Here is a 69,616-nt window from a genome sequence, read left to right on the forward strand (position 1 = left end):
GCACATATTGTCTCCATTCACTGTTAAGGAAGAAAAATCAAATGGGTCGATGACTGTAGTAAGTTTTTTAAACAAAGTACTTTCATTAATACAAACAAATCCATATCGGTTATTTGTGCATTAGTGCATATATAATTAATTAGGTTCGGTAAAAAAAAACATTATCTAGGAGAACAGTAGGGTAGGTTTTGTTTCAACTTTCAACAACTGAGGAATCACCGACGTGACTTTCAGTTAACAACAGATTCGATGAAAGTAACTAGTTAGCTGGAAATCATTTTCTAAAGTATAATTTTACAGGTTATGAAAGAAAAGTCTATGCAACATGTCAGAGTCAGGAAATGAGAGGGGGCTGTGAGTCCACCTTCATTGTCACTGGAAAGAAGTTGAAGAATGGGAAACTGTTTCCATAGGTTTTTATTTTCGAATTACGTAAAAATAAAATATGTCTTTTTTTCTGGCAAAAACAAGCTTTTAATTGTAAATGTGTATTTTGTGTGATAGTGAAATGATAAAACAGGGTTCGAGACTGAAGGTATCAAACCTCTTTCCAATATATTATAAATAAAATAGTTTTTTTAATTAATATTATATTTATATTAAAAATCTCTCTTATCAAGAGCATCAGAGGAGTACAGTGATTCCGGCACACCGGAGAAACATAAAGCACTAAATTACAATCAAAACTAAAATAGTTTAAATCAATACTTATTTACACTTTATAGTAAGCAAGATATAAAATTTGAAACAAATATAAAAAGGGAATTGTTGATCATACTTCTTTCCCATAAAATTTGGTTTTCATTTACATTATTATTATTTTCATACCAGTTACCACAGTGTCTTACTCTGACTCTGATTTTCTTCTTCTAATTCTTTTTATTAAATAATAAATCTCAAAGTAATTTCACGACTTTCTTTTATCCGTATACATTGAACTAAAATCATTTCCAACAAAACACGAAAATATTAAATTTGGTGTAATTTCATCTCCAACAAAACACCAAAATTAACAATATCCCACCAAATTTAGTATAACATTGTTCATCACACTAAATCTTGAAAATATATATTTTATTATGTTTCATTTAGTAATATAGTTCAATTATTATCAAATTTGTAATTAATCATAAGTATATTTTATTATTTGCATTTTAAATTTATTTTCATATAATTATTTTGTTTTCCAAAATAAACCACTAAATGACTACTATCATTTATTGCTTACAAATAATAAAAATATAAATAATAATCTATATGTGATAAAATAATTATTAATCATTTACAAATAATAAAAGTTTGAAAATTTTTAAACAAAAAACATCAAATAATATATAATATTACCTTTAGTTTAAAATTTGGTGTTATTGTTGGAGATGAAAAAAATTATGACATTAAAATATCAAATTTGATGTAATTTCAACGCTAAATTTGGTGACATTGTTGGAAATGCTCTAAACCGATAGATTCGTTTTGTCACCAGGTGTCTGTTAATGTGAACCCCATTATCTTTTTCTTTGTATAAAAATATAATAGGTTGGGTTCGAACATGGTATTCCTTGGCATTCCCATTATCTTCTTATTTAGTTAATGCTAATGATTGTGATTTAACTATTAGAACAAATATGTAATATTATTTAAAATCGAAAGCCATAATTCAGGGAAAAAACACAAGAAAAATGGAGGATGTGTGAATATATACATTTTCTTACGCACTCCCAATCTTTTTCCAAGAGCATTTCTAACATCTTTTTATGTTTTCTACTTTAAAATATAATTTTAAATAGTTCTAGTTATACTCTATTTTCTATTTTATTATCAAATAAAAATTTATATTTTCCATTTTAAAATAGAATTTAAAATAGTTCCAATAATACTCTATTTTCTATTTTATTATCAAATAAAAATGGGTTTACTAAACTCGATCACCAAAAGTTCTTATAATCCCAAAAAGACCGTCTTACAATATTTGAATATATTTGATTTTATTACGAAAATACTTCTTTTGAAATTAGTTTCCGAGCCTCTAAGATTATCGCTGTGACTTTAATGTATGCATTGTAGATTTCTCTACTAATTGCAACAAAAAGTTGCACCATCATTCTTTAAAATAACATACAGTATAACAGTTTGTGCTAGTGTTAGTTCTCTTGTCGATGCATGCATCAGTATATGAGTTTGACTCATCTAATGAAACAACAAAAAAAAGATAATAAAAATGATTGTATTATGTAAATCCCTCCGCAGCTTTTAAAAGTGAACAGTTCAGCTTTTTGAATGTAAAAGAAATATATTCTGGAATAACATTCTCAGTAGTTAGTTACAAAAAAAAATAACATTCTCAGTAGTCAGTACTAAATAATCACACATCTCTTATAGGCTCATCTGGTTTTTTTTTTCTATTTAGTTGGTGATATGGATTATGGCTAGTGGCTACTACTGTGCGCATCAATATTTTCAAGATCTAACAACAATCATGATCGATAATAATTGCACCTACCCTCTTTGGTCACTATAATAACAAGTTAATATTTTCTTTACGAATTTCAGTACATTTTTCCTTAACTGAAAAAGTCTCCTTTTACACTTCAAAAATTATAAGCAGAAACTGGAGTGAATCAAAACTTTCTCCATATTTAGAACAGTGTTCTTGTCGGATTCCGTCACTCTCCATCTCTCTTCCATCATCTGTCACTTTCCATGTTTTCTACGCAACAAGAAACCATAAAAAAACAATTAACTAAAACCTCAGTTGAATTTTCATTGTGCGACAAAATAATAAAATCCCAATTAGTAAATGGATCCAAGAACATGGAAACAAATGTGAAAAAGGAAATAAAAACATCATGCGTGGGCTGAAAATCACCACACGAGAACCAAATTTTGGCAATCTATAACATTTACTTTACAAAATTGGTCTAAAAGATAATAAATACACAAACTGACTGACCAATCATATAGTTTTATGTATATGTATTTTAAGAAACTTAAACCGTGTAAAGAGCATAGATACACAAACTTCTTGACCAATCAAATAGTATTAAAACATTACAAGGTGAAATCATAATAAAGACACATATTGACTGACCAATCAGATAGTACTATTTTAAAAAATATTAAACGGTAAAAAAGGTAATAAATAGAGAAATAAATAACTAAACGGAAGTGGGATTATTATAAAAATAAGTATTGTGAGGAAGAAAGCTCAGTGACAAAAAAAAAAAAAGTGAGGAAGAAAGCTATGGTGTTTTACTGTAGTTTTATAACAAAATAAAAAGATTATAGTTTTTTTTTTTAATTCTTTTCTCAGAGCAGGTGTGGATTTTGAGGTTCTCTATAAAGTAAAGTAAGAAAACATCTAATCAAAATGTCCCAAGAATCTGTTCAGACACAAGAAGAAGAAGAAATAAAGTCAGTGGAGGAACAATGGCGTTTGTCCGAAATGCAAGCACTTGAGTTTCTCCCTGAAGCTTCCTCCGACAACAACAACTCAAGAAACTCAGAAACAGAGCTCCGGGAACATCCACCGGAAATGGAAAATAACGGTGCTCCTCCTCCTCCTCCTCCTCCGGAGCCCAAGAAACCTGAAATTCATGGAGTTGCATTCAAAGAGCTTTTCAGATTCGCAGACGGGTTAGATTACGCGCTGATGGCAATTGGCTCCGTTGGCGCTTTCGTCCACGGCTGCTCTTTGCCTCTGTTCCTCAGATTCTTCGCCGATCTCGTTAACTCCTTTGGCTCTAACGCTAACAACGTCGACAAGATGATGCAAGAAGTCCTCAAGGTACTAACTTTAAAAAACCTCCTCTGTTTCTTCAATCTCTGAAAACACTAATTCAAAAACTTCGGTTTCTTTCTACAGTATGCTCTTTACTTCCTCGTCGTTGGTGCTGCGATCTGGGCTTCCTCCTGGGCAGGTGAAAGACCTAAACTTTATGTTTCTTGATTTATGGTTTTTAAATCCTCTGTTTTTGAAACAGAGATTTCGTGTTGGATGTGGACTGGAGAGAGACAAACCACGAAGATGAGGATTAAGTACTTAGAAGCAGCTTTAAACCAAGACATTCAGTTCTTCGACACTGAGGTTCGAACTTCCGATGTTGTCTCCGCCATCAACACCGACGCAGTTATGGTCCAAGACGCCATTAGCGAGAAGGTAAACAAAGAAAAAACAGAGTCTAGTCTATTTACTCTGTTTTTACTCTGTTTTACTCTGTTTTTACTCTGTTTTTTACTCATCTGATCTGATCTTCCGATCTCAGTTAGGGAACTTCATCCATTACATGGCGACTTTTGCGTCCGGATTCATCGTGGGATTCACGGCGGTGTGGCAGCTAGCTTTAGTGACACTCGCGGTGGTTCCGTTGATAGCTGTGATCGGAGGAATCCACACCACAACTCTCTCTAAGCTCTCTAACAAGAGCCAAGAGTCTCTTTCTCAAGCTGGTAACATCGTCGAACAAGTAAGCACACAAATCAAGAATCAAAACCATTCTTACATCTTTGTTATCTTTGTCTGATTCGATTTTGAAATTTCAGACAGTGGTGCAAATCAGAGTAGTAATGGCGTTTGTCGGAGAGACGAGAGCCTCTCAAGCTTACTCATCAGCTTTGAAGACAGCTCAGAGACTTGGTTACAAAACAGGTTTAGCCAAAGGAATGGGACTTGGCGCTACTTACTTCGTCGTCTTCTGTTGCTACGCTCTCTTGCTATGGTACGGTGGCTATCTCGTTCGCCATCGTTTGACCAACGGTGGTCTCGCTATATCCACCATGTTCGCCGTCATGATCGGTGGCTTGTAAGCACCCTTCTCTCTCTCTCTGTTCATTCATCATTTGTTTATTGAGTTCTTGATTGTTGTTTAAAAGGGCATTGGGACAATCAGCACCGAGCATGGCTGCGTTTGCGAAAGCTAAAGTTGCTGCTGCGAAGATCTTTAGAATCATTGATCATAGGCCTACGATAGAGCGTAACAGCGAGTCCGGCGTGGAGCTAGACTCTGTCACGGGCCTAGTCGAGCTTAGAAACGTTGACTTTTCGTATCCGTCGAGACCTGATGTTAAGATCCTTAACGACTTTAACCTCTCTGTCCCCGCCGGGAAGACTATAGCTCTGGTTGGGAGCAGCGGTTCGGGCAAAAGCACGGTCGTTTCGCTTATCGAGAGGTTTTACGACCCGGCATCAGGTGAAAACAGAACGTCCAAGGCCTTGTGTTCTGTTTTGCTGGAGGATTTTTTTGTGTTAACACTGTTTTTATCTTCCTTGCAGGGCAAGTTTTACTAGATGGGCATGACTTGAAGACTCTGAAACTTAAATGGTTAAGGCAACAGATAGGGCTTGTGAGCCAAGAACCAGCATTATTCGCCACTTCTATCAGAGAGAATATACTCTTAGGGCGTCCCGACGCAGATCAAGTTGAGATAGAGGAGGCAGCTCGCGTGGCCAACGCTCATTCCTTTATTATCAAACTACCTGATGGCTTCGACACACAGGTCTGTATGTTCTTTAACATGTGTGTAAATGTTTTGTGTTATGCCGGACTAGGACCAGGCGCTCAACTAGAACCAGATGTCCGTCATAAAGTAGATGTCCAATTCTCTTATTAGTACGATATTGTCCGCTTATCCTAATATTTTATTTGGTAATTTGAAATAATGTGTCAGGTAGGGGAGAGAGGACTACAGCTATCAGGTGGGCAGAAACAAAGAATAGCCATAGCAAGAGCCATGTTAAAGAACCCTGCGATACTTCTACTAGATGAGGCGACGAGTGCGTTAGATTCTGAGTCAGAGAAGCTAGTGCAAGAAGCTTTGGATCGTTTCATGATCGGAAGGACGACTCTCATCATTGCTCATCGTCTTTCCACCATACGCAAAGCCGACCTTGTTGCTGTCCTTCAGCAAGGAAGTGTCTCTGAGATTGGAACGCACGACGAGCTTTTTGCCAAGGGGGAGAATGGTGTCTACTCTAAGCTTATCAAAATGCAAGAGGCAGCTCACGAGACCGCTATGAACAATGCAAGAAAGAGTAGTGCAAGGTATATTCAGACTCCATTTTTCTTGCTTTGATATTGATTGTTGAATGGTGATGCTTTCTTTCTTTGTGGTTAGGCATGCGGTTTCGGTTAATTCGGTTATATCGGTTCATTAATTTGGTTTTTGGTTAATTCGGTTTGTTCAAAATCTTGCTGTTTCGATTCTCGGTTGGTTTGGTTTTGAAAATTCTGCCAAATTAAACCAATATTTATAGCTTCGGCTAGATTTCAGTTTAAATTTTTTTTAAACCTTGGTTATTTTCGTTTATTTTTGTTAGGTCGGTTTGTCTTTTGGTCAATCCGGTTAGTTTAGTTCGGGATTTGGTTAAAATTTTGAAAAACCCGAGCTATCTGACTACCAAACCGATAACTGAAACTTTTTAAAAAGTTTGCCGAACTGAACCGAACTAATAACCGAATCTGAACTGAAAATATTAAATATTGATTCGGTTCGGGTATTAATGACAAGCCTAGTGGTTAGTAATGTTTATTCTACATGTTGCAGACAGTCGAGTGCAAGAAACTCTGTGAGCTCACCAATAATGACCCGGAACTCTTCATATGGAAGATCACCGTACTCGCGGAGACTCTCAGACTTCTCAACTACTGACTTCACCCTCTCCATTGACGCCTCTTCATACCCTAACTATCGACACGATAAGCTACCCTTCAAGGACCAAGCCAACTCCTTCTTGCGCCTAGCTAAAATGAACTCACCAGAGTGGAAATACGCTCTCCTAGGCTCTATAGGCTCTGTCGTCTGCGGCTCGCTCAGCGCGTTTTTCGCATACGTCCTAAGCGCGGTCCTTAGCATCTACTACAACCCGAACCACGAGTACATGATCAAGCAGATTGGTAAGTACTGTTACCTCTTGATCGGTCTATCCTCAACAGCGCTTATCTTCAACACGCTCCAGCATTCTTTCTGGGACATTGTCGGTGAGAACCTGACCAAGAGGGTCCGTGAGAAGATGTTTACGGCGGTGCTTAAGAACGAGATGGCTTGGTTTGATCAAGAGGAGAATGAGAGTGCAAGAATCTCAGCGAGGTTGGCTCTTGATGCTAATAACGTGAGGTCAGCTATAGGAGATAGAATCTCGGTGATTGTGCAGAACACAGCTTTGATGCTTGTTGCTTGTACTGCTGGTTTTGTTCTGCAATGGAGGCTCGCGTTGGTCTTGGTCGCTGTCTTCCCTGTAGTTGTTGCTGCAACTGTCTTACAGGTTTGTGTTCTTGCATCTCTTATTGTTCTTCTTAGAGAAGTCAACAGTGCTGGCTTAAATGGGACAAACGGTATGACCGTCGCCCAATATTTTTTTAAAAAATATATAGATAAATTATTTGAAATATTATAAGTTAACTAACATGCAATTATATTTAGAGCTTAATATTTAAACAGTGGATTTAGGTTTATAAAAATTTATAAATGATTTAAAAGTTAGTTTAGTCTTTTTTACACAAATTTGGGGTGTATGGTCATAATTTAAAAATAAATTTGAAAAGTGGTATCACAAAATTAGAACTCTCCCAAAAATATATGTATTTTTATTCAAAAATATTAATTAAAAGATCGAAAATATTTTATATAAATAAATATTTTGTTTTCAACATAAATTTATATCATAATATTATTTTGAAAAGGAACATTTAATAAGAAAGAGTAAATATTAGTTTTAACGTCTGTTTTGTCTTTTGTATAGAAAATGTTCATGACTGGCTTCTCCGGAGACTTGGAAGCAGCGCATGCCAAGGGGACACAGCTCGCTGGTGAAGCCATAGCTAACGTCAGGACAGTCGCTGCCTTCAACTCAGAGGCAAAGATTGTTCGTCTCTACACCGCAAACCTCGAACCACCTTTGAAACGCTGCTTCTGGAAAGGACAGATCGCTGGAATTGGCTACGGTATTGCACAGTTCTGTCTCTACGCATCTTACGCTCTAGGGCTATGGTACGCGTCGTGGCTTGTGAAACACGGCATCTCCGACTTCTCCAAAACCATTAGAGTCTTCATGGTCCTTATGGTCTCAGCCAACGGTGCAGCAGAGACACTCACTTTAGCTCCTGATTTCATCAAAGGTGGTCAGGCTATGCGGTCGGTTTTCGAGCTTCTTGACCGAAAAACCGAAATCGAACCGGATGATCCTGATACCACCCCGGTTCCAGACCGGTTACGCGGCGAGGTGGAGCTGAAACACATTGACTTCTCTTACCCTTCGAGACCAGACATTCAAGTCTTCCGTGACCTAACCCTCCGTGCTAGAGCCGGCAAGACTCTAGCTCTTGTCGGCCCTAGCGGGTGCGGTAAAAGCTCAGTGATCTCCCTTGTACAAAGATTCTACGAGCCGTCCTCAGGGCGGGTCATGATCGACGGCAAAGACATAAGAAAGTACAATCTCAAAGCCCTAAGGAAACACATAGCCATAGTCCCTCAAGAGCCGTGCCTATTCGGAACAACTATTCAAGAAAACATAGCGTACGGACACGAGTGCGCCACCGAGGCAGAGATCATACAAGCCGCAACGTTAGCCAGCGCGCACAAGTTCATATCCGCGTTGCCCGATGGATACAAGACGTACGTAGGCGAGAGAGGCGTTCAGCTCTCGGGAGGGCAGAAGCAGAGGATTGCTATCGCCCGTGCCTTGGTGAGGAAGGCAGAGATCATGCTGCTTGATGAGGCTACTAGTGCTCTTGATGCGGAGTCCGAGAGGTCGGTGCAAGAGGCGTTGGACCAGGCTTGCTCTGGTAGAACGTCGATTGTTGTGGCTCATAGGTTGTCTACGATAAGGAATGCTCACACGATCGCGGTGATTGATGATGGGAAAGTAGCGGAGCAAGGGTCGCATTCTCAGCTGCTTAAGAACTATCCTGATGGAATCTACGCGAGGATGATTCAGTTGCAGAGGTTTACGCATGGTCAGGTCATTGGTATGACGTCAGGGGGGAGTTCTAGGGTTAAGGAAGGTGATGATGCTTAGTACTTTGGTCGTATAGAAGAAGAAAGAACAGAGTAAAGACAACAAACACTAGGCTATGTTCTGAAAGAAAACTCCACGTGCTCATTTTTTTTTCTTTGTAATAAGTAATTTTGGGGTTTACCTATTTTTGGAACAACGTTTCAGATTTGATGGTATAGTATTATTATGATGAATCTAATTTTCACCTCTTTAATATCCATTTACCTCTTATCAAATAACAAGCTTTTCTAGTGAAGTGAAGATGGAGATAATTTCGCCAATGCATAGCTCTTACGAAAAAGTTAGCTCTTACGAAAAAGGTAGTAGATATTCCCACAATCTTGTTCGACATAACTTAGTATAATATTATGCATGTGCATTTTGGATATAATACGGATAAGAATCAATTTCGGTCATCTGTTTGAAAAGATAAAGTTTGTATGATCGTTGCAAAATTTTAGACCCGTTGTTTCGCCAAAGCTTCAAGGTCAGCTCTACTAGAATTCACAAAGGACTATTCTCTCTATGGCCTCCATAGCAACACTTTGATTCCCTCCCAAAATATTGCAAGAACAAAAAACACAATGGGAATGGCTTGGGAGAGATACATAAAACACAAATGTATCCTCACCACGATTAGGAGGAAGAGGAGGAGGTGGAGGTGGAGACAACGACGACAAACTTCACTTTAAAAAAAAAAAAAGACGATGACGACAAAGAGGAAGAGAAACTTTAAAGAAAACTCACTCAGTATAATTAGCCTACTTGGGCGGTTTCGATGACTGAAGAGAGGCCCATCTTAAAAGCAAGGGCTTACATAGGCTCATCCTTTATCAACTTGGCCTCATCGCATGTTACAACACATATTATTTTCTTTTTAACGCGTCGCCTTTAGCCCAAATAAACTGTAGCAAAAAAAAAAAATAGACGCAGTTTGCTTCTGCCTGAAAATGAGAGATACGATTTTTAGCTTTGCCAATCCTGGCACTATAATACGAGTACCTGCTGTCTGCTGAGTCTCTTACTACCAATCCTGATATTATAAAAATGTATTATGCAAGAAAAAGGAATAATTACTAATCTATTAATGACCAAATAAAAAAAAAATTAAAATTGCTGGAATCGTATCAAGATACAAATAATATTTTTTTTAAACTACGACAAGTATGTCATCACATTTATATATTTTTAACCTTGAACTCCAAATTTCAGAATACAAACACAAATTAATTCAGTCTGACTTTTGTTGTATTGTTAATAGTTAACTTTGTGAAAAAAAAATTGTAAAAAATTATGAAGTAGACAAGTTTAGATACTAGAGAAGAATGTTACTAATCAAAATTTATATCTCATGTTAAAATAATATGTGTCTACCTCAGACATTACGTCATTTATAGGATCACATGAAAAAAATTTCAACAAAATAGTAAATATGATGTTGACAAAATGGACCGGTAAAGGAGGAACGGAGCGCAATTACGCAACTCTTTGAGACATTTTTCACGTTCTTATCTTTTTACTGTTGATTCAATTAAAAAAAAAAGAGTCTTTTACTGTTATTCAGTTGAAAGAAAACCATATTAACTTACTTTTACTCACGGAACTGAATAAATCAATGTGACACTTCCGCATGTTTCTGCCTCTATCACGCAGCCCATGTTTTTTATTAGATAGGCAGTTACTTCCATCATTCCATGGAGGTGAGTTACAAATCCAAATGGTTTAATCTAACTCAATAATTGCTCTGCGAAGAACCAAACTTATTTTGTTTTCCTAAAAAAAATATGTAGAAATTGAAACATGAACTATATATGCTATATTAGTGCTGTACGAATTGAGTGAAGTAATATATACGCATTTGTTAGGTGAAACGAATAGTATATTAAAATAGAACATGGAGATTACATTCTTAATGGAAAATATATACATTTTCTTTGAAATGTGCACATAAATAGATTATGCACATTCTTTTGGGTAATTTACTAATATATGGCACCACGTTACACACACATCTAAAATTATTTTATGTACTATAGTACCAAATATATAAATAGATCAAACTACTTGACAAATTACAGGTTTACAACCATGTGCGATTGTTTCTTCTTGTACTTTTGAAATATAGATTTGATCGTCTTGTTATTAAAATGAACTAGCATCCAAAATACCAGTCATATAATTTAAAGATAGTGAACAAATTTACACTGAATACCCCATATAATTTATATAAAACTATTTAATTTCTTTTACAGAGTTTATAAAGATATGAATCTCAAGAAATATATATCCCTAAAACCATATAGTTTATTCTTAAACAACTGTAAAAATATTTTTGGAAAATTTGGTTCGTTTGACAATATTAAAATACCTCAAAAATAATATATGGCTGTTTAAAATTTCTAAATAATAGAAAACATAAAAGAGGAGAGCAGAGGATGATCCATCAGCTTCAGTGGTGGCTTCAGGTAGAATAAGACAAGACAATGCAATGTGAAGAATCAATAACTTTATCCAATACCATTTATCATAATATAATAGATCATCTATCTCTTTATTTTCTTTAGAACTTCTACCGGAAATAGAATACTCAAAAATGATGTGATCAAAAAGTTTGGTTCAATCAATACGTCATAGTTGACAGTATTATCATGGCACATAATTTTTAATTTAGCAAATTCGAGTTTTTAATTGTGGGCTTCATGAAATATCGCTGAAAGGTTTCAGTTTACAGAAAGAGTTTGAGATTTATTGCCTCAACCCTTTAAATTTTCGTGTGAAAGATGTCCCAAACATAAAGTTCACATTTATTTGAAAAGGAAAGAGTTGTAAGTTCAATTTTACTTCTATTTTCTTTTGTTTTAAACATGTCAGATTTGTACTTCCGTACTTCGTAAATTAGTTAATACATACTTTCATACCATGTTTTATATATGCGAATTATGAAAACATAAAACAAATTCAAATTGCTGCATCAACGTCTATTATTTTAGTTATTACTTAGTGTGTGAATTGTGTAACGATCTAATGTATAGTTGTATATTATATTTTGGTTAAATCATTTCTCTTCATTTGCGTGCTTTCTTGTCTAACCATCTGGTTAATTTCGAATCTCTCAATCATTATCGCATCAGCAGTTAATGGCTCTTTTTTTTTTACCTTAAACTGAATAAGATTCGGCTAATCTTAGACTAGTCATCAAGTAGTCAAAGCTGAGAAATGACATCCTTTTGTTTTCAAAAGCAACATAGTACATGATGAATTAATTAAATGTTATCTGTAAAAATATGTTTTATTCAGAAACTAGGTGCCTTCGTGTCTCGTACCATCACTTGTGTCAAGCCGGCGTCAAACGCCCACTGTCCCTGACCTCAGACCATAACAAATACACAATAGTATATCATATATGCGTTAGCACATGAATAATCATGTAACATCAAACCATACAATATTCAATAAAATTATGTATCAAATATAATAACAATAACCTCCACGCCCAAACCGACTCCTCTCTTCTCTATAAATACACATATTTGCTTCTACTTCCTCTCGTTCAAACATTTCTTCAGCCTTGAATTACAATATTATAAAAAATAAAAATTATCCTTATTATCTTCAACCAAGAATGGGAGAGAAACAAGAAGGTGCCAAAGTTGAACAAGAGAAGAAGGCAGCCGCCGTAGTAGCCTCTACTGAGACGACCGACAACAAGCCAAAGAGTGGCGGCGGCGGAGATTCAGCTGCAGCCCCGGTTGCAGCCGCTCCCTCCCCCTTTGTTTACAAAGTGGATATGCACTGCGAAGGCTGCGCCAAGAAAATCAAGCGAATGGTGAAGCACTTTGAGGGAGTCAAAGATGTGACGGCGGATATGGGTGGGAACAAGCTCACGGTGGTCGGGAAGATCGATCCGGTGAAACTCCGGGAGAAGTTAGAGGAGAGAATGAAGAGAAAGGTGGTACTCACCAACCCACCACCACTACCGTCCAAAGTAGACGCACCTGCAGCCCCCGCCGCCGCTGGAGAGAAGAAATCCGACGGTGTTGATAAGGCGGCGGCTCCTAGTCCTCCTACTCCGGCCGCTCCCAAAGAGGTATAGACTTAAATTCAATAAGGACAAGAGACAACTATGCTTTTGTATTTTACCAAATAAAAAACTATTAAGTTAAAAAAAAAACTATATGGTTTTGCTAACTTAAAATGGTTATTTTTTACAGTAGCTATTACAAAAAAAAAAAGATTAGGCAGCAAAAAAATAAATTATAACCAAGTTTAGTTGTCTAACAAAGTAGGAGTATGAATAACTGATTTGGCTTTAAATTGTTTTTGTTCAGAGCTCAGTGGCTTTAAAGATCAGACTACATTGTGAGGGATGTATTCAGAAAATCAAGAAAATAATATTGAAAATCAAAGGTATGGAGGTTAAAAAACAAACGAAGTTAGAAGTTAACTTTTTTCTTTCCCTCAGGTTAAAACCCAAAAGCCATTTTAATTATGCTAATTAGTTAATGTTTATTAATATGAAATAGGGGTCGAGACAGTGGCTATAGATGCAGCCAGAGACATGGTAACAGTGAAGGGAACGATGGACGTCAAAGAACTAGTGCCTCTCCTCACTAAAAAACTCAAAAGAACCGTCGAGCCTATTCTTCCGGCAAAAAAAGACGACGGAGCCGCCGAGAAAAATAAGTCAGAAGCCGCTCCTCCCGTCGCAAAGAAAGAAGATCCGGCTGGTGGTGTTACTGAGGCAAAGAAAGAAGGAAGTGAAGCCGGAGAGAAAAAGAAAGAAGGTGGAGACGGCGGAGAGAAGAAAAAAGAGGCCGGAAACGGCGGAGAGAAGAAAAAAGAGGCCGGAGACGGCGAGAAGAAGGAAGGTGCCGGCGGCGGAGGAGGTGCGCCGGTGGCTACGGTGAATAAGATGGATTATTATGGATACTCGCATCCTACGGTTCCAATGTATTGGCAAGAAGGACACGTGTACGGCCAGAGTTATTCGACAGAGGGTCAGACTTATCCGATAGGGGGTCAGAGTTATCCAGGTTCAGGATATAACCACGCAAGCGGAAGCTACGTGCCTTACTCGCATCCAAACATGAACGCGGCTCCTGGAATGTTCAGCGACGAGAACCCCAACGGTTGCTCCGTCATGTAACCATGGGATTAAATTGTAAATATATAAAACTTTAAGGGTCGGAACTTAAAATGTGAAACATTCACGAATGGTAACTTTGGATAAAGTTTAGAAACTGATATGGAGCCAACGGGTTCTTACGTGTAGCCGGTATTGTTCCTTTGTTAGTTTAGTTTCTTTCAAATATTTAAATAATTAGTTGTTTCACTTACTTTAATTGTAGTGTCAGCAGACAATAAACAAAAATGTAAAATGATGAAAATAACATAATAAGTAAACTTTCAAGAATGGATTATTTTGGTAGATTTATCATTGTTCTTCACGTTTGGCTACGAATCTTTTTGTTTTCCACTAGGAAATCATTTTGGTTGATTGACTTATGTAGAAAGATGATTCAAATTCAAATGATTATATTTGTACGAAATCTTGGAAAAAATGAACAACAATGGATGATATTTTGCTGGAAAGCTAATTAAAGCTATTTTCTCGATCAACAATGATATTATTATCTCCATGGTAATTATTGTTATCCTTTGCAAACTAAAGTGTTATCTTTATTGCAATGAATGAATCATTAGTCTTCCCTGCAATAATTCACTAATGAATTACAGAATTGTATAGCTCAGTTAGTAACTAAACAAGCCTGTATATAAATATATATAATTTTGATAACATCTTTAAAATATAAGTATGATAACATCAGTTGTCGTATTTAGCAAACCGGATTAAAATCTAGATAATATATAGAAGGATCTTCTGTTATATATCTGCATCACTTTTGTCATCTTATCATCTATATGCTCGAACTGTAAACTCAAAATGATCCCTCTTTTAACATATGGTAAAAAAATGATGTCTCTTATGAGGAAGAAATATGAATAGCATTCAAGTTAAAAGTAAAAGAAGAAGATAATGGTAGATGTTGACATGTTGTATGCATCTAAATTTTCTTATTGTAAGATAACTATCTATCTATAATCTATAGTTGAAAAGATATTTGAAGTGATGTAATTCGAATATTTTGACTTGAGAAATCCATTAATAGATATCGTGAAAGCACCTTTTCTGGTGAGACCGAATCATTTCATTATTTGAACCACATTCTTGAGTATATAAAGTAATTTGCACGAAATTAAATACTATGAATTAACTGAGTTGACGGAAAAGAGTAAATAACTGGAGAGACGCATCTCATCAACAATTTATAGGGGTCTGTCTACATATGATTGTCATCATCATGTTAGTATTCATAGCTGGTCGTGTTCAGTTCAAGTAATTTCTAGACTGTAAGCAGTTCTCAAAAGTCTCCATCTTCTTATGTAAGATTTTAACATGTTCTTGAGCTAGCCGTACTGGCGTACTCTACATACCAACCGAAAACGTAGAGACGGACAACACACATGAATCATGATATACTAAGATTTCAACCATTGTTTCGTACTGATGCATGTATCCTCTTTAGTTAAATTAAATCATAAGACGGAATTACTTATATTAACTTCTTTATTAGCTTTAAACAGAGAGTATGAGTTTGCCAGGAAAAAAACATAGAGTATACGGCCATCTTTGATTCTTCGTGCATTGTCATTGTAAACGTATATAAAGACACATATATGCGGATGCGATAATGAATTTGTTTAGTTGCTCAGTTACGCAAGTGTTTTTAACATATAGCATTTGTTTCCATTCTCTACGTGTATATATGCATTATTGTTATGTACAGACATTATTTATATAATAAGTACATGATCTAGCATGATTAATGGTGACTTAATCTCGACAAGGAAAACAAATAGTGACTTAATCTTTACGTATATTTCTTTTAGAGTGCTGCACAAAGACAAACTGATTAAACAAAGTCATGTTGATAATGATTCCGTCACTTTCTATTTTGTTTCTCCAATATTCTCTTCTCTGTATTGTACCTATGTAATTGTATACACACTTATACCAAATTCTGTAAGAGTATCTTATGTTTATTCTCTCTCAATACCATAAAATAAATAAACCAATCATTGGGTGCTGTGAATAAATCAAACAGGCACACCCTATTTTGAGGTTTATTTATGGAAATATATAATATATCTCCTCTAGACCCTATAATCCACTTATTACAAACTTTTGTCTTTGGAAACATATCGGATTTTATCATGTACATAAATACTTTATTCACAAAGATATAATAAGATCATACGTTGCGGATAGCGTGGAACTCTCCTCCAAGGCAAATAATTGCATGTGTACATGTACGTGTTGCCAAATTGATCACTTCTTGTCGCAATAGAGAGAATTATAAAATGCTCCCGTCAACTTTTTTTTTCATAAGACCCAAATATGTGGTCTGACGTAACGATGTAAGCTAGTGGAGATATAATGAGAAAGTGACAATACAAATAAAGTAAAGAAGTTTTATCATTTGGGGCTTCAGAATATGGAATCAGCCAAACGTCTTCCATCTCTTATCGTTTGCTTTAGCTTACGAGGAGGATTTAAGAATTAAAATCCTATAACCATGGATACAATACGTATATCGTGTCAGTTCTCTAGTTGAAAAAAGTTGAAAGATCTATCATGCATGGTTTGATAACCAGTATTTACCATGCATATAAGGTCATAAAATTGTATATTTATTGATTTCTATAGCTACCAAGGAAAATATATACTTCATTTACGTAAATTATATTCTATGATCTATCATGCATGGTTTGATAACCAGTATTTACTTACTCATATAAGATCATAAATTTTGCTTAACTGACCTTTACTAGAACATAGATCACCCATCATTTTTCATGACTATGCCATAAGCTCATAAATACTATAGTCAAATAAATAATAAAAGCTCTATTAGACCACGCAAAAATTGTTTTCCCGTAAAATCCTGAGTAGCAATACAAAGGAAAACGTCATTTGAAAACCAATCCAAAAATTTACTAGTTAAGTCTACCAAAGGCTGGCCATTGGTGACCAATCATTCAAATATCTTCGTCCTCTTGGATTATAAAACGTTTTTCCTTGGTTATTTGGATTATAAAACTTTGTTTTAGCCTCAATTTTCAAAAAAGGTTTTTCTTTACCTAGAAATGTATTTGGAATTTTCTGAGTCTAATTAATATTAGAGAAAAGGTATTATATATATATATATATATATATCAATTTAAAGTAGTGTCCATACGACATTTGAACGATCAATTAGTCTACTTAATCAAAATGGAAATCCAACTAAGATGGTATGTCATTGCTCACTACGAATATAAATCGACAAATATTAGATTAATAACTAATAATAATGGTGATAATATGAATTAGGTGATCGGTTGCATTGCAAAATCCAATCAAAGGCCACCCATCCATGTCTCCTTCATGGAAGTGGATCTGGCAGCAGAAAAATACAAGAAACTCGGCAATTAAATAAATGCAAATTTTTAGTGGATATCTATTTTGTGGTTGCAAACTAGTGGATATCTATCTTTCTCTCTGTTTTATCGTGGTCGCATTACGATATTGCCACGCAGACGATGTACCACGAGTCTATAAGTCTCACTTGTTAAAAAGGGAAGGTATGTATCAAATGAAACAATCGTACATAAAAATAAGTATGGTTAGACTTCTTAATTCATATGATTTTAAATTATGACAATGGTATGAGGGAATACACTTTTGTTTTTGTTATTTAGTAAAATTATTTGAAATAGCTACAATCCATAGGCTGTAAATATCATGTTTCGCCAAATGGTTGTTGATAAAATGTATAACGCTTGTCAGTTATATAAATATCAGCAGAGGATAAACTCTTATAAGTATGTTGTATCCTTTTTCTTGGTTATAAAACTATTTAAGTTTTTAGAAAAAAAAACTACATACTAGACAATATGAACGTATGGTAACACGTATGATATATGTTGATAGGCATTTGATAACTAATGTTAAATGGCGTCCGCAGAAAAGTTGGGTTTATGTCCCGAATTTGAAAAGGGTTTGGATTTGGAATCTCGTGGTTTTGACTTATACATCTGCGTGAGAGATGATTCATCTTTCGTCAATCATCGTTGTTGGGGACAGGCCGATCCTGACGTTTGGAAAGTCTAAAGCATTACTAAACAAAATAGTTTTATTCATAATATTTGGTCATCATGCCTACTGGCCAATAAGGAGAGACCCATGCACTTTAGTTTGAACCGATTTGACTCGGATCCGCATATTTATTTACTTTTTTTTTTTTTTCATATTTATTTACTTGCATATTCTGTTATTCTTACAGGAAATTACATGGTCATCTAAATACACAATTTTATGTTTAGTTTTTTATAGCCGCTGCCCGTGAGTAAACCGTTATATAAAAGTTCAAATTTCATACAATTACAGATTTTATGTAAAATACAAAATTTCATACTTAGATTTCCATATCTGTGAGTAAACCATTATACAAAACTAAAAAGAAAAACATATCTCTACATGTGTATTAGTAACAACTAACAAGCAATATTTTTTGGGTCAAATCTCTACGCTAGGTGTAACATATTGAACTCAGTTGATGGCACAATACTAAAAAAACATAAACAAAACTGAATTCGGAGCACTTTTGTTGTTTATTCACTAAACTAAAAGCATTTTAATCAAATTAACATAAAACATTCAAAGGAAAATAAAAAATAGTAGAGGGCACGTGACCCGTTACCGTAGGCGTCCGTCCGCCCGTGATTGAACTTGTCAAACAATTTGAGCATGAAAAGCCCAAAATCATGTGCTGTATCGCATGGTAACTCATGCCTTCCGACTTTTTCAATTCGTTGAACTCAGCTTTTGTTTCAAAACGATAAGTCAGGTTTAACCAAAAAAGACTACAAGTCAATCCATCAATGCTATTTTGTAAAATGGTTCCCTGGTATGTTTATTTAGAAGCTTTGTTTTGTCTGAGTGGATTTTCTTATTTGGAAACTGCCCTGTTTTGTGGTTGTGTTTATGCAGCCAAGAAGCCGACAAGGCAATGGGCTGCTTGGACGCATCAAGAAGAGGAATGTTTCTTCACTGCGCTTCGTCAAGTTGGAAAGGTATCACCATTTGAAGTTGAATGGGTTTTAGCCTCTCTTTTTTTTTTGGTTATATGTGAGTGACATTCTTGTTGTGTTGAATTTTGCAGAATTTTCTTAAGATTACTTCTCATGTCCAAAGCAAAAACAAGGATCAGGTTGGTTAATACAACTTTGGGGGTTTGTTTCCTTCGCACTAGTGTTTGCTTTCAGAAGATTACTTTTTGTGATTTTCAGGTTGGGCATTACTATTGTCGTCTAGTCAGGCGTATGAACAAGCTTTTGGGTCCGGAACTGAGTCTTGAACCCAAAGGACACTAATGCTGCAATGCTACGATGGTACATTTCTTTTCTTCTATGGATTATCATTAATAAATGATGAACATTACTCTCTGTGAAGTTTGTCTACATATAACAAGCTGTATCAAGCTATGAGTACTTAAGTAGGCAAGATCACAGTCGTTTAAGGGTTCTCTTTGCCTTAAAAAATATTTTGTAGTATGAGAATGCATTATCATGTGTCTTGATCTTAAATTTATCATTAGGCTCTTCTGTCTAAAGTAGACATGCTTTATCATGTCTCTTGCAGGTGGTCGTTACTGGAAAAGCATAGCTGCAAAGCTTCAAAACTTCACCTCAAACCCCGGAGATTCAAGCTATTCTTAGAGGCCTTGGTTAGTTGGCAAATGAAAACTTTGTTTTAGTCAAATCCTATGTGTTCAAACTTTTTTTTCTGACAAACCCTTTTGCGTTAAGGAACACCAATTGCTGAAAGACAGTAGAAAGAGCACAAGTAAACGAGCTTGCCATGGAGAAACTTTCTCTTCCGCCTCCCTTGAAAACATCTCAAGTCAAAGCAGGGAAAGAGGGTTGGATAACCGTCCGTTGAAAATGATTCTTTGCGACAGCCAAAATGTCAAAAAGCTAGGGCCTGGAAGATCATCTACCAAACAAGGTACTTCCTCTACTAGTTTTTATGCAGTTCTCTTACGCCTCATACTGTGGGTATGTGTTCAATGTTCATGACTATTGGACATCATCTACTTTCGATCTTCCATGTTTATATTAGAGTTTAAGTTGCTTTTGAAGAATTTGTTGTAGTTCCAGGTTCTTACTTGACTCTAAGCAGTTCTTCCAGCTTCAGCAGGTTTTAGAAAATGGGAAAAGGCTGCAATAGATGGTGTCTCTTTGGTTGCTGATGCTGCAGAACACTTAGAGCGAACATCAATCAACAAAGATATGGACGCTCAAAAAGGTTTACTTGCTATTGAATAATATTTCAATTTTCATTTTCTTAGATGTTTGTTTATTGAAGACTAATTTTGGCGAATTCTATTTTTATCTCAGACCGGGAAGTCTCCACGGTCTCTACATTCTGAAGCGCCTAAGGACATAGATAGTGACGGTCTGGATCCACCCGCCACCGAGGGTTCACATTGCCTCCTTCGAGATGTCTCGTTTGCCTCTGGCTCTTCATCTATTTGGGGATGATGAAGATACACATGATGCCTTCTCCTTCCAAAAGAATCGTCTTGCAGGCTCCTCCAAGTTGGCTAATGTTGCTTCTCCAGGAGGTGGAGAGCCTTCTCATTTAGTGGAGGTAAACTATGTTAATCACAAAGTACTTACATGATGATTTTACAGTGGTTTATGAGTCAATACTTTTGTAACTTTCTCTTATTAGGCTACATCTGGCGATGAGGGGCCTTGTAACTTTCCTGATCAGCAGAGAGATCCAATGGAAGAGGGTCCAACTACGATAAATTCTCCAGGGAAGAAGACCCTTTGTGGGTTTGCAGATGTATATTAATGGGTAAATATCTATATGACTCAGCTTCTTATTGTTTCAAAATGAAAAAGAATATATATATATTCAAAGACGGTTGTTCTACTCTTTGCAGCCGGACTCATTAGGACCAACGGATCTAGACATTAGATCTTCAAAGTATCCTGAAGATTTGAACCTCAATAAGAGCCTCGATGGTTTGAGGCGTCTGATAGCGACGAGCCTTGATGCGTTTCAAAACTGTTCGGTTTTTGGGTTTGACAGCAAGAAGGATACGTCTAACATGGTCTGAAATGGAGCCAAAGTAGAAAAAACATGGGGTCAAAATGTTGATAATTGAGAAAGAAAGTGTCTCTTGCCTTTAAATACAAGAAACTTAATCATAACTAATAGCTTCACTGTACAAAAATCTGATGTAAACTTTCAATTCTTTTCTTTTCCCACACATTCAATTCTGTGTTGATACATGTTTCCATGTGTTATTTACATGATTAGTTGGTTATGCCGTTTTCATTTGTTATGTTTCCTTTGTAAATAGAAGTAATGGAAGAGCAAACTAACATGAAAATAGAAACCCAAAAACGTTTGGACATTGATGGTTTAGTGTTATTACAGACAATGAGAAAAATGAACAGGAAACAAAAACCGTTTACACACATCCACTTTTGTATTAGTAATAAGCAAATGAGTTCTCGTGTTACTTCATGTTCAAAATCTTTTAGTTGCTACTAGACACTAGTTCATTTTCTTAGGTCAAGTTTTCATCTATTCTTGTAATCAGAAATCGAGTTATGTTGACTTTCTGAATCCTGGAGAACTTGCTTCATAAGATAAGACCATTAGTGATTCTAGATATTAAGTGAAAAATCAAAAATCTTCCTTTTAGTGCTAAAGGTCTACAAGATCTGGGAAAGAAAAGAAACATATCTACAAAAGTAAATAATCTCATAGAGATATGAGATAACCATGCATGATTACCCCTAAATTATAAGTACATTTGAAAATATTTTTTTTTTCAAACAGGCATCGTAATGCAATCAAAACAACGAATGTCTACATCTCTCTTTCACCTACTAGTCAAAAATCTTAGACTGATCTTGACTAAGATCACGTGGGTCGGGCTTTTATAGGTCGTACTGAACTTCCTACGCTGCATCAGTCTATGTTACTCCACTATCTTTTCCTTTTCTATGGCTGGAAAATTTCAGTATACTCTGAACTTGCAGCCGCACTAAATGATGTGTAAGCGTGTGATAAAAACAGTTCTGCAGAGTACTTTCTTAACGTCCATTAGCAGAGAGTAATATTATCGCTTAGCTGCTTTTATCCATGTCAGCATCACTTCGGTTGTCTTATAAAAAACAGTCATCGAGTGTGATTTGATTTCCTTAATCTTAACCTCGATTAATAGAGTGATGTTATCACTTACTTTGCTTTTGGGTCGACATCACTTAAGACTGACTTTTATATAAGGTGAATGCGTGTAAAAAACAGTGATTGAGAATAACTTCTTAACCTCAATTAATCTCGAAATGTGGTGATCCGCTTGATAAAAACGATACAGAAAATTAATATGGTTCACTGAAGGCTATATCCACAGACCAAAAAATATTATTGCAAGTGATATCAGATAATTAAAAAATCACAATATATATAAGAGTATTGTACGTTATAAAACCATATCATTAATGGACTTGAGGTCTTAGGCCAAATAAACATAGTTGATGCTATCAGATCAGATTCAAGGTATATCGTACTGTTATTGAAGTCATTAATATGTATATGCATGGATGTTGTAGATGCAGATATATGAACATGCTCATTAGTGTGGTTTTACCCAGTATCTAACCAAAAAAAAAAAAAAACAATAATCAAAATATAAAGTAGAAGAAAGAAAGAAAAATAACAAGTATCTCAGTGAGAAACTATGAAAACTTATCCAGAACTTCCTTTAGCCACATTTCTCATTTTGAGTATTTTTTTCTCAATTAAACTTTAATTATTTCATACAAGTCTAATAATAATACATTACATTACATTTGAGAAACTGTAATTGAGTTTCTCAGCTATGGGTCTGCTCTTATGAGTGCATGTTCATATGACTTTTGGATTTCTTTCATGTATTTTATTATATATATATATGCTTTAAGTTCAAGATGATTAGTCTAGTGGGTTATAGTAATATTGTTGTTCATAATCCAAATTCAAACCTTCATGTGATATTCTGATTATTAAAAATCCAAGGTAAAATTTGATACTTTTCACATGTCATAAGCCAAATGGGTAGTCAGTATCAACCCGATTTAGTGTATTACTGACAAGTATTTTATCGACAAGTGACAATAACGGTTTACTAAATCAGTAAGAAGAAATTTAAGCAAAAGAACATCTACGAGTCTATACATTGTTTTCATTTAAAACTATTTATAGAAGGAAAATTCATATCTAGCTACTGGGTAAAGGAAGTTCTGTACAAGTTTTCATAAAGAAAAGGACAAGAATATAGTAAAAGAATATCACCTAGTTAAAAAAAAAGATGTGTTACATCACCTAGCAGAAGAGACGCAGTCTGCGACTCCAAATTTGATGATGTGTTACATTATGAAGCAGAGAAATATCTATCTTTAGGATACAAGACAGTGTCTATTTTTGTTTTCATTCAGTGATATAATTAACATAGAAACATTTATATAATATAAATCCTCAACTTTAAAACAACGAAATTAGTTTTTTAAAATACAAAAGGCCAGAAATTTTCCACGTTTCATCTATTTCAAGTATTTTAGGGCTTCAGGCAGGTATGTTATTTTAGAAGAAAAATAGCATTGGTTTCCCTTGGGTTTTGTTGACTAATTATTCAATTTTCCAAGACTACATTTTTAATTAATCTGGAGTATCCTGGTTGTATGAAAGAGTTTGCACTAATTTCAATTAAAAATACATTCCACTGACCATTTTTCGGATTTTCAAATGACTGTAAACAATCTAAGCTATATCTGCATAATCACACAATAAAGTGTATTAAGGAGCTTTCAAACCAGTTGAACAAAAAAAAAAGGAGCTTTCAAATCCTACATTGTTTTTTTTTTTGAAACACATTCTAATTAATAATAAGAGGTCTGGTTAGTTGGGAGCAATAACTACTCCATCAACCACCTGAGGTACAGATACATTCAAGGCAGCCTTGGCTAACCTATCAGCTTGTATGTTTCTCTCTCGAGCAATCCAAGCAAAAGTTACAAATTCGAATATGGTTGAGAAAGCTAATATATCAGCTACCACTCCATACAGTTCTGGACAGCAAGTCCCGGAGTTAATCGCGCTAATTAGTTGAGAAGAGTCAGATTCAAAGCATATCTTCCTGAGTTCCTCCTTTGCGCCTAATTTGACCGCTTCAAGCATTGCAAGTCCTTCTGCCATTAAGGCTGATGTTACATGAGACACACCTTTACTAAAAGAGTGGGATTCCGATGGAGAGATGACAAAACACCCGAGTCCCGCCGTTGTTCCCCCAGGAGCCCACGCTGCATCAGATCTTATTGTCACTGTAAGAGGTGGGAGCTGCACTGGAATAGTGATTCTGATCGATTTTGAGAGGGTGTTTCGCTCTTTTGTTGTGCACCATTCTCTTGCGATTACTAAAGCCTTCGACAGCGTATCTTCGGGTGAAGCTGAGTGCCCTTCAAACACAAATTTATTCCTCTCCTTCCAGAGACTCCACAAGATCCAGGGGGCCAGCGATCCAGATGAAATCCCTGACGGAGGTAAACATTTCTTCACGCAAATGGGGAGCCATTCCTCTGCTAAATCTATCATTCCGCTGCAGTCCACTTCAGTTGCGAAAGGGGCAAGCTGCCAAACTTTTCGAGCAAACCGACAGTGGAAAAACAGATGAGTAATAGATTCAACCTCTCCGCATCTTTTGCATGCTGGATCTACAGGTACGTGCCGTTCATGAAGCCGTGCGCCCACCGGTAAAGCTCCCTTTAACAACTTCCAGGAGAACATCTTGATTTTTGGAGCACACTCTAGGTTCCACACATTTTTCTTCCAGTTAAAATCATCTCCCACTGGCCCAGCATGCCCGTTGTCTTCCCCGTTCACTGCATTGTAGTAACCCGACTTGGTGGTATACTCCCCTGTTTTTGTTCCTAACCATACAATTTTATCCGGAGCCCCGGTTTGACTTGGTTTGATGCATTGGATCGAGTCTTTATAATCTGGGAGACAGAGCTGTAGTTTGTGTAAGTCCCATTCGCAAGTTTCAGGCAGCATTAGGTCTGAAACCTTCAGCTCCACGTAATGTTCACACGGTGGGCCTATCGGTCTCTCTTGTTTGTTGACACTCAGCCAAGGGTCCTGCCATACATGTATTGACTGACCATTTCCCACCACCCAGCCTAGGTTGTTAGCAAGCAAATCCCGGCCTCGAAGAATACTCCGCCACCCGTGTGACATAGCTGTAGATTCTGTGGCTAGTAGGATGTTGTTATCCGGACAATATTTCCCAAAGAGCACTCTGCCCTACATTGTTTAGCAATCTAAATTTCGTCTGCAAGTATACAACCATCATGTGGTTAAAAAGAATCTTGATTTACGAGAGTAATGCAAAACAACCCTCACTTTATTATTATAATTGTTAACCGAAATATTATATAGAAAAAGCACTGCAACCACATCAAATATTAGGCATTGTACGATCATGGTGGCTGTGGTAATCTGCAACCATATTATGTTATGATGGCCACAATCACCGCGACGACTATACAAAGGCTATGACAATGGTTGTTGGTGACAACTGCAGTGATGGTGGTAAGGATGTAAAATACTAGAAGAAAATTTTTACTAATCATTTTAATGTGATTTTTTGTTTGGGATTTAAATTTATGAATTGGGGCATTTGGTGATTTATTTCATGATCTAATGTGTATTCATGGATTCTATTTTGCCTTCGCTTTCTATTACGGTATCATATATTTCTACATATGCAGAGTTACTTTGTAACAAATGTTAAGACATGGAGAGTAGGATTGTATGTTTTCATGATTCAAAGGTTATCCTTGCAATACGTGACTAAAGATTTATTTTGGAAATTCCCGATTCAAGATCAACCGTTACCAATACATACAAGTACAACAGTTCCAGTTTATACCTTGCAAGTATTGTTTTCTCAGCTTTAAAAAAAAATTATTGTTTTCTCTATAAGATAGAGTGTCTTACTTAAACGTAACTCAGATCTGATCATCATATACAACTGCTTAAAACTAGATGTGTTAGCCATATTTATTTAATTCATCTCAGATTAATAGACGTAAACTGAAGTTACACTTGTAATCACGAATTCAAAGTAACCAAACAAAAATTTACAACCAATATTCAAAAGCTACACACTGAAATCAACAAAACAAACACACAATTTTAACCTTTGCATTTTATGTAGGACATTGATATGCATATATATTATTTTAAAAATATCAAGATGAGAATACAGGATAACAAAAAAAAAAACAGTTTACCATGGATTATGGGACTTGGCATTAAGATGGTAACATAATAACTATACGTTTAGAGCAATCAAGAGGCGTTGCGGTCGCTTTTGTTGTCGCGCCAGCAGATTAACATAGCGATACAACGGCGAATGATATAAAACTTGGTTCTTTGTTTCTTCACGACATGGCTGCACTTTTGCCCAAAAGTTTTGCAAGTCTGGCACGTGCTATTCTCCTCTGGTTCCATTGATTGGTTTCCTCTCTTAGTGAGTCCGATACAGTGTACAAACCAAGAAAGAGTGCAAGAAATGGAAGAGTTTGCTTATAGGCTTTGAATTTGTAGAAGAGAGTCAAAGATGGGGTTTAGTTATAATATAGTCCTCAAATGGAGGAGACAAGCATTATAAAAGACGCAAAAAATATCCTAGTAATTGTCCAAGCCGACCATACGCCGTGAATATTTACTTTGTTTGTGTTTGCATAATATTAAAAAACTATTTGAATTTATATATTTAAAACAAAGGCCTCTCTGACTCCAAAATATTGGAGAATTTTAAGTTTTGATGTGAGCGTTAACTAAGCAACATTTTAATTTTTTGTTTTTTTACAATTTTTTTTAAACATTTTTACCATATAACCCATTGAGATATCTCTTTAAATACTCATGAATTGTTGCACAAAAAAAAACTCATGAAATAGATTTACTATGCAAAGTAAACCATGTAGGACTATGAAGAAAAACAAAACAAAACACTGACACTGTTGAAGAAAAAGAGTTACACTGTTATGTTATGTCCCTAGGAAAGAAACAAAACAGAGTGTTGCACAGTGAAATCAAAATTAAAAATTTATTTTCTATTTTGGTCGAACTCTAATGTAGTGGTTGAGGCAGTACCGCATTGGCATGCACCTGAACCTGAGAGCATCAGCATTAGTGAACCCCTTGGAAGGGGTTCACAAAGCATTTTTTTATTATTATTTTTTTTCTGTTTGATTTTTGTTTTTTTAAAAAAAAAAAAAAAAAAAATTATAACCGAACCAATCGCGGGCCGCCACGTGTCGTGGGGTCCGCGCTACAGTGATGATCCGGGTTAAGTGCAGTGAACTTCTAAGAGGGAGGTTCATTGCTTTTGTTTATTTTAATATTTTTTTTTTCGAAAACTGTGTGAACTCCCCATGGAGTTCACTAATGCAGATGCTCTGAGTGGTCGTCCGTGTAAGCCGCGCCCTACCATCCCTGTACGTAAGAACTGTCGTATTCTTTGCAATTTATTGGGTTCGTACTATATATTTACCTTTAATTTACACGCTTATCTGAAAAAAGCTACGTATCAAATTTAAATCCACTCATCTCTATTTGTTTGTATTAGAATGAAAGCGGGGGATGTTATGTTGAACAGTTGCTAGTATGGAACCTGCGCCAAGTGTATATATATACTACTATAGGATGAACATGTGAAAACGTGCTACAAAACAACTCAAATGTTCTTCACTCCAAAGTTTTTTTTGTAAATATAAAATCACTCAAAGAACTTGCTACAGAATATAAACATATATTGGCATACCTATCTCAAATGGTTGAATATATATATATAAATAAACTATGAATCAAACTGCCAATCAATAGATAGTGTTAGTCATATAATAAAGGAACATGTATTGAGAAATATCCTAAAATACGATACACCTTTAACGATGTTTTATAACGGTCTACAAGAAAATATACTCTCGTTCTGTTTGGTTTACATAACATTAATAAACATTATCAGAATATAACCATCGATCTGATCTTATGGGACAGTTGGAATTCTTATACGAAGACACCAGAAACAAAATTGAAAACACTATTCCTCATAATATCAACAAAACCCATTTATAACAAAAGTATAATTTTTGTATACACAATAGAAGAAAGCCAGTATCACCATATGAGCTAGACAAGCAAATCAGCATAAGCATTGAGTCCATGACTGTTCATGTTCTGCTTAAGCCTATACAGCGCTCTGCTCTCTAGCTGCCTTACCCTCTCCTTGGACAGTCCATAAATCTCTCCTATCTCAGACAACGATCTCTGTTTCCCACCATCAATCCCAAACCTCAGCTTGATGATCTTCCTCTCCTTGGGGCTCAGTACATTGAGTAGATTCCTTACATGGTTCCTCATCATCTGCTTCCCTACGCTCATGTCCGGTGTCTCAATCCCACTGTCTGGTGTCACTTCCTGTAGATGGATTATTAAAGGTTATTAACCATGTTTTGCTAGGGGTGGGAAGAAAAAAACAAACCGAACTAGCCAAACCCAAACCGAACCAAACCAAACCAAAATATATGTCAACCATTCTGTTAAAGATTTTATCAATCCAAAAAGTTCGGTTTGGTTCGGTTGACTTTAGTTAAAATTTTCGTAGACCCAACAAACCGAACCAAACCTGAACCGAACTAGAATTTAAACCGGTACAATCCCACTGTCTAGTGTTACTTCATGTAAAGGGGTTACCTGAAAGGTGATGTCTTGATCAGACCAAATGGGCTGTTGCATTGAAAGAGGTGTTCTTGTATTGTAAAGAAGTTTATCAAGCTTCTCTGTTGAAACACCAACGTGGCCTGCGAGCTCCTCTTTGCTTGGAAGGTAGTTTCCTTCTTGCACGCACGTCTTTCTTGCTTCGGATACTTTGCCCAGTAGCATGTACACGTTCTCCTGTATGTATTAACATGAGTAAGTTTTCTAGTAGATAATGTTATATATATCTCTCATTAACAAGTTTAGATAAATGTTACCGGCAAGCGTATAGTCCTGGAGTTTTGAAATATAGACTTTCTTATGGATTGACGAATCCACCAGTATGCGTAGGTAGCGAATCTGCAACCGGACTGAGGTTTGAACTTCTCTACACTCTTCATTAGCCCCATGCTTCCTTCCTAAGAACCACCATAAGAAAATAGACTTCAAGTTAGATCCCTCTGTTGCATACTGATCAGACTAGGGCTATGATTTTGAACTAAACCGAATCAAAATTTTGGTACGTTCGGTTCGGTAGGTTTTTTGGTTCAGTTTCGCAACCGGTTACTTCGGTTTTCTTTAAAAAAGAAAAATTATAACTAAACCATACCCAAAACCCGAACCAAATTGCAAAACGAACTAACCAAATTTCAAACCGAACTTATCCAAAATTTTAACAAATTCAACCAAAAGATAACCGAAATCAAAAACTTACGTAGGATTTTCAAAAACCGAACTAATCGAATACCGAACCGAACTTTATTTCAGATAAATTCAGTAAGATTTATGTTGAACCGAACTATCCGAACCCACATGCCTACTAGATAAGACATAGTTAGAGTTCAAAACAATGTGTTAGTTTGAATGCTAACCTGCAATAAGTCCTGAAAGTTGAGTCCACGGTTCTGATACTGCTTAGCAATATGGACCACCAGACGCAAGTTTGCAGTAATCAGCTTCTCCCTGCTGCTTCTACCGCGGTGGATTTCAGATTTCAAGACAGGTCCACTTATCCCCAAAGCTTCAGCCCATTCACCTATTGTTGGTTCACATCCATTTTGAGATTCAAGCTTAGTCTTCACCTTCTCCAACTTTATCAAATTCTGATTATCATCAAGAAGTTAGTTAGCATTAGGGAAAGTAAGTCTCCAAGGGGAAGCTCAAAGAAGCACACCTGTATATGTGTTATGAGCTCAGCTTCCTCTTTAGCAGTGAGAAGCTGTTTCGTCTCAGGTCCCCACAAGAAGAGCTGGAGCGCATCATCGTTATCAAACCCTTGTCTCATCTTCTTCTTGGCATTGCTTTTCTGAGGAATGTAACTACTCTCATTGTCTAAACCGTTTGGTTTCGGAGCTCTTCTGTTTCTCCCTCGTCTCTCTAGCAGCTTCTTCGATCTAACGACTGTTCCCTCTTCTAAGGACATGGAGGAGCTACAACAAAAGAAAACATTAAATGTTTTTGACATGATTTGGTGAGATAGACAAAAACAAGGGTAAAGAAGCAAACCTAGTGGGTGGAGCTGCTGTTTCAGAGTCTTCAGCTAACAATGCAGCTTGTTTAGAAGCTGATAAAGCCTTGTGAGCTAGTGCAACCGCATCTTCTAAGGGAGATACAACTGTTGGAGAAGGAGATAGCAACCTGCAAAATAAGAAAGGTAAGGAAACTCAAAAGGCTCAAAACTAATGCTAGTTTAGGAAAGGGACTAGAGAGATTACAAGTTCCATAAACCAGCAGATTGAAGCAGTTGCTGTTCGAATTTCTCATCTTCTCGAGATGAGACTAACCCATCAAACTGCCTTCTCTCCAGAGTCAACTTAAAAGAGCAAAAGGAGCCAAAGATGAGTTTTTTTTATCACTAGAGATGACAATAACTTTATGATATCGAACCTGCTGAGATGTCCTGTCTTCTCTTAAGGAGTGTGAGAGAGGAGGAGGTCTAGACTCTTCCCGAGGCTCCTGTGAGAGAACAGAAGCAGGGAAGTGTCGAGACAGAGAGGCGAGATGACGTGAGTTTATAACTGGTGTTGCTGTTTGCTCATGAAGCATCACCACTGCAACAACAACAAAAAAAAAGGAGGAGAATATAACAATTTAAAAAAAAAAAAAACAAATCAGAACAGACTAACACACAAAAGAAACTCTTGTCGGAAGGAAAACACAAAAACATTGTGAACAGTAGTTATGTCTTGTCTGAATAATATCAGAGTTCCAAAGAAGAAGAAGAAGAATGCGAAGAAGCAAAAGCACAGGTAAGAGAAAGAACCAGAGGAAGGAGAAGAGAAGCCGTTCTTGAGATGTGTCTTTGTCGGAAACGAAGGAGATGAAGAAACCAAGTTCCTCGTCGTAGCTTCCATTGCAAGAGAATCACAGGTACTGCTTTTTTTTTTTGTGAATGGCTAAGGAAGACGGAAGCTACTCATGACGAGCAGATAAGGCAATCAGCTCTCGATATCCTCAGCGCTGCCATGGAAGTGTGGTCTCAGACCCACCTAGGCCAGATTTTTTCTTCTCTTCTTAAAAATCATATTGGGCCACTTACTGGGTTTAGGATAGGCCCAGTATAATGAAAAAGCCCAAATATTTAAATGTTAATTATTTCCAATTCCAGAGGGAAGTGGTCAACGTCATAAAGTAAGAGTGGTGATCACTTTAAACCTAGATTCTCTGTCTGAATCTCTCTGTTGGATTATACAAAAGCTTTGTTTGGTTCCATTACTGTGACAGTAGAGCAAAACTCGATGAGTTCTGAGATGGTGTTTTTCTATATGATGTTTTGTAGGAAACCAATAAAAATTAAAAGTAACATTTTAAATTATTGCCTTACAAAAAAAAAACATTTTAAATTATTAAACGTAAAAACAAAGAGTCCAAAAACAAACGTAAAAACATGTTCAGTAGTAATTGAACAATTTATTCGTGAGATATGAAATTCAAAGTTTAAACTCTTAGACCGAATCGCCTCTCCCTCTGCTGGTACCAAGTCAAGGCCTCGAGATACTCAGCCTTGCCGAACTCAGGCCACAGTACAGTAGGAAAGTAGAGCTCAGTGTAAGCTGATTGCCATAGAAAAAAGTTACTGATCCTTTGTTCTCCACCCGTTCTGATCAGCAGGTCAGGGATAGGGAACTCACTACACTTTGTCATCAGTTCGTTTTCCATCAACTTTTCGTCGATGTCCTCCAATTGGATCAAGCCGTTTTTCGCCTTTTCAGCAAGACTTTTACATGCTTGTAAGATATCTAACCTTCCGCTGTAGTCTAGCGCCATGATGAGGTGCTTCCCTTCGTAGCTCTTTGTAGCTTCTTCTACCTCTAGTATCGCATCTCGAAGCGACGCGGGGATGTTTTCCCGCTTTCCGATAACCGTAACCTTGATTTTTTGTCTAAATTAAGAAGAAAGGAAATATTAACATTGTATAACGCTTCATAAAAGGATAAAAAATAAACGTTTACATCCATTGTACAAAAGTGATCTTTTGATATGGATAAATTTAAAAATAAAAATAAAAAAAAGGATCAACAATAACATGTTGGGATACCTGTGGGCTTGAGGTATCATCATCTTGGCAAAAAATTCAAAAATGACCATCCAGTAGTCAACTTCATCCTGATGAAAGAAAAAAAAATCACTGAATCGAAACGGATATAAAATATATCTTGAAATTTTCTAGAAATGATCAGTCTTTCATATTTTTTGGAATCACACCTGGGGTCTTCTCCAATTTTCAGTAGAGAAAGCAAAGAGTGAAACAGTGTTTATCCCCTCAATGAAAAAGTCCTCAGTCATATCCAAGGCTCTTCTGCATCCAGCTTCTTGACCTTCCGATATCGTGAGTCCGTTTTGCTTCGCCCAACGTCTATTTCCATCCAATATGATTGCCACATGTTTTGGCATTGTCCCTTGGTTCTCTTTCTCTCCAAGTGTACCACTACAAATCAATAAGAACAAATAAGCTTGAAACTTTCATGTATCATCTAGTAGAAAGTTAGAATTAATCACTTGAGCAATGCCTTTTTCTCTTGGCATACAATTAACCAAACAAAATATTATATATATACATGAGTGTGTATACCTATGCCGTTGCGGGGTCATGAAAGATTGCACGTTAAATTAGACCCATCACAATTCGTAGATTTTTCTTCTAAGGATGGTCTAATATAGTTATCACGTATCGGTCAATGAGACCTAGCATATAGATTATACAGTTATGTGTAAAATGTGTCCATATTGATTATAGAGTTAGCAGGCAATATGAAAACGCAAATATGTTGAAAAATCTAAATACATCGAATAAATAAAATGACCATATATAGGCTAATAGTGTTGTTAAATTGGTGGCATTTACTGTTTTTTTCTTTTGAATTGAACAGATCAAACTACTGTTAGTTTGTAGGTTCTGAAATTAGGTAATTGATGTTTGCCTGAGAGAAACAATTCAGTTACCAAAAGGATTAAGAAATTTCACGTAAAAACTATAAGTAACAGAGAAGCACACTACCTTATCTCGTTCCTCTCATCTTTTTCATGGTACTGATCAGATATTGCGCTTTTGATAAATCTGTGGGTATTTTTGAAGTAAAGAGGAACACATGGACTTTTCATGGAAAGAGGAACACTTAAACGCCTAGACTGAAGAGACAAAGGATGAGAATAAGAGCAAGAAAAGTAAAGACTATAGAGTGTAGACACCATTATCTTTTGTTTTCGATATGCATTGGAGTTGATTAATTTCACCCATCTATATAAATATACTTGAAGGGGTCCGGGTTCAAAGACGCACATGATCAATGGAACCTTCCCTCTCTCACCCTCTCTGTCTTTCCTTGATGCTACGCAACGACAGGTCATAATAAGTATCAAGATTAATGAGATCTTACGTCGCTAGAAAGTCGCTAGATGGTTTTGTCACGTGATTTCTTAATCTTAATGAGTTCAAGAAAATCAGAAGGTCCTGTGCTTTTGTGAATAGCTAACGAACGACGAATCATAACATGAGGCTACTCAATGACGAGCAGATAAGGCAATCAGCTCTCGCGCTGCCATGGAAGTGTGGTTCCTGACCCACCTAGGCCAGATTTTTCTTCTCTTCTCAAAATCATGTTGGGCCTCTTATTGGGTATAATATAGGCCCACCAGAATGAAAAATATTTGTGCTCCAATTTTAAAATTATATTTTAAATCTGGATATGTGGTAGAATTTAATTATGTTCGATTTAGTTTGGAATTTTTATTTGTGTTTTTGTATTTGCTGTCCCCGCCCTACAAAAAGAATTATCATTATTTTTTGGTAAAATGTTAAGCTAGAATGTTAAGCTACAAAAAGAATTTCATTATTTGGCAGAAGAATACTGTACATCATTAATTGAATAAGCATCCTTAACGTAAAGTACTATTTATATACAGTAGTTTTTAGAAACCTAAATACAAAACATTTACATAATGAACTACTGGAACCTTCAATTCTTGTTCAACTTTTACTTTTTTTTTTTTTAGTTTTATCCAAAAAAAGTGGAGATGTCTTGAAGTTGTGAATTCTCTTTTTAAAAATTTAAAGTGAAATTTATTTTGAAGGATCCCTTTGATAATGAAAAGTTAAATTTTATCAAATTAAATAATTTTATTAACTAATTGTTCTTAAATTGACGATGAAAAGCGCAAAAGCACAACCTTAGGTGATGGAGATGGTAGATAAATACAACTAAATTAGTAAACACGGCTTTACATGAACCTATGTACATACCATTCACAAATCAAACGCGCTTTTAACACTGGTCATAATATTAAAACACTCTCACTTCCTTGTTCATCCCAATTCGATGGGGCATGCTGGTCCATTTGTGTGAAGTCCAGTCGCTATCGAATACAATAACAGTGTCTGCTGTTTGCATGTTCAAACCAAAGACCACCGGCATTGCACGTGTGCTCAAAACTACCATGCATGAAGAGTTCTGAGACTTGTGATCATTTTCAATAAAATAATAGTTTCGGATTCAACCATAAACATGTAGATACATTGACAAAGTAGCCATTCATCTAAAAAAAAAAGTGTAATGTTATAATTATCTGAGCTTCATTTTATAGTGTTTTTAAGAATTATAGTTGTTAAAATGTTAATACGGTGATTAACTTGATGACAAAAGTCCAACACGGTGAAACCACCAGGGTTCGAATTCCGGCAACTGAAAAATTAACATTTAGATATCATGGTAACACGTAACTAGTCTGTACCATTTTTTTTGTGGCCATGATATCCTTGTATAATTAAAAAAAAATGTTTTTCTTAACCCCGATTATGCATCCAGTTCATATGAATGTAACTTCTTGTCCATTTTTATTTGAAAGGCCAAAATAAAACTAGTAGATGTAAATTATCACATGTTTATTTACATTCTTGTCTTCATCATTTTCAAATTTTCGCAAACCCAAACATTTTAACTATTGTAAGAAAATAATAAAATGAAATATAGATAATAACAACATTTTCTGACATTCAAATAAATACAAAAGCATAATTTTTTCTTCAAAATTAGAAAAGAAAAAAAGATTAACGTATCTTACACGTGACACTTTCATGGTTTTGAGTTCAGTATTACTAACCCATCATTTAATCAAATTTGTTATCCTTAAATATAAACTAATAAATTTAATAGATTAAAATTATATATCTCTTATGATGTTTTATATATAATCTCATTCTAATAAAATGACGGGAGGATTACGAAAATTGTCTAACTTAAATGTTTTTAAAAGGATATGTTTTTTCTTCTTCTGTTTGGTCGAAAAAGGATATGTTTTGTTGATATAAAATTACAGATAGGTATGCTTTTCCTAAAATTATAAATCTAAATTCTTTGTTCAAAAAAAATAAAATAAATAAATAAATCTAAATTCTAAGAGCACCATTATCGCAGTCTCTTAAGCATGTCTCTTAGGTTATTGTGATTAAAAAAAAAATGAAAAATACAAAAGACGGAGAAGACGTCTCTTAATTTGGCTCCGCAAGGGACGTCTCTTACGAGACAGCTGTCGCATTCTTCTTCGTCCTTGCCGCTAAGCCGCGGTTATCTCTGCAACAACAACAAAGCTGAGTCTTCTTCTTCCACCATTCTCCTCCTCTTCAACCAATCTCGCTTCTGCAGCAACCCTCCTACGGCTTTGTCTCAAAGCGTAAGCTTCTCTTCCTCTGTTTCATACCGAATCAAAGCAAAGAGATTGAATAAAAGCGCAATCACTTGTCAGGACACAGTCTGTTGCTTCATGTTGAATGAAATCCTAATTTCGAGGGCACTGGTTTCATCACTGTTGCTTTGGATGTGGAGATTGTTCCTCCAGAGAACTCAGTGCTCAATACCGCAGCGGAAAGGTTCTTTAAGAGCGAGATAAGGAGGAGGTTGTTTGTGACGTCTGTGTTGCTTGTACTTAGCCGTGTTGGATATTTTATCCCTTTGCCTGGGTTTGACAGAAGATTAATACCTCAAGATTACCTTAGCTTTGTCTCAGGTTCCGTTGGTGAGTTACTACTGGTTCTATTAGAACGGTTCATATGTTTCCCTTAACAGCTTGCGTTGTTTTAGTTGAGTATTGCTCTGTTTATATATGTGTGTGTGTGTTAGCTTCACGAATTTAATGATGGCTTGCTCTCTGTTAGGAAGATCGTTGTTTCAATTGATAGATTTTTTTCACAGCACCTGGATGTTTGTTTACAACTGTTAGAACGGTTTAATAAATAACTTTTACTACTGGTTCCGTGAAGAATTACAATGCTGCACAAGACGTACGGGGAACTACAAGTTGTTGTGCTTGTTCTGTCTTTGTTTCATGTTAATGTTCTTGTTCTGTTTGAGTAATGAGAATGATATGCTTTGTTGTTTTGTTTCATGTTTCAAGTTCTGGTTATTGATTCATTTTATTGAGGTTTTCTTGTTGTTTCTGTTTCATCGTCTTTGACATTGGAACAACATTGGCTAAAGAAGATCAAGTAAGAAGAGTGAAAGTAATGTTGTAAGAACCTTGCAATGGAGCAATTAAATGTTGGGGTTTCTTAAATTTGTCTCATAAATCACTTTTTGTACTTAAAAGCATTAAAAAATAATAAGAACCCCTAATATGGGTCTTTGCAATAATCATGCTCTAAACACGCACACAACACATACATTACAGATAGATATGTTTCGTACGCACAAGCTCGCAAAAATTAAAGGCAGAAGAATCCTGCTTCGTTCGGCAGTCACTGTTACTCAATTTGACAGACTCAAAACTAACTTCACAAAACACGCACACAACACGAACATTACACATAGATAGATAGATCCGAGAGAGACGTTTTGGAAGAGAAATAGTGTAACAATTAGAAACTCTTACGCAATAGAAAGGAAACATGTTTGTGAGTTATTAGGGGGTTGGACTCTAACCACCGTTACTCTATTTCTCTCTTATTACGGACCCTCAAACATTGACATTTCTCCATCCATGTAACCTCTCAAGAGACAATACCCCTTTCACCATCCCTACTCTCTATCTTGTGAACCATAAACGTCCCACGTACATCAAATGCTCTAAGTATTATCAGAATTATGCAGCACCATTGCATGGTTCTATATTAGCCGTCCATGTGTTGACAAGTCAAGAAGTCACTTAAGCTAGTAGAGCCTTGAGCTGCTTAGATCCAACACATCTCTAGGAAAACTCAAGCGATCTGATTCTGGATACAAGCATTTCTGCACATCATACTGAAACTATATTATAGAATATCCAATGCATGAATCATTGACCAGGATCACCCTTTCTCCAAGAAGATTTAGACCCATTCCTGAACCCTATCCTTCATATCTCCTCTATATTTCTGCACTTATTGTCTTGTGGGGTCTCCCATGAACTTCAAGAACTCTGACACCATTTTTGTAATACTTTTAAAATTTGAAGATGAACCATTTATGATCAAAAATAACAGAACCGCATGATTGAATAAAGTACTGTACCATTTAAAAGTCGACTGACATGTTCAAACATTTAATGAGGAGCTTTGATATACTTCTACTTCGGCATGTATATATGTATATATAAACCCGTTCTCCACCTTGTACTCTCATCCCAATACACATTTTCTCATCACAACATTACATCCATCAAATCTATATCTTGTTCATCAATCATCTCCTCCTACTAAAATGAAGACCAAGTTCATCAAGTCCTGCGAAAAGAAACTAAAGAAGATGACAGTCTCAACACCTTGTAAGTTTTGCGAAAGAATTTGCTTGGCGTTCAAGAGGGAAGCTGAGGTGATACCAAAAGATGTCCCTAAGGGACACTTGGTTGTCTATGTAGGTGAGGAGTCCGTGAGGTTTGTGATTAAGATCAGCTTACTTGCACACCCACTCTTCAAGGCACTGCTGGATCAAGCACAGGATGCTTATGGTTTCAGTGCAGACGCCAGACTATGGATTCCATGCGATGTGAGCACCTTCCTCGATGTTGTCCGTTGTGCTGGTTCTCCACAGTATCAGAACAGTTGTATGTGTATCTAGGAAGGTTCTTCAAGGAACTCAAGGCATTCTTTTATTTATCCAGAGGGGGCCATGTTTCCAAAGAGTGTTGGTTAATGCTAAGCTATTGCAGTACACTAATAATGCAAAACTTTTTGAATTGATATGTTATCAGCTAGGCAAGCTGTAAACACGATTAAAATTATGTATCATTACTTCTCCAGCTCCATAAATATACATGAAGCCATTAACGCAAGAATAGAAGGCATTAATCCATGAAAATTACTAGAGAAACATACAAACCAAGTAACTGAAACCATATATACAGCTCTTTAACAAATGTTATCTGTGGTGAGGGCAGAGAAAGAGAGAACATAATAGTTTGCTTCTCACACATCTCAAGACCAAAATTAGATATTATGACCAAGAGTTTAGTCTTTCATACGAAGCTAGACTAATGAATAGAACAAGGAGACTCTAGCATTGGCCATGAAATCCAAATCATAGCAACCAATGTTCCACATTGCACCAATCCAAAGAATGCATTAACATGTTAGTATTGACAAAAAGAAGATCAAAATGGCTACTAGATGATAGGTACACTTAAACCCAAGCGTTACATCCAAAGGGTTAGGATCTATTAACCATTCCCAAAATGACCACCTTCATGGTTTTGATAGAAGCAAGATATACACAACGGACATTCTTGTTCAAATGAGTAGTTGTATCGTACTTCCTTCACACGTAATCCTATGTGCTTACATACATCAAATGGATGGCATTCATATCAATCAACTGTACTGTGACTCTAAAACCAAAGGAACCTAGTCATTGTCATCTCAACCCATTGATCAAATTCTACATTTCTCTTCTCCCAAACCTTCTACCTTCTACCTTTTACCTGCGCATCTTTACACCTAGCTGCTAAGTAAAACACTAACCAAGCCGCCATGAAGTAAACTTCCAAAGCAGACTGGATCACAGTAGCAAAACTTCTCCCCCCACAACTCGAATCAGAACCCATCTGAACAAAGAATCGCCTCTAGACACTTATTAAGCTGCACAGCCTGATGCAACAGAAGAGACACCACGTACCAAACCTTCCTTCACAATCTCCCTCGAATACTCCACGGTGGCATAACAGCGAAAGGCATCAGCTTTAACCTCACAAAGGGCCTGAAACTCTCAAAGTCCTTGTCTTCGGACAGATTAATTCTACTTTTGTCTGAATGTATCGATGTTCTAATCAACTCTGATGGGCCATATGGGCTTTTAATTGGGCCTTAGCAACTGAGAAGTTTGATGTCGAATCACTCCTAATATTTCATCTCCATGCATATTTTTTTGTTGGAAAAGCTTGGAGGACTAATCATCAAAATGTAATTGATTGTCTTCCAAGTTCCAAATAACAACCTTATTGTTCAACGTAAACTTGTACCAGAAATTAAAAGTGAAATGGGAGACAAACTCACTCTATTCAACTTACTAGAAAAGTCAACTATGATGGATCAGCACTATCTTTAATTTGGTTGTAAAAAGTTGCAAGAGACTGCTATTGGTGGACCATTAGACCTAACATTCAAACAAAAAGTTTCAGTTATGTTTTACCTTATTCTGATGCAATGTCAGATGATCAGACCTAAAATGGTATGGATTTCTTTTAATTTTTGAGTTTGCTTCCGTTTCGTATCAGTTAGTTTGTAGTAGTCAGATGGAATAGCTCACTTACTGGACTGATTCTTCCATATTAGCCACAGTCTTCTGAGAGTGGAGTCTTATTAGTGGAATATTTTCCAGTCTTATAAAAATGAAATGCAAATTCTGTGTGTAACCTTTAAAACGGAATATTGATCATTACACTTTAACAAATTAAAGTTTTTAAAGTTTCGGTTGATACTTATTTTCAATTATAAAAATAGTTCTAGTATCGATGTTTCATTGGGAAGTTTATAACAATATAATGTGTGACTTAGTAAGACTTTTATTATCTTTAAATGATTCCGTTAGATTGAGACTGGTTAAGATGATTCCATTAGAAGTGAATAATCTGTATCTTCTTAATAGTTGTCCACTTTGTTATGGAGACTTCCATATACCGAAATTTGACAAAATGTATCATTTCACACTTGTAACAAGAAAAATAATGTTCATTTGAGAACTTACAATGAGTTTTACAGACAATTATAAACTAGACAAAGACAGAAACCACTTCACAGGCAATCATTTGGTAAAATTATTCAGACATTTAAAAAAAAAAACTTAATAGTAAAAAAAAACAGAACCTTTAATCACTCTTAACATATAGGAATGGGAGCTCCGTTCCACTCATCGAGACACTCCATCAACGGATCAATAATCTTCCCTTCACAGATCGCCGTGAAAACCTTATCAAACTCTTCTCCGGGCGACGTCGCTTTCTCTCCGGTCAAAAGCTCTGTTCCAAGCTCCTCCCTCACAAACCTATACAAAGGATACGACCTACACTCCTTGATCCTGTTCGGTATCGCAGCTGTTCCGTTATCATACGCCGCTCTAGCTGCCTCCACTTCTTTCGGAAGCACCGCCTTGAGCTCCTCCTCGAAGGCTCCAATCTTATGGAAGATCGAAGTCATTGCATTCTTCTCGCTCTCACCGTTGACCAAAGCATGGTCAACGATGACTTGCCTCAGCTTCTGGATCAACGGGTACGTGGCGCTGCATGGGTCGTCCGCGTACGTGTAGACTTGCTCACGGTCGACGACTTTGAGTAAGTCTTTCTCGCAGAAGCGTGATGGGTGAAGCTCACCGTTGACTCCAGTGGTGAGAACTTTCTTGGCGACTTGAGAGACTGTGTTCTTGACCGTTTGTTTTAGATTCTCCTCCAAGTGTCTTAGATCGATGGCTTGGCAGATTCCGACAAGGAACGTTGTAGACATGAGTTTGAGTATGTCTACAGCTTCTGATGTCTTGCGAGACGAGATTAGTCCTAAAGAGTTCACGTCTTGGTTGTGTTGCTCAGCTGATTGAACATGGCTAGTCACTGGGTTGGCCAAGTACTGAAGCTCTGAACAGTACGAAGCCATCGCGATCTCCGCTCCTTTGAAACCGTAGTCCAAACTAGGGTTCCTCGAAGCGGTTAGGTTCGAAGGAAGACCGTTGTTGTAATAATCGTTGACCAGCTCGGAGAACTGAGCGAACATGAGCTTCCCTATGGCCGCGATAGCTAAACGTGTGTTGTCCATAGACACACCGATGGGTGTTCCCTGGAAGTTACCACCGTGAATGGCTTTGTTTCTCGAGACATCGATCAAAGGGTTGTCGTTGACGGAGTTTATCTCACGCTCGATGGACTTGGTCGCGTAACGGATCACTTCTATCTGAGGACCTAGCCATTGGGGAGAGGTACGTAGAGCGTAACGGTCTTGTTTGGGTTTTTGTAACGGATCCATCTCGTGAAGCTTCTGAGCTAGCTTCATGTACGAGCTCCCGTCGAGAATGTGTTCCATTATAGCCGCGGCTTCTATCTGCCCGGGGTGGTGCTTCAGCCGGTGAGTCAAATGATCGGTGAACTCCGGCTTCCCGCTCATCACCTCGGCGAAGACGGCTGATAAAACCTCGGCCAGGACCGAGAGGACGTTGGCTTCGAAGAGAACCATCGACGCCATGCCGGAGCCAACGGCCGTGCCGTTGACTAGGGCGAGGCCTTCTTTAGGCTGGAGGTCGAAGAAGCCGGAGGTGACTCCTGCCATTTTGAAGGCTTCCTCTGCGTTCAAGGCTTCGCCGTTGGGACCGGTGGCTTTGGAGTTGGGACGTCCGGTTAAGAGTCCGGCGATGTAGGAGAGGGGGACGAGGTCTCCGGAGGCGGTGATGGTGCCGCGGAGAGGGAGTGAAGGAGTGATGTTGTTGTTGAGGAAACTTGTTATGGCCTCGAGGATCTCGAAACGTATGCCTGAGTAGCCTTGGAGGAGAGTGTTGATACGTACGAGCATGGCGGCTCTTGTGGCGGAGTGTGGTAATGTGTGGGATGTTTCCTTCGTGCTGCCGAATATTCCGGCGTTCAGAAATCTGCAAACGAATTTTGTGTTAGTTAGTTATTAATTAAGTTCTTTAAAATTTTAATAAAAAAAAATTACCCAAACAAAAGTTCCAAAAAAAAACAAATAATTACCCAAACAATGTATTTAAATATTGAAAATAAAATGCATATATAGACAGAACCTAACCCGACCCAACCCGCTTATTTCCCATGCAATGTCATAACCTTAGACCACCTCCAATGGTGAGTTTTAACAAAATCCTTAACATTAAACTTATTATAATAATCTGTGGTACCTATTATATTTAAAAGTATGTGCCAAATTAATCTTAGGTAAAGATTAATCTTCCACAAATTCTTCACTGTACGCGGGTCCCATCGCCATATGGGGACCCGCGATTGGCTCTTCCTTTCTTTTTTTTTTTTTTTTTTAAGTAAAAAAAAAAAATAAAAATAATAAAATAATAAGAAAACTTACCTTGGTTATCGAGATTGAGAGTTTCAGCATTGCTGATGCTCTTAAGGCTTTATAGAAATTGTCTCCCGTTGTTTTAAAATTCATTATTAAACTTTATAGAAATTTGTCTCCCGTTTATTTTAATATATTTAATATATATTTTTAATATAGATGTAATACCACGCCCAAATATAAGCTGCCACGTATTAATATCTTTGTAATTTTAGAAATATGAGTAAATATAAATATAATTATATAATTACCTTATAAGCTCTTTCTGAAGAGCGACACCGTTCTTGGTTCTCCGGTGAGAAGTAGCACCAAAACCAGTAGTAACACCATAACTATCGGTTCCTTTGCCCATACTCTCCATCACCCAATCACTACTCGCTTTCACACCGGCTCTCGCCGTCTCCGACAACTCCACCTTGACACCGTTTCCAAGGGTCGAGATTGCTGCCACTTGTCCGATCGTGAGAGTCTCGCCTCCGAGATTCACCACTGGCCTCCTAAACTCCTTCACCATTCTCTTCACCTCATCCAAATGGCTCCCTTTCATTTGCTCCGCTGCAGCTCCCCAGTTGAGAGGATCAGCCCCAACCACCGTGGCATTCTTCTTGATCTCTCCGCCGCATAACATAGCGTCGACTTCTCCTCCGTGTGATAATCCGTTAACCTCCATTACAATATCGGGATTATGAATTAAAAATTAAAAGGAGAAGATTATAGCTAGAGAGATCTTTTATATTATTTTTGTTGTTTTAAGGAATTTGAGTTGTTCCTGAGGGAGAAGAGATGAATGAAGGGTGGTTTAAATAAGGTGGTAGAGTTTGATGGTAGGTAAGCACAAGAGAGCTAGTTTTTAATTTTTTTTTTATTTTTTTTTTCATTTTCTATAATGATATAATTTTAAAAGACAAAATTGACATTAGTGAGAAAGAAGGAGTTGGTTGAGAATTAATTATGACCGTTGGATGGAGTGTGAGGGATTCTAGTGGTGGAGATTATAATTCGTGGATTGGTTTTAGGGTATGACTGGTTTTCCCGCTACCACCCGCAAACGCAGCTTTTGCGGTTGGTAGCGGTTGTTGGCGTTTCGCAACAATCGCTCAAACCGCTCCAAACCGCTCCAAACCACTCTAAATCGCTCTGAACCTCATAAATTCAAAAGCTGGTTCCAGCTAGCGTTTGCGGTTGCGGGCGGTTGCGGGAGGATAAAAAAATTTCTTTTTTTCCAAAACAATATAAATACAAAAATAAAAATATTCAATAAAAAAAAATTGGAATTATAAAAATGCTAAAATATATCTATTATATTTTAATTAATATTATAAAACTCTAAAATAAAAATATTTTCTATATTTTAAAAAAAATTAAATTATAACTTTCTAAATATAACTTTTATATTTATTATAATATTATTATTTTTGATATTTTTATAATTGTATAAAATGTAAATATTGTTAATTTATTATTTAACCGCTGCTGCATTTGGTAGTTAACCAGTCATAAGTATCCCGCAAACGCACCAATTTCTAACCGCAGAACCAGTCGTACAAATCTCTTAAAACCGCAACCACCCGCATCTGCAAACTCTCGCAACCGCAACCGCAACCGCTGCGGTTGAACCAGTCAGGCCCTTAGTCGCAAAAGGAGTTGTTTTTAAACGCGTTGGTGATTTTTTATCTATGTTCTCGTCAGCATCACAGTGGTAAAAGTGGTCGTGGCTGGTGGCTGACGATAGTTGGCATTTCGCGGTTGGTGAGACTTTGAGATTTTTGGTTTGAAGAGTGGTTTTTGTTTTTGTTTTTGTTTTTGTTTTTGGAGTAAAGCGTTTCATTGTGATGGGAGTAGGTGTGTAATGTATGAACGTAATTGAGTCAATTTACGTCCCCACCACAACACTCTTTCATTTCATTTTGTATTTTCTATGTTATTTTGTCATTTTTGATATCAATTCATTTTTCTCTGACATTTCAAAGGTTTTTTTTTTCATTTCAGTTATCCAGTTGTCTTTTATGGTTTTTTTTAATGTTTTGTTTCACTATAAAGATGTGTATTTTGTTTCATCGATCATAACTAAAACTTCAACAAACCAATCACCAAAATGTTTGTTTTTTTGATAAAGGGCTTCCAATCACCAAAATGTTCTGCGACTTTTCAACCTAGTTTAGTTTATTTTGAGTAACAGTTCATAGGCACTTACAATAAAATAACGAGAAAACTCGAGAAAATGAAACTTACAACTTTAATTTTTCCATACCAAAAAATGAAACTTACAAATATTTGTTTAAAATGCATATACAACACCAAACATTAGGTAAAAACTGAAATATGAACTGTAAAAAATAACTATTTTGAACATAAAATATATGCATTACTATTTGACAGATGAAAATCACAAATAATAAGAGATACAAATGTACACATTTCATTGATTTTACAATTAGGTATTAAATTTGTGTAGAAGATAATTCCTATGTGGACATATATATTGCAACAATCTTCACGCGAGAATATGATTTCCTATAGGAGCCGAGTGACACCGCAACACGTCGTTTGCATGACAAAGGCAATGGCATTATGTAAATACAACCTCACTTATTGTATATCCTTACAAAACATTAAAAATGTTAGTTTAGAAACGATTAAAATTTGTGGTAACATCATCATGAGAATTTTTCTGATGATCATAATTTTAAATATCATTATTATATTTATGACCTTATCAATCCACGTTAATACACGTGGTTATATTGCACTTTCGCCAAATCAAAAAATACATTGTGAGTAAATAATACCTGTCGATAGAGCTCATCTTGAATACTACCATTTGCTAGTAAAATATAAATTCAACATCTAGCTCATTTTTATTTGTATCTGAATTACGCGCTATTAAGCGAAAGCTAAAAATGCAATAGTAATGAACATTGTATATAGAAGACAGAAAACAAATTAAAAACGATAAATCAAATTAAATAAATGGTACATGCAGACGTACCAATGGTAAACCGTGGAAGAAGAATGGATTGGTAAGGCAGGCAAGGCGCCTTCATTGGAACATATGCATGTGCATGCATTTTTGCTTCGAGCGTGGCATGCGAAAGTCTTCATTTAATTAATCCTCAGTTATCTTTACTTTTTCGGTTAATTGACTTGGTTTTTTTACAAAATTAATTGACTAAGTTTCTTATTTTTTGTCAACGATTAGTTTTGTTTATAGATTTTACTTTGTTAGTTTCACCATCCAGAAATAACTGGGGAGTGCAATTTGAATTTGACATTGTTTAAAATATAGGTTTCTGCGACAATTTGAATATTTATCTTTTATTTTTCAAAAAAAAAACTAATTATGTTGGTAGTATATATTTTTCTCACCTTTGACTTATTAGGATAAGGTCCAAACGATGACAGGGAAAATAGACAGAATAAATTATTGTATTATGCTGACAGAAAAAATATTGTATTATGTAAATTTAAGCATGAGAAATTCAGGTGGATTTCGGTCAATGTGAAAGCAAGCTTAGGTCAATATTCGATTTTGGTTTAGTCAATTTATCGTTTTTACTCTTTATTATTTCCATAATCTCGAAATTCAGAGCATGAGCATTGGTGAACCCCCCTTTGGGGTTCACCCAATTTTTTTAATATTTTTTTGTGGGGCCATAAATAGTTATGAACCTGTATTTGTTGTTTTCTGCATTAGTGAACCCGAAGAAGGAGTTCATAGGAATAAAATAATAATATAAATAAAAAAAAAGAAAATTTCAAATTATTGAGAATACATAAATAAAATATTAAAATATATTATAAATATTTTAAAACTTTTTATTCAATACATAAGAGTAGATTACATAAATTGAGAAATAGAAGAACATAAAAACATTATTAATCTTCATTACCAAACTTTTGCCATATATTTTCCATTAAATCCGCTTTCAAACGATCATGCTTCTCTTTATCTCGGACTTCTCTGCGAATGCCTAACATATCACCGCCATGAATACTTTCTCTCCGTTGCACCCTCGAACTTCTGCTTGACTCTCCTGACTCGAACTCAGATGTATCAATTTGAGCGTATCCGTGTCGTTCGTTCTCTACTATCATATTGTGCAATATGACACAAGTTCTCATAATCTTTCCTATCTTTTCCTTGTCCCATAGTAGAGCTGGGTTTTTAACAATTGCAAACCTCGATTGCAATACTCCAAAAGCCCGTTCGACATCTTTTCTGGTGGATTCTTGACGTTCAGCAAATAGCTCAGCTTTAGGACCTTGAGGAAGTGGGATGGATTGGATAAATGTTGCCCATTTTGGATAAATTCCGTCCGTAAGGTAGTAGGCCATACGATAAGTGTGGTTGTTGACCTTGAACTTCACTTTAGGTGCTCGACCTTGTAAGATGTCATCAAAAACTGGTGACCGATCAAGAACATTGATATCGTTGAGGGTACCTGGTAATCCGAAAAAAGCGTGCCATATCCAAAGATCCTGTGATGCCACGGCTTCTAAGACAATTGTCGGCTTTCCTGAACCACGTGTGTACTGACCTTTCCAAGCTGTTGGGCAGTTTTTCCACTCCCAATGCATACAATCGATGCTGCCTATCATCCCTGGAAACCCGCGTACCTCTCCGACATCGAGTAATCGTTGAAGATCCTCAGGTGTAGGGCTTCGTAGATACTCATCTCCAAACAAATCAATTATTGCATTAGTGAAATTTTCTAAACATAAACGTGATGTACTGTCACCAAGTCGGAGATATTCGTCATATGTATCTCCCGATTGACCATATGCCAGCATACGTATAGCTGCCGTACACTTTTGAAGTGCAGAAAGCCCGTTCCTTCCGCAAGCATTTCGTCTTTGCTGAAAGTATGGAACTTCATTAGTTAGACGTTCGACAATGCGAAGGAACAATGGCTTGTTCATTCGAAAACGCCTCCTAAACATTTCCGGTGGGTATGTAGGATTTTCCGTGAAATAATCGTTCCATAGTTGATTGTGTCCTTGTTCCCGATGTCTTTCGATATAAGCTCTTCTCGTCGGCTTGTTGGGATGAGCATGAATCACTGAGTCGAAGAAATTATCAACTACTTGGTCGACAATTTCTTCTAAAGCTTCATCAACTTCATCACTTGATGAGGAAGACATTGGTGTTTATTTTCCTAACATGACAAAAGTTTTCTTATTAATAATAAAAGTTGTCATAATTAATACATTACTCTAGCATTATTACTCTATAATCTATTTTATACATTACTCTATCATTATTACTCTATAATCTTTTATTTTCATAATCTTTTATTTTCATAATCTTTACTAAGTTGTATATTATACCTTGTTGTGGGAATCACTTGAATGTGTCGGCTTGCAGCGAGATGGGAATCACTTGAATGTGTCGGCTTCCTTCAGAACTGGTACTAAATGGGAATCAGTTGAATGATCTCGACTTTTTACCATTTACAACTAAACATTCTTATCTCAGTCAATACAAAGAGAAGTGCTATAAGAGAATCAACTTGATAGAGAGTAATAAGTGAGAGAAGTGCTATTTCATATAATGATACAATGCAAACATATATAGAGAGTTTGAAACGATAATACATAATCCGTGAATCAAGTTGTGACTGACACAAAACATACTAAGTCAATCCGTGAATGAAAAAAGTGTAGCAAGAAACAAAACACTACACTTTCCCGTGACCAAAGATGGACTACAGTCCAACTACCCGCAACATTAAAAAAAAAAACTAGGCTTCAAACTTTACCGACTGATCAACTCCAACACCTTCACTCCAACCCGTGACCTGCACTCTCTGACCTGCGAAAGAAAATAAAACCCAATCAATATTTCATTTTAAGCATCGATTCAAGTTAAGCTAAGCAACGTAAACATTCCATCCGATCACGCTAAGCAAATCAACATAAACAAAGCACCAATACAAGGCACTAACCAACTCAAAGCATTTCACCAATTAGTTTAAACTTAAGGGATTTTTCTTGATCAGAAAGAGTCTCCTCATTTTTGCCAATGAGACGATCAAGGATCTTTTGTTTAGAAATGTTATTTTTCAGAGCTAGCATGGTTTCTATTTGATCATAAGCTGCTTCATTCCCGTGTTTCTTGCGCTTGGCTGCTTTGCTCGCCTTTACACCAGGAGGCCTCACCTCTTCATCGTCACCCACCACCTCCGGACATGCTTCCTTCCTCTTCTCCTTTCCACCAACTTTCGACAACGCGTGTGACCTCCATTTCTGATCAAATCTCAGCTCCCTCCAGCAATGTTCAAGTGCGAACTTGACATTAAAGTCATTGAAGAAGATGTCATGTGCAGCTTTCATGACATCATTCTCATTTTGCCCGCTGGTCTGCTCCTTCAAAGCGGCTTCATGGCAACCAACGAACTTGCACACCTGCTCATTCACCCTTCCCCACCTCTGCTTACATTGACTCCATTCTCTAGGAACGGCGCCAATGAGCTGAGGGCTTGAGTTAAAATACTCCTCTATCCTCTTCCAAAACGCCCCTGCCTTCTGCTCATTAGCGACTATGGGATCCTTGCTCGTGTTCAACCAAGCGCTAATGAGCACAAGGTCTTCTTTGACAACCCACTTTCTTCTTTCTGCAGGTTTAACTAACCCGGGTGCGTTACCAACTGCCTCAGCAGAGTCCACGTCCTGTGGGGGACTGCTCTGCGAAGCTAAAAGGTTCACAAACCCGGGAGAGTTGTAGGAGAAAGGATCCATTTTCTTTTGGGTTTGGTTTGTTGTTTCAATGTTTGTGTGTTTTTAGTTGTGGATTTGCTATGTTTTATAAACTAGTTTTTGCTTTCATTTGAGATAATTAACTAAAACAGAAGAATTAATCAAACTCTACCTACCACAAGTACTTCACAAACCGCAGTGAATACACATCAACTCACTGGAAAATATTAACTACACCTAAGTACAATCTATTGAGAGTTCACAGCAACCAACAACCAACAAAAAATTAATTACAGATTTTTAAAAGTTGTAGTTAGAGTTCTAGTTGGAGTTGTAGTTATTGTAGTAGTTATCATTTAAGCTTTCATCACTTTTAGTTAACTTATTAAATTGCTAAACTGGTTATACCAATCAACAATTTGTAACAGCCATTTTCGAACTACATCTAAAGTGGGGTTCAGTCTTACCTTCGGTTTCATTCGAAGCAGACCTTCTCCAACGTAGCAACCTGAACGGTGAGGTCATCTACCTGCTCAGAGAGCATTTTAACCTGATCCTGGACATGTAAACATCAAACAAAAAGTGTTAGTCACGCAAAACATACCACACAAGTATTGAAAATGTGTTATCACTAACCTCCAGTCTGTCGATCAGTTTACAGAGATTCGACGACCCCAACATCACTTCTTCAGCCTCCACCACCCGCTTAGTCAACCTTTCGATCTCCTCCTGCACACCTATCACCCAAGGCTGACGATAGTGGAATCCATCAGCCTTGGTTACACCAAAAACAAATATCAGACACTCTACAATTTGCAAACCCATAAACGATAATCAAAGCGTTTAAGATCAAACTTACCTCGTAGTTCTTGCATGTGAAGAACCGCTTCCCCGGAAGAGAGTCGTACTCGTCCTTCCGGCGTACCTCATCGATGATTCTCCCACCACATGGACACCTTTTGGGAATCCCGTACTCTGAATCGCTGACGAACCCTAGCATGTTTATGTGATCCTGTTGCCTCTTTGAATGTCTTCTCTCCTCTGCCGGATCCATCTGTGACAGAAATCAAATTATTAGCACATAATTAGGGAAGAATATGAGTAACTGAACCCTCAATCGAACTCCCATAACGATTAAAAACCCTAAAAAATAAAATCCCCAAATCGATTTAAAATCACCCCATCGGAAATCCCTATCGCACATAAAATCTACGCTACCACACCGTCAATCTACACAATACTGACCTAAGAGTGTGGAGAAGAGAAAGCGGATTCGATTTGATGGAGAAATAACGACGGAGAAGCCACGGCGTCGATTATCGCCTCGGAGAGAAAAAACCCTAGCTTTTTTCACTGATGAGAGAAATGAACTGGTTCACGCGTATCCCCTCCTTTCTTCCTCTTCGACGCGGAAAGGAGAAGCCACTCACCGCCCGACGCGTGGCTTGAACCCGCCTCTTACGGGTTCAAGCGTAAGGCCCGGTTCAACGATTAAAACCCATTTTTCCTTTTTTTTAAATCAAACGGGCCTAAGAACTCGAGCCCACGACCCCCTCATGAGCTCCTGATGCGCATGGTCTCAGATCTCAAGCCCATGAAAAAATCCAAACTATCCATAAAAGAATTGTGTGGTCCAAAAATGAATCTTCATTCCGAATATTCAAATGAGACCTAAAAACACTTTATTTTATTGTTAAATAAACATACATTGTAAAAGTACTACCGTTTTAAAGATTTAGCTGCATTGCATCTTGTTTAGGTCGATAGGTTTAGTTTGGTCAACACTGTTCAGATTTGTAAAATAAGATATTATTTGCCACGTAAGACGTACGTTATAATGACAAAAAGGCTATTTCAAAAAGCCGTAGATAAAATGGTGTAGTTGTTTAACATTGATAAAATGGTATAGTTGTGTATTAATATGTCTACGGATAGTGTAAATACTACCTTACAATTAATTTGGTTTGTTTTTTTCCTCACTTCTAGTACTACATCAAAAATATGCATATTACAGGAGTTACATCTCTTCCTTTGGTAGTTGCTTTACCACTCAATATATATACATTTCCTCGCATATTGCCAAAATTTGATTGGAGAATCTAGCATATATATATATAGTTCAAAAATCACTTCCTAAAGCAGGGTGTCATTTTTTAGCTAAATATGGAGATCCCAAGACAATCTAATTACTACTGTTTGCTTTGCAATTGGATGCATGAAAGTCGTGTTAATTTGTTCTCTCGTCCTTGCGTAAAAACAAAAGTGATGGGTAGGAGGGATAACAAAGCGTGGATGCACTTGAATACTTGATGAGAGCTGTTGCCATCACAACTCACCTAGTGTTTTTAGACATTTTTGAGAAAATGCCACAGGAAGGCAATTTACTTTATGATCGACTGCTTGCACTCTTTGACTTACCTACTGAGTTTGTTCACATGGACGTTGGATCGATTTCCAATATCATTCGATTAATTTGGATTCCGAAACCATTTTGTTTGTTTGTTTAACATTGATTCACAAACTTAAGTCACTGACTCACACTTCCTAAAAAAAAAAAAGTCACTGACTCACACTTCCTAAAACTCTCGCATACTATTTCAATTTTCTTGAGAGTTAGTTAAAAGAAAAAAAATCCTAATTAAATTAACCTAATAGTGAAATATCACAAACTTACAATCTTCACCACCTATACATAAATCCAATCGTTAGTTCTTTTATCACAAGCTTTTCACATTGATTTGTTTTTTTTTTTAATCTTATGCTAAGTTTGAAACCTTGAATGAATTAAGCTGGAGTCTTTAACTGATCAGATTGCTTGCTATATAGGTTTCATTATAGTACTAACGTTTAAACATTTAATAATGTGGCAAGTGTATAAGAAAAACATTTATTATAGAACATGACGGGCCTCTATAATTAAATACTTTTCTGTTTATAAGCAGTCTCAAATCAGAAAGGATTTCATCGAGACACCAACCACGCAAAAGTCAGTGCATTACATTAATTATTTATCTCATCCCTTATATATTAATTGAGGAACATTTGAAAAGATGTAACCTCAATTTTGTATTAATTAAAAGAGGCCCCAATGCATAGGTGGCACTCAATTAGGTAGTCAATTACATTCAATTGAAAAATAAGTAGGTCCACATTCGATTTTTATATGTTGTTAGATACATAAGTTGGTCAAACTATATGATATAATGATATGATATGATATTTTCTTTCCTTAAATAAAACCTACGGAATTACCATAAATGACTAATATATATATGACAATTAATGATTTTAATAATAAAGATTTGATAACAATGTATATCTCCTCCATCATTTTTTGTTTAATTTTATATTATTAAAATAAATTAAACAATCAAATTAGCTATAAAAATAAAATTTAGATTTTTTCGTATATGTTATATTTTGAATTTTTAAAAACGACAATAAATGACTAAAACTATTAAAATTATTATGTTAAAAATTAATGATCAATGGTTTAACATTTTTATTATAAGAAGATACACATGATTTTAAAACCATATGAGTAAAAAATATCATTTAATAATAAAATAAATATATATATATATATATATATATTAAATACTATATACCATAAGATTACATAAATATTTTAATATTAAAACTTTCAATGAATTTTCAAGAACATTTATAAATTATAAACTTATTAAAGATTTCAGATTGAAAATTTTGTTATCGATGATTTAAATATTTTGTTATAAAATGATATGAACGATCATAGAACCGTATGATTATAAATTCTTATTTAATAAATAACTATACAAAATATACTATTCCTAGAAAAATAGGTTGGTTCATCTTAACTTATATTACACTTTTTATTAAACTAACTATCGAATTGATAAATAACGTACCAAAAAATGTTTTGCACTTTCCTTAAATAAAAACTACGAAATTACCTAATATGATTAACGTATATGTGAAAATTAATTATAATGAATAATAAATATTTGATAACAATTTTTTGTATCTTAGTTCTTTTTTTAATTTTATATTACTAAAATATATTTAAAAATCACATTAAATATATAATAAAAACATTTATAATTTTTCTTATATGTTATATTTTGAATTTTTCAAAACGTCTATAAATTATTAGAAATTTGAAGATCCCCACTCTGAAAATTTTGTGATCAATAGATTATTTTTTTTTGTCATAATAAGTTACAAATGATCATAAAATTGTATTAATATGAACTTTTATTTAATATTATAAGAAGATACACATTATTTTAAAACCATATGAGTAAAAAATATCATTTAATAATAAAACATATATATATATATAGATTATACTATATACCATAAGATTACATAAATATTTTAATATTAAAACTTTCAACGAATTTTCAAAAACATTTATAAATTATAAACTTATTAAAGATTTCACATTGAAAATTTTGTTATCGATGATTTAAATATTCAGTTATAAAATGATATGAATGATCATAGAACTGTATGATTATAAATTCTCATTTAATAAATGACTATATAAAATATACTATTCTTAGAAAAATATGTTGGTCCATCTTGACTTACATTATATTTTTTATTAAACTAACTATCGAATTGATAAATAATCTACCAAAATTTTTTTTGCACTTTCCTTAATTAGAAGCTACGAAATTACCTAATATGATTAACGTATATATGAAAATTAATTATTATGAATAATAAATATTTGATAACAATTTTGGTATCTTAGTTCTTTTTTTTTTAATTTTATATTATTGAAAGATATTAAAAAATCACATTAAATATATAATAAAAACATTTATATTTTTTCTTATATGTTATATTTTGGTATCTTAGTTCTTTTTTTTTTGAATTTATATTATAGAAATTTGAATATTCCCACTCTGAAAATTTTGTGATCAATAGATTATTTTTTTGCTATAATAAGTTACAAATGATCATAAAATATAACACATATGAATTTTTATTTAATAAATATTCAAACTAAATAATATATATATATTTAATAAATATTCAAACTAAATAATATATATATATATATATATATAAACACTAATGATTTAAAGCAACAATATTGGCTGATCAATTTAGTCGTCCAGTTGAAATCTTTCAATAGTATGTGAAAGACTAAAGTCAAAGTAAATATGGATTTATAATAGTAATTATATTTTACTAAAGAAAAAAATCGAACCGAACCGAAACCAACCCGATATCCGCATTGAACACCCGTAATCCAAATGAGCCAAACTATTGTTTCATTCTCCAAAATATAATAAAAATAATAACTTAATCCCGCGCAAGGCGCGGGTCTTATCCTAGTTCCTGATTTATTTGATTGTCCTTCGAATGGTATTGCTATTTTAATGGTTTTTGCCATGAAAACGGGTTATTATCATTGTTAACAAGAATATTATAACATTCAACGAATGAAAGTTTGATTGGTATCTAAGGATGGAACTATGGAAAACAACAAAAAAAAAGAATATTTGAAAGATTATCATCGAGGAACGAAATCTTTAGTGAACCATATATATAATTAAAAAGTTGCTAAGCTAATTATTTGGTGAGTTATAATATTATTTTACTGATTTCTTTTAGATGTAATGGATGTGTCATCATTTAACTTTGAGAAATGATATAAAAGGGAATGAATAAGATTAGGCCACCAAACAAACAATGAGAAATGGAGAAAAGGGGGCAACAACCACAGTAGCGAGGATCCATCGTACACCACTCGTCTCACCAAACCCTCTCTTCTCTCTAATGGGTCCTACTTTACATGTTCAACAAACCCTTTGCTCTTGCTGTCCAAATCAGACGCACAACATCAAACACACAAACCTAATCAATGCACGTAATCGAATTAGGTCATTATATTATACATAAATAATATATAAATGTATATTACTCATTAAGGTGTGATTGGATTGTATTTTGAGAGTAAACTTTTTTTTTTTTTTGAAAATTATTTTGAGAGTAAACTTTTACTCTAAAAATGGTTTTATTCCCAATCCCACTCAAAATTTACCAATCAAGTGGGATACATATTAAACATAGACCCATGTTTACTCCATATTTTGTTAGAGTAAAAGTGTCTCTTTTTATTTTTCTTGTTTTCCACCCATTTAATTCCATTCATTTTCATCTTTTTCATTTACTCTAGTTTACTCTACAATTACCAATCAAACCCTAAGGAAGTTTATAAAGAAGATGGATTCAATCATTGGACATGATAAATTTACATCAACGTGTGGTAATTTAGTAGCGGTGTTTGTTTTGTCGAGAATCTTCTAAAAGAAGCAAAATGATTTAAGATTTTTCTGAATCAGCTTTTCAGATGACACAAAATGAGATCGTCCAGAAACTTTGAGACCTAAGAATGTGAGATTACTGATTAGAAGCCTGACCTTGTGTTTTAGTCATAAGTATTTAAGATTAGGACATGTCTCTAATCAAATTAGCACTGGCACCTAGATATATTTATTTGTTAATTATTGTTGTGGATAAAATGCAACGTTAGAACGTATGCATAACTTTTAATCTTTTATATACGGGATATGATATGTACGTATAACTTATGAGAACAAACAAATTAACTTAATATAAATTTAGAAGACATTATATTTTTCTTTCAACTGATTTTAAAGATACACCAAAACCAACATATTGGGTCTGACATAAGCCTCAAATTACAGAGGAATCTGATTATCAAAAACAGCACAAAAAACTACCACAACCAGGGCCATACACAAGAAAAAATTATCTCATTGATAAAGCAATTTGACAAGTGAGATAGGTTTTTTCAAGCAAAAAAAAAAAGAAGGTGAGATAGCTTTTCCTATTTATCTCCAGAGCTTATATCCACAACACGGCTTGTATATATATGACCAGAAAAATGATTTCATAACTATAGGATTCAAACAAATAAAACACTACTACTCCAAATACTGCAAATGGAATGAACTAAAAACATATAGTTCATAGGTCTTCTTCGTTTTGGTGTGTTACTCCGCTTCACAAACTGTCACGCTTTTGACTTTTGAGCATCTACGAAATCTATGATAGCTACTTTTGAGCATCTACGAAATCTATGATATTTGCGAGTTGCAACCTTGTGAATATTTATATGGCCATGCTTGCAAAAAGTTGTGGTTTATTGGTCTATTGGGCTTAGTTCAGTTAGAACTCGCTTTTAAATTCATGGGCTATTTCTTTTTTCGGGGGTTTGTAACCACTAGCCCAATTGTATTACTATTAATTTTTGGTTAGTCCTATGGGTTAGTTCGGAACAATATCCAATGCTATTTTTAAGACAACTAAACAAATTATGAAAATAATTTCTTAGTTATTTTTCTTGTTATCACATTCTTACATGGTACTAACACAATATCTTTAAAAAAGTAACAAAATCAGTCAAAGTAAGTAATACAGAAATTAAATAATGATTTTCCCTAATGGTAAAGATAAGAAACACACGTGGCGTGACTGGATTTGGTAGAATATTAAACATGAGAGGAAAGAGAGAATAATAAAGAGAGAATTAATTTTTTTTTTTTTTTTAAGAGAAGAAAAAAAACGAACGGTGGTGATAAAAAGTCAGAGCTCTCTCAAATCGCAGAGGCTCTCATCTAATCTTCTTTCTCCAGCGTCCGATCTTCTCCCGATCTCTCTCTCTTCATCCTCCAATCATCAACCTTCACTCCCGTCCCGCCCTTTTTCAATTTCCTCTGTAACCAATCATCTCTCTTTTTCGAATTTTGATTTCATCTCTCTTCGTTATTCTCTTTTAATCTAACTGTCATGTGTTGTTGTTAGGGTTCACATGGCCGAGTCGCAGACCAAGAGTCCCGGAGACCACGTGAGCGGCGGAGACCAGAGCCCGAGGTCGTCGTCGCACGTGCGCGAGCAAGACAGGTTTCTCCCGATAGCGAACATAAGCCGTATAATGAAAAGAGGGCTCCCTGCTAATGGTAAGATCGCTAAAGACGCCAAGGAGATTCTCCAGGAGTGTGTCTCCGAGTTCATCAGCTTCGTCACCAGCGAGTAAAGCCTTTAAAACTTTATGCTCATTTAATTAAAGCTCACTTGTGTTGTTTACTTGATTGAAAATTAAGCTCCTTTTTAGTTCTTACACTTGCTTGTTTCTTTCATGTTAGGATTCAGTTTATGTTTTAAAGCCTTAAACTTTATGGTCGTTTAAGTCAACTTGTGTAGTTGTTTTGAGATTTTGGTTGGTTGATTTGATTGAAAGTAAAGCTCCTTTTGGTCCTTACTCTGCTTGTTTCCTCTTCTTTGTTTTGGATTATGTTTTGTGTTTACGATCAACTTCCTTCCCGAAAGTACGATTTTCTAGATTTTTTTTTTTCCAAAATGATAAATTTTTTAAAAAAATTTAAAGTACTTTAGTAGTTAATATTGAAAAATTGTATACTTTAAAAAAAACATTAATTGAAAATATTTGAATTGGTTAAATACTATTACTTGATATTTAGTGAAAAATGTATAGTAAAATAAATAATATATTTAGTTGTGTAGAAAATCTTTTTTTTTTTTTGGGAAAGGAGTGAGTAGTTTTTATTGAGAAATGTCTGGTTTGATGCGTTGATTTTGTTGGTGAGCAGAGCGAGTGATAAGTGCCAAAGAGAGAAACGGAAGACGATTAATGGAGATGATTTGCTTTGGGCTATGGCCACTTTAGGATTTGAAGAATTACATCGAACCTCTCAAGTTGTACCTTACTAGATATAGAGAGGTAAATGTTCTGCTTTTCTTTCTCCATATTCAGACAGCTTGTATTCACTTACTTTAACTCTGTGTTTTCTCCTTGTCTACTACTACATGGACTTGGATAATTACACAGATGGAGGTTAGTGCTTCCTCTCTTCTGTTTTTTCTTATTTATTAATAATATACTTGTAAAGATGTTTATGGTTTTAGACAATTATTGTTTCTGTGTGCTCATCGTGTTTTTTGATAACCGATAGGGTGATTCAAAGGGATCAGCAAGAGGCGGCGATATCGCGAATGCAAAGAGAGATGGCCAATCAAGCCAAAACGGCCAGGTACACATGTCTCCAAATCTCTTTCGCTTTTAGCTAGATTTGGTTTAGTCTGACATCTCAGAGTTTTTCTTTTACCATCTGGCAGTTCTCGCAGCTTGCTCACCAAGGCTCTTACCCACAAGGTCCTTATGGAAACTCTCAAGTAACCTTTCCTCTCCTTCTCTTTCATACGCATAGCGAATATGTCTCAGCTACACACTTAACAACACAAATCATATCATCAGCCAAGTGACTTCAAAGTTAAAGATTGATTATATCATCTTTGACCCTTATGTGATGTGTTGTGATTAGGGCTAATACAGAATCGTAAAGCATCAGTTTTGCTAATTTTCTGTATGCCTTTTGTTTATATATGTAGGCTCAGCATATGATGGTTCCAATGCCGGGCACAGAATAGTACGATGGTGTTCCAAAAGGGCCGGCCGTGTCTGTATACTATTTTGTGCTGTAAGGATGAGGGTAACTGTGACAATAATCATCTAAATTATTATGTTTTCTTTTTCCTTTTGATTTGTTCTTAAGAAGTCAAGAGATTCGTATTTGTATTTGGTTTATTGGTTTTGTGGATTATATCATGCAAGCCTTAATATTGATGCAACTTATAGTTTCTGTTTGACGCCATAAATTATATTAAAAAATCTATTAACATCATAATTTTTCTATATGAATTAATTATAGATTTTGTTCTTTAAGTTGGTAAAAAAAACCTTCTACTCAAAAATATTCATATGATAATTTTTTTTCTTCTTGTTACTCAAATGTGGTGAATACTAAATTGCAGTATTTTTTAAACCGGACCGACCCGATAGTTGGATCCGGTTCAACCATGAACCGAATATATAACCAGGTTGGAACTAATAATTGGTTCAACCATGAACCAATCATGTAGCCAGATTGGATCTTAAAGTTATTAAACTACTAAAACTATCAAAAATATATAAATCATCCATATAGACATAAAACTAGTTTATATTTATAATGTTTTATGTTTAAAAGTTATTTATATTTTAGTTATGTATCATATTTATTAACATTACTTTTAAATTTATATATTAAAAATATATTAAACCAGATTACTGAATCAGATTTGATTCGACCGTGACCCAAAAAATTTCCGGTTGGGCTCTCGGTCCGGTTTTAAAAACACTGCTAAATTGTAAAAGCAAGCAAGGTGCGCTACAAAGTAAATATTAATACTGTAAAAGTTTACAAGAGACATAATTTCCATAAATAATTACGAAGAAAATCAAAGAAGGAAGTAGAAAAATTCAATAATCTGTTTGAAGCTTAAAGTAGTAAAAACCGTAATTTTCTAAAATTGCTTTGTTAATTGGAAACATCCCAAAAAGGATGATTATTGTTATTTCAGTTACAGTTGTTGCGTTGTCTTCACACATTTCCACCACTACACGATGTATGATCTAACGGCCAATAATCAACGGACTACGGTTATCTCAGAGACCCACTTCGGTTAAGCCTTAAACCAAACGTGCTCTCTAAAAACTCGAGACAAACCAAACGCGCCACTATTATTACTTTCCGTTTTTAAAAACTAATTACAGAAAAGTTAATTAATTAATTAATTAAATAAGAAACCGCCGGTTTGCTTCGTTTCAAATTTCGTCTCATTTCATCGTTGTGAGAATCTCTCTCAAGAGCGATTATGGGAGAGATCAACAACGATGATGACTGGAGAAACGGCCTCGACATCTCCGGGCTTAGTCTGATGGACGAGGACGATAGCCTCCTCCTCCTCTTCCCCGATCCCACCTCAGGTGATTTCAGATTCCATCTTCTCTTTTTTTTTTACCCATTATCTGCAAAAGTTTGGAACTTTTTGATCTGGGTCGTGATTTCTCGATGTGGGTTTGTAGAATTGATGATGATGATGATGTGTTTAGGTACTGATAAGGAAGGTCTTGATTGGTTTGGGGAAGATGAATTGAGTGAGGTGATGAAGTATAACCTGAGGAAGAGTCTTGCTTGGGACAAAGCCTTTTTCACCAATGCAGGCAAGTTTTTTTTTTTTTTTTACTTGTGTGGATTTGATGAGAGATGTTGTTGAAATTTAGGTGTTCTGGAGCCTGATGAACTGTGTCATATGATTGAAAGCAATCATGTGGGTGAGAAGAAAGTTTTGGCGACTATTCAAGAGGATGTGAAGAGATCAACGGAGTCTACATCCACGTTGAAGAGTGACTGCACTTTGGAGACGAGTAAGGAACTGGGAGAAAGAGATGATGATGATGCAGTACATAGCCCAAGTAAGGTTTTTTTTAATTTACTATTGGTTGAGTTAACATGAACTAGCTTTGCATTTTGAAGTAGACATATAAGGTTACAACATTGGTATCGTTATTTTCTCTTGTTTTGGTGTACAAAGATGTTTATTTCTAGTCTTTGTGGCTACTAATACTTTTTTTTTATCATCTGTGAAACTCTAACCAACTTATACATTTCTCATTTGAAATTTGCAGCTCCAAGTACACTAGACGACCGTGACTCTAACGAAAAGGTATGTGTCCCAATAACAACTTTAGGCTGTGATTTGATCTTTCACTCCCTCCCTCATGAAACATCATATGTTGTTTCTCAGGTGAAACCCAATGGTATTCGTAAAAGGCCAAGTATTAGGGCACAAGGACTAGGGAAGGTGACAAAGCAGGTATACTGACGACTCTCTCTATTATGTTAAAGCACAAACTGAATGTCTTGTCTTCTATGATCACTTCACATTATAAAGATTCCTTTTTGGCCTATTTTGTTGGGTTATGATACATTTTCTACAGGCTCTTGCTGCAAAAGAGCACAACACATCATCCATTTCTAGGCCATCCACTGGACTCAGCAGAAGTGTAAGAGCTTCGGTAGATGTCAACAAAACCAAACAAGGTGAATCGTCTGTGGCTCCCAGAGTTGCAATTTCAAGGAGGATTCGACCCACTGTATCGAAACCTGGACCGCCTTCCAAATCTGCTTTTAGGTCCTCCAAGAATGAATTGACATCTTCCTGCTCTTCACTTGAGAGCTGTATCAGTGCTTCCTCAAGCGCCTGTAAAAAATCTCCGCTAGAGTCGGCAAACCAGAAGAAATCTCAGAGTTCAAGAACAGCTTTCCATTCTATGGCGAACGGATCCACATCCAGAGCTGCGTCTAGAGTTTCACCCCTCTCAGCTACTAGCACATTCAAGTCCAGGCTTTCCTCTAATAATGCAGCTTTTCTTAGTGCTTCTGTCGACTGGTCTTTTAACTCGCCGAGAGCTCCTACACCTAATAAAATGGCTAAAGGTAAGAAGAAAACTTTATCTGCTGTCCAACATGACCCTATGCCGGATCAACATGGTTCCATGACGAAACCAACAGGACTCCGTGTGCCATCACCAAAACTAGGCTACTTTGATGGAGTAAGGTTCCCAAAATTTGCAAAGCATATCTTTTGCATAAGAACTCGGCTCCTTAACTTGTTTTGTTTATTGATGCTGCTAACAGGGGAGGAGCAGCGTAGCAAGAACACCCACAGGATCCTGTACTGGTGGCTCAGCAAAACATGGAGCTCGTAGTCTGAATGAACCAACAGCTTCTAGTAGGACCAAGTCTCGTCTTGTACAAGAATCCACAAATTCTAAAGCAAAGGCCAGGCCTGTTTCAAGGAGTTCCAGGCTGATTGTGTCAGCTTCTGCGTCTTCACCAAAGGTTACCAGCAAAACCTATTCAAAGGTCAGTGCAGAGGAACGACTCAACCGCGATGCGGTGGAAGATAATCTAGCACAGTGATGAAAGCCAAGTCACCTGCAACCTTATTATATTATCATCTAAGGCTGGCTATTAGGTTAAAGACCAGATCGACAAGTGCAGTGTCATGTGTATAGCTTTGATTTGCACTTTCTGTCTCTGGTTCATAAACATAGCTTTATTATAATTATATTATGTTGTTGTTCTCTAAGTATGTTTTTGAACCGGAAACAACAAAGTTCAGCTTTCATAAATGTTGATCAGAGTTTCAGATTAGTCTACTGAAATGAAGCAAAAGCAGTTTGGTCTTGCTTCAGTTATCACTCTTGACTTTTCTTGAGTAACACACCAAACTTCTTTAGCATGCTCACATTCTTCTTCTTCTTCTTTGGTGAAGAAGACAAATCATCATCAGTTTCATCTGTATCAGCTCCATCAGATCATATTCTAGCTTCTTGAGTTCGTCAGTAACCTCAGGCTCTCTTTGGTTCAAGCTGTTTCCAAGTTTACTTCTTTTCTGCTTCTTTGATTTTCAAGTTTAGTAACTCATTTTCAACCGCCAGTATCCTCAGCTTAGCTCGTTCATTGCAAAGCGTCTCATTTCACCTTTGGTTTTCTTCACTTCCCTTTTTGGTATAATCTTTGAAGTACAAAGCTTAAGCAAAGTATACAGGAAAGAAAAACACAGCCCTAACAAACTAAACCAATACATTAGCTCAAAGAGACTCCATTTGAAACTAACTACCATCTACCACCAAACCAAAGGCAACAAGACAAACATAAAAACAAACATCTGTTCACAGTCAACCTAATCACAAAGATGCACTACAAAAAATTGTCCACAGACAATAAAATAGCTTGTTGAATATAAAAAAATATTAACACATTTGTTAATAATGCTTTTAACTAATGTTTACCATAGACTTTAATTGTAGAAAATTTAATTTTTTATAGAGCTGTAAGTAATATATATTTATTTTACTATATATTACTTTTTATTTTACATTTTAGCTATTAATATATACATTACATAAATTCAAACACTTACCATAGTGTTAAAATATATTTACATTTAAAATATATATACAACTCTCCGAAGCATTTGTTTAGTTTTTTTAATAATAAGTACCTACAATAATGTTTTGTTCTGTTAATAATATTTTTCATTCTATTAATTTTAAAAGCAAAAAAAAAAAAAACCAAAATCTAAAACAACCATTCATATTTTTCAAAAAATTAAAATCTACTGCAAATAAAAAATCATAAACTAAAAAGTCAATATCTAAAATCCAAAAACCAAAATCCCAAACCAAAAACTAAAAACCATTTAAACAATCATCGTCTTACCTAAAGCGGAGAGATAGAGACTTGTTTTAAACCGTCAACCTATTGCATCATTTTTTTTCCTGAAAATATGATTAAATAAGATTAACATAGTATGATTACCATAAAAATAAGTTTCATATATAAAAGATTGTTACTACAATTTTTCTTTACCATTGATTCAGTAACTCTTTTACAAGCCATATTATTTTCAAATCAAAATTTTGGTCTTTGACATGATATTGAAATATGAATTTGAAAATCTCAAAATAGTATAAATACATAAAATTTAGAAACTATATATTTTTCTTTACCATTGATTCAGTAACTCTTTTACAAGCCATATTATTTTCAAATCAAAATTTTGGTCTTTGACGTGATAGTGAAATATGAATTTGAAAATCCCAAAATAGTATAAATACATAAAATCAAGTTAGAAACTATATATTTATATCTCTGAGTATTCATTGGTTTGGTTGAATCTATATCATTTTTCTGAAAATACGATTAAATAAGATTAACAAAGTATGATTACCATAAAAATAAGTTTCATATATAAAAGATTGTTACTACAATTTTTCTTTACCATTGATTCAGTAACTCTTTTACCAGCCATATTATTTTCAAATCAAAATTTTCGTCTTTGACGTGACGAACTATGCATTTGAAAATCCCAAAATAGTACAATAGATAAAATAAAGTTAAAACTATATTTATATTAATATGATTGATCTCGAGTATTCAGTGGTTTGGTTGAATTTGCTATTATTTTTTCTCCTAATTTAAGAGCGCGAAAGGGTATATTTAGATTATATTTTTAATATTTATTACGATTGTTAGAGAAACATATATATTTGACAAAATCAGAACAATAGATTTCTACAAGTGAAAAGGAAAAAGAAAATTCTATCAAATTTTTATATTGAATCATGAGACCTGTTACTTTGTTCATGTTTTCTTTGATCTTGATATTACTTGTTTGGACTTGCGTTAAAGGTAATATATCAACATTATTTTAGTCGCATATTGGTTACATAAATACCCTATGATAGCCCTAATTTTCTTTGTCACAAAAATATAGCTTATAAAGATCAAAAATTTTCATTAATAAATAGGTAAATATACAGTTATACCCATATGGTTAATTAATCTTGACCTACAGTTTAAAATTAAGGGGTGAAGTTTTGAATTGAGATTTAAAATTCTATAAAAAAAAAAATATATACTGAAATTGAAAGTCATTTTTTAAAAATAGTTTCAAAAAGAAAATTTGAAAAAAAATCGAAAGTATAAAAAATCAAATTTGAAAACATGTAATTCGAAACTATATAAAAAAGTTTCTTTATTTTTTTCTTTTATGTATTTATATATTTAGGGTATAAGTGTCTTTTAGCTATTAAATCAAACACTTCAGTCATTTTCCTTTTTAAAGACTTTTTTATGAATTTGTTTTTGAAAATGATGTATTTTGGAGAATTGTGCTATTGGTTATTCTCCAGAATAAGAAAAAAATATTTGGATACTGTCAAAGGTGAAAAATATTGATGTGGTTCATGGTGATAACGGTTAAATGACGTATACTCCTCTTTTAAAATGCAAGTATCAATTTAAAACATCATCTTCAAAAATCAAACGTATCCTCCTCTTGTTCATGGTTCAATTTGTGTTTGATTTCGATTTAATTTCTACTTGATAAAAATGTTTCACATTGTGCTATTTGGTTTTGTTTTAGTATAAATCAGTTTAGTTTGGCTATTCATTTGAGCATGAAGATTCTTTTCCAATGGTGCCAATTGGTTGTTTGTCTATACTTTTGAATAATGTTTCTCTTTGTTATTGTTGATACAAACTTGTATTAGATGCGGAGGCTCAGAAAAAGAGGTGTACATTTTCAGAACTTACGTCTTACAATGGAACACTTTGCGGTAAAACCGGTGTCTCTGATTACTGCATTATGAAATCAAAACGAGTACCCAAACCTTTTAGATGTTTCTGCGCAAATAGTCTGGATTATAGCATGGTAACCGGCAAAACAGTTTCCGAATTCCTTCGCACTTCTAAAAAATATCATCACTGCGAGTGTACTTATTTTTGTAAGTCTTAATTACGTCTCCACTGCTAAAATATATGTAAACATTTCTCTGTTACGGTAGAAGTAGGTGGACAGTCCGCAGGCTTTTACAAGCTTAAACATTATTCTCATTTTGATGTTATATTGCTATGATTTCTCCTGATTAAGGTATTATAATGTTAATATATGATATCATACACATATGTACTCAATCTATCATTCTTCATGTTTATTTGCTCAATCTCTCTCTCCAAACAATATTCATGAAGCATCATACTATTTTTAATCATGTATGTGCCTTAGTACATTATTAACTAATCTGATATATAATTATTTTAAAATATGGTTTTAGCGGAAAATTTGATTTGCGGTTTTAGTGGAAAAATACATATTCATGATTTTGACAAGAAATTTGATTTTGCTATTTTAACGAGAAAAAAATAATTTTATGGTTTTTTGGGAAAATAAATTTTACGATTTTGACGGAAAATGCGTTTTTGTGATGTTGCGGGAAAATGCATTTTTATATTTTTGCAGTTTTGCCGAAAAATGCGTTGTTACAGTTTTTGCGTGAAACACAGCCCTAACAAACTAAACCAATACATTAGCGTCAAAGAGACTCCATTTGAAACTAACTACCTGATACGCCCTAAATTGGAGGATCACTCTAATAAGGTTGATGTATTGGATATGCCTTGCACCGAATGAGCTAGAAAGCACCAATGATCAAGGGACGTGGATCGAATGGTCGCACAAGGGCTACGGAAGACCCTTGATATTCCAACTCCTACGCGCGAAAAAAAATCATTTTCAGTCTCGATATACATCAATCGCCATTTTTGAAATGTACATTAGTAAATAGTAATAATCAAACATATTTGAAGTTTAACAACAAAAGAAGATAAAACAAATAATGCCTTCTTTTTGTTTGCTAAATGTAGCAACATTTAAAAAGAATATGTTGCACATACAACACATTATTTGAAAGTTCATATTTTAAAACAGTAATGAAAACTATGGAAATATAAAATTATATATTGGATCAGAAATATAACACTGGAACAAAAACAACGCCTTAAATACAAACACATCACACATGCAATAATAAATCAACTAACCATAAAACATAACACCTTACTTCCAATTTAACCTACATACTTTGTAGCCAACTCTTACCTAAAAAGTAATAGGCCCCAACCACCAACTTCATCATCTCACTTGCTTGGCAAACAAGCCACCTCAATCTACATATAAAATAAGCAAATATAGCTCAGCTATTTCCATCCCAATTAACTATCCAACCACTATTGTCCTACTGCCTCCGTCTAATCGTTGCAAATAAACTAAATTTTTCAAACCTTACACACATCCTAAACCACATCTTTTCACGCATGCCACATGTCCTGTCCACCCACACATTAAGTATATTGCAAACATAACAAATAGAAGTACACAACTTCTAAACACAATACAAAACCACTACACATCCAGAGACACACAAGCGAAACACATTACACAACAAACAAATAACATTCCGCAATAAACGCAGACAAACCACTAGTTAATATTTCCAAGAAAAAATTAGAAACAACTGAGACTTTTGTATCGCCATTGATTGTACCAAGTCCTCATGTAGAGGCTGATGATCTTAGTGAGCTCAAACATTTATTAATGAAGTTATCTTTCAAGAAAATACTAACGAGTTTAGCAAATAAAAAACTAACGAAGGTGTCTTTGTCTATTTTTAATTCGATCCTTAACGCGTATACAGAATGCGTCCCAATTAGTTCTATTTTAATTATCTGTCTCTATATTCTTCTCTACATTCTTTCTCTTTCTAGATCAAAACAAAAATTTGTTGAGAAGATCTTAGATCGTAAGTAGATCAAAGCAAAAATAGGGATTGTCCTTTCTGCTAAATAGTCTAAATAGATCATGGGCTGTTTCTCATTTATGTAGAAGTTAAGGAGTATGGTGACTAAGTTAAGGAGTATGGTGACTGCCTGACATATCTATTTACTAGATGATAATCTGCGCATGCAAGTTTTTATAATAATGTTTGTTTATTAAATTATTTTAATATTTTGCAACATTACAATTTTTATAGATTAAAAAATGACGAATACAAATGTTGGTCATTTAAATATATCATCGTTGTTGAAGAGTTAACGTATTACATCTCATTTTAGTTATTTTTTAAACTCCATATGCACAAAAGAAAATTAAGTTTTGCGGCTGACAAAAATCATCAAAACCAAATAGGCAACATCGATTGTATAATGACGAAAGGGAATTAGTTTTCTGCTCTCGTTTTGTTTACTATTGACTCTCCATAAGTGAGTTCATTTTCTACCTCTATAAAATTGTGCTTTCATTCTCGTCTTTGTTTTATTGATATGAGTTAAGTTTCTTTTTTTAACTTCTTCTATGAATTCAATGAATCAAATAAGTGTCCATTTAAAAACATGGACATCTGTAAAAATTAATTTCACTCCAGATACATATTTAAGAATCAAAATTTTGAAAAAAATCACCGGCAAACTACGGCAAACTATATTAAAAGATTAGTGTTCAAATCTAATATATCAAGCTGTTATAGAATATATAAGTGCAGACTCGAAATATAAATGTATGTTTAGTATATATTCACCAGCTCGGTCTAAAATTCATGTAAGTCTAAAACAACAAAACAAATTACTTATTTCACCAGTTCAGGTAATATTTCAATCAAAACGGGTAATATCCGAATCTGAATAGATATCCGAAGATAACCAAACATAAGTATACTTAACTATATATTTCTAGTTTACTTCTCCCATTTTATTCAAAATATTTATATTAACGATGCTTATTGCTCAAAATTAGATAATATACATATAATTATGGACAAAATTATTTGATACTCAATTAAAATATATATCAAGCTCTTGTTTCTTGCATTAACAAAAGTTGCATCTAAAATTTCTAAACAACAACTAAATTAGTGTTTTTTTTGTTTCAAAAGTTTTATCTCCACACCTATTAATAGTTTAATTTTAAAAAAATTAGAAAACCAGTTAAAATATATTTTAAATACAAAAAACTTAAACAATGAATCATTTATTTATTTTTTCTTCAAAATTTAAATATCTGAACCCGAACATAAAATACTCGAACCCGATTAGAAGTTTAGAAATATCCGAACGGGTTTTATATCTTTATACTGAAATACCCGATACGAATATGAATTGTATCAGAATGCCCACCCCTACGATATATGATCATCATTTGTACCTTGCTTGAACAAAAAAAAAAGTTAAACCACTTATCACAAAATTTTCAATGTGGGACTTTTACCATTTTTAATAATTTATAGTCGTTTTTAAAAATTCAACATATAACATATAAGAAAAAAATCTAATTTTTTTATTATATGTTTAATATGATTGTTTAATTTATTTTAATAATATAAAATTAAAAAATAAAGAGGTTAGGAAAATTGTTATCAAAAATGTATTATTCATAATCATTAATTGTCATATATATGTTAACCATATTATGTAATTATGTAGCTTTTATTTAAAGAAAGAAAAAAATATTATTTTGTACATTATTAATTAATTTGATTGTTAGTTTATAAAAAACATAGTATATATTTATATGGACCAACTTATTTTTCTAAAAATTTTAAGAATCATTCTCGTGATGATACGTGGGTACGAAAATATGTTGTAATGCTCCAAGATTAATATACAGGGGATTTGTTTTTTTTTTTCTTTTTTTGACAACATCTCATTTGGTCATCAGTTTGATTTCAGATTTGGTAATCATTTTTTAGATTTTTCGGCTACATATA

At 35.0% G+C, this 69,616-nt stretch overlaps 10 protein-coding genes, 1 long non-coding RNA gene and 2 pseudogenes across 15 annotated transcripts; 7 read left to right on the top strand and 6 right to left on the bottom strand.

The window, feature by feature from the left end:
* Positions 1 to 3,236: 3,236 nt before the first annotated feature.
* On the top strand, positions 3,237 to 9,197 carry LOC125608321 (ABC transporter B family member 1-like). The gene is made up of 10 exons (XM_048778540.1): positions 3,237 to 3,784; positions 3,863 to 3,917; positions 3,981 to 4,156; positions 4,263 to 4,463; positions 4,540 to 4,799; positions 4,870 to 5,186; positions 5,270 to 5,493; positions 5,665 to 6,038; positions 6,541 to 7,258; positions 7,736 to 9,197. Exons 1-10 carry the CDS (start codon positions 3,368 to 3,370, stop codon positions 9,008 to 9,010), a joined length of 4,017 nt encoding a protein of 1,338 aa, XP_048634497.1. The 5' UTR covers positions 3,237 to 3,367; the 3' UTR covers positions 9,011 to 9,197.
* A 3,223-nt stretch (positions 9,198 to 12,420) lies between these two features.
* Positions 12,421 to 14,229, top strand: LOC106391496 (heavy metal-associated isoprenylated plant protein 5). Of its 2 annotated transcripts, XM_048778541.1 has the most exons (4): positions 12,421 to 13,076; positions 13,318 to 13,396; positions 13,513 to 13,802; positions 13,833 to 14,229. In XM_048778541.1, exons 1-4 carry the CDS (start codon positions 12,612 to 12,614, stop codon positions 14,133 to 14,135), a joined length of 1,137 nt encoding a protein of 378 aa, XP_048634498.1. In that variant the 5' UTR covers positions 12,421 to 12,611; the 3' UTR covers positions 14,136 to 14,229. The 2 variants fall into 2 exon arrangements, with proteins under 2 accessions (XP_048634498.1, XP_013687617.2); XM_013832163.3 differs by having other exon boundaries at positions 13,513 to 14,229.
* A 3,701-nt stretch (positions 14,230 to 17,930) lies between these two features.
* On the top strand, positions 17,931 to 22,232 carry LOC106394081 (annotated as a pseudogene).
* Positions 22,233 to 24,053: 1,821 nt separating this feature from the next.
* On the bottom strand, positions 24,054 to 25,388 carry LOC125608233. The gene has a single exon (XM_048778228.1). It carries the CDS (start codon positions 25,386 to 25,388, stop codon positions 24,054 to 24,056), a length of 1,335 nt encoding a protein of 444 aa, XP_048634185.1.
* Positions 25,389 to 28,251: 2,863 nt separating this feature from the next.
* LOC106391499 (RNA polymerase sigma factor sigF, chloroplastic) lies at positions 28,252 to 31,406 on the bottom strand. Its single transcript, XM_013832165.3, has 9 exons — positions 31,183 to 31,406; positions 30,807 to 30,970; positions 30,635 to 30,732; positions 30,426 to 30,557; positions 30,094 to 30,349; positions 29,792 to 30,022; positions 29,198 to 29,338; positions 28,917 to 29,117; positions 28,252 to 28,640 (listed from the first exon to the last, which is right to left on the bottom strand). Exons 1-9 carry the CDS (start codon positions 31,271 to 31,273, stop codon positions 28,353 to 28,355), a joined length of 1,602 nt encoding a protein of 533 aa, XP_013687619.2. The 5' UTR covers positions 31,274 to 31,406; the 3' UTR covers positions 28,252 to 28,352.
* Positions 31,407 to 31,706: 300 nt separating this feature from the next.
* On the bottom strand, positions 31,707 to 33,595 carry LOC125608234 (annotated as a pseudogene).
* A 2,287-nt stretch (positions 33,596 to 35,882) lies between these two features.
* On the top strand, positions 35,883 to 37,042 carry LOC125608323. Its single transcript, XR_007339262.1, has 2 exons — positions 35,883 to 36,086; positions 36,159 to 37,042. It is a non-coding gene; the product is annotated as an uncharacterized LOC125608323 (long non-coding RNA).
* A 36-nt stretch (positions 37,043 to 37,078) lies between these two features.
* On the top strand, positions 37,079 to 40,264 carry LOC125608322 (auxin-responsive protein SAUR50-like). Its single transcript, XM_048778542.1, has one exon. It carries the CDS (start codon positions 38,087 to 38,089, stop codon positions 38,441 to 38,443), a length of 357 nt encoding a protein of 118 aa, XP_048634499.1. The 5' UTR covers positions 37,079 to 38,086; the 3' UTR covers positions 38,444 to 40,264.
* A 238-nt stretch (positions 40,265 to 40,502) lies between these two features.
* Positions 40,503 to 43,653, bottom strand: LOC106391500 (phenylalanine ammonia-lyase 1). Its single transcript, NM_001316185.1, is given in 2 exon segments — positions 40,503 to 42,445; positions 43,137 to 43,653. Coding segments are annotated over 2 exon segments (2,169 nt in total). The 5' UTR covers positions 43,556 to 43,653; the 3' UTR covers positions 40,503 to 40,695.
* Positions 43,654 to 46,481: 2,828 nt separating this feature from the next.
* Positions 46,482 to 52,361, bottom strand: LOC106357424 (putative nuclease HARBI1). Of its 4 annotated transcripts, none has more exons than XM_048778545.1 (4): positions 50,441 to 52,347; positions 50,218 to 50,355; positions 50,049 to 50,137; positions 46,482 to 48,697 (listed from the first exon to the last, which is right to left on the bottom strand). In XM_048778545.1, the coding sequence occupies exons 1-3, from the start codon at positions 50,633 to 50,635 to the stop codon at positions 50,057 to 50,059; spliced, it is 414 nt and encodes a 137-aa protein (XP_048634502.1). In that variant the 5' UTR covers positions 50,636 to 52,347; the 3' UTR covers positions 46,482 to 48,697; positions 50,049 to 50,056. The 4 variants fall into 4 exon arrangements, with proteins under 4 accessions (XP_048634502.1, XP_048634501.1, XP_048634500.1 ...); XM_013797100.3 differs by lacking the exon at positions 46,482 to 48,697 and having other exon boundaries at positions 50,032 to 50,137; positions 50,441 to 50,635; positions 50,827 to 52,349; XM_048778544.1 differs by having other exon boundaries at positions 50,218 to 52,361.
* On the bottom strand, positions 48,835 to 49,623 carry LOC106356072 (glutathione S-transferase T3-like). The gene has a single exon (XM_013795911.1). The coding sequence runs from the start codon at positions 49,621 to 49,623 to the stop codon at positions 48,835 to 48,837; it is 789 nt and encodes a 262-aa protein (XP_013651365.1).
* A 4,527-nt stretch (positions 52,362 to 56,888) lies between the features above and the next one.
* Positions 56,889 to 59,262, top strand: LOC125608324 (nuclear transcription factor Y subunit B-8-like). The gene is made up of 7 exons (XM_048778546.1): positions 56,889 to 57,322; positions 57,409 to 57,636; positions 58,215 to 58,345; positions 58,454 to 58,459; positions 58,578 to 58,655; positions 58,741 to 58,797; positions 59,014 to 59,262. The coding sequence occupies exons 2-3, from the start codon at positions 57,416 to 57,418 to the stop codon at positions 58,333 to 58,335; spliced, it is 342 nt and encodes a 113-aa protein (XP_048634503.1). The 5' UTR covers positions 56,889 to 57,322; positions 57,409 to 57,415; the 3' UTR covers positions 58,336 to 58,345; positions 58,454 to 58,459; positions 58,578 to 58,655; positions 58,741 to 58,797; positions 59,014 to 59,262.
* Positions 59,263 to 60,262: 1,000 nt separating this feature from the next.
* LOC125608325 lies at positions 60,263 to 62,676 on the top strand. Its single transcript, XM_048778547.1, has 7 exons — positions 60,263 to 60,430; positions 60,557 to 60,667; positions 60,728 to 60,919; positions 61,133 to 61,170; positions 61,252 to 61,320; positions 61,445 to 62,059; positions 62,145 to 62,676. The coding sequence occupies exons 1-7, from the start codon at positions 60,319 to 60,321 to the stop codon at positions 62,427 to 62,429; spliced, it is 1,422 nt and encodes a 473-aa protein (XP_048634504.1). The 5' UTR covers positions 60,263 to 60,318; the 3' UTR covers positions 62,430 to 62,676.
* The last annotated feature ends 6,940 nt before the right edge of the window (positions 62,677 to 69,616 follow it).

This window comes from Brassica napus, chromosome A4 (assembly GCF_020379485.1).
Source record: "Brassica napus cultivar Da-Ae chromosome A4, Da-Ae, whole genome shotgun sequence".
NCBI lineage: Eukaryota > Viridiplantae > Streptophyta > Magnoliopsida > Brassicales > Brassicaceae > Brassica > Brassica napus.

What these genes read in the sequence shown, in the direction of transcription:
- LOC106356072 (XM_013795911.1), bottom strand. Translation starts at nt 49,623, where the DNA reads ATGGATCCTTTCTCCTACAACTCTCCCGGGTTTGTGAACCTTTTAGCT.
- LOC106391496 (XM_013832163.3), top strand. Translation starts at nt 12,612, where the DNA reads ATGGGAGAGAAACAAGAAGGTGCCAAAGTTGAACAAGAGAAGAAGGCA. An exon ending in CTCCGGCCGCTCCCAAAGAG is followed by an intron (nt 13,077 to 13,317) that starts GTATAGACTTAA and finishes GTTTTTGTTCAG; the next exon opens with AGCTCAGTGGCTTTAAAGAT. An exon ending in AATAATATTGAAAATCAAAG is followed by an intron (nt 13,397 to 13,512) that starts GTATGGAGGTTA and finishes AATATGAAATAG; the next exon opens with GGGTCGAGACAGTGGCTATA.
- LOC125608321 (XM_048778540.1), top strand. Translation starts at nt 3,368, where the DNA reads ATGTCCCAAGAATCTGTTCAGACACAAGAAGAAGAAGAAATAAAGTCA. An exon ending in CTGGGCTTCCTCCTGGGCAG is followed by an intron (nt 3,918 to 3,980) that starts GTGAAAGACCTA and finishes TTTTTGAAACAG; the next exon opens with AGATTTCGTGTTGGATGTGG. An exon ending in AAGACGCCATTAGCGAGAAG is followed by an intron (nt 4,157 to 4,262) that starts GTAAACAAAGAA and finishes TTCCGATCTCAG; the next exon opens with TTAGGGAACTTCATCCATTA.
- LOC125608233 (XM_048778228.1), bottom strand. Translation starts at nt 25,388, where the DNA reads ATGTCACACGGGTGGCGGAGTATTCTTCGAGGCCGGGATTTGCTTGCT.
- LOC125608322 (XM_048778542.1), top strand. Translation starts at nt 38,087, where the DNA reads ATGAAGACCAAGTTCATCAAGTCCTGCGAAAAGAAACTAAAGAAGATG.
- LOC125608325 (XM_048778547.1), top strand. Translation starts at nt 60,319, where the DNA reads ATGGGAGAGATCAACAACGATGATGACTGGAGAAACGGCCTCGACATC. An exon ending in CTTCCCCGATCCCACCTCAG is followed by an intron (nt 60,431 to 60,556) that starts GTGATTTCAGAT and finishes TGATGTGTTTAG; the next exon opens with GTACTGATAAGGAAGGTCTT. An exon ending in TGATGCAGTACATAGCCCAA is followed by an intron (nt 60,920 to 61,132) that starts GTAAGGTTTTTT and finishes TGAAATTTGCAG; the next exon opens with CTCCAAGTACACTAGACGAC.
- LOC125608324 (XM_048778546.1), top strand. Translation starts at nt 57,416, where the DNA reads ATGGCCGAGTCGCAGACCAAGAGTCCCGGAGACCACGTGAGCGGCGGA. An exon ending in ATCAGCTTCGTCACCAGCGA is followed by an intron (nt 57,637 to 58,214) that starts GTAAAGCCTTTA and finishes GTTGGTGAGCAG; the next exon opens with AGCGAGTGATAAGTGCCAAA.
- LOC106391499 (XM_013832165.3), bottom strand. Translation starts at nt 31,273, where the DNA reads ATGGAAGCTACGACGAGGAACTTGGTTTCTTCATCTCCTTCGTTTCCG. An exon ending in TCTGCTGGTTTATGGAACTT is followed by an intron (nt 30,558 to 30,634) that starts GTAATCTCTCTA and finishes CTTATTTTGCAG; the next exon opens with GTTGCTATCTCCTTCTCCAA. An exon ending in ACAGCAGCTCCACCCACTAG is followed by an intron (nt 30,350 to 30,425) that starts GTTTGCTTCTTT and finishes CTTTTGTTGTAG; the next exon opens with CTCCTCCATGTCCTTAGAAG.
- LOC106357424 (XM_048778544.1), bottom strand. Translation starts at nt 48,027, where the DNA reads ATGTCTTCCTCATCAAGTGATGAAGTTGATGAAGCTTTAGAAGAAATT.